General features: G+C 41.2%; 1 protein-coding gene across 1 annotated transcript; it reads left to right on the forward strand.

The window, feature by feature from the left end:
• The first annotated feature begins 2922 nt into the window (after nucleotides 1–2922).
• Nucleotides 2923–49203, forward strand: LOC132566348 (polymeric immunoglobulin receptor-like). Its single transcript, XM_060231280.1, has 11 exons — nucleotides 2923–3063; nucleotides 25191–25311; nucleotides 27731–28060; nucleotides 29774–30103; nucleotides 30327–30659; nucleotides 33751–34065; nucleotides 41279–41399; nucleotides 42944–43062; nucleotides 44428–44556; nucleotides 46414–46466; nucleotides 48257–49203. Exons 2-11 carry the CDS (start codon nucleotides 25242–25244, stop codon nucleotides 48332–48334), a joined length of 1878 nt encoding a protein of 625 aa, XP_060087263.1. The 5' UTR covers nucleotides 2923–3063; nucleotides 25191–25241; the 3' UTR covers nucleotides 48335–49203.
• Nucleotides 49204–72089: the final 22886 nt, after the last annotated feature.

Here is a 72089-nt window from a genome sequence, read left to right on the forward strand (position 1 = left end):
AGGAATTAGAGATAGGCTGTGAGGCATTTGCGAATTTTTTTGCAGCAAAGTCCAGTCGCTCCACCGCGACTGCCCCGCCATATTAGATACAGTATGTGAACTCGAGGCTCCGTGCCTGTCTTCAGGTTTGATTCTGGACCATTTCGACCCACTCGACCTAGAGGAGGTTGACAGGATCCTCTCTACTGCACGCCCAACAACTTGCGATCTGGACCCGTGCCCCTCCTGGCTAATTAAAGCTTGTCAGGAGGAGCTAAGATGTCCTATATGGGACATCATAAATAGATCTCTTTTGGAGGGTTCTTTTCCAACCCCTCTGAAGGAGGCAGTGGTCCGCCCCCTCTTGAAAAAAGCTACATCAGACCTGGCCGAATTGGCTCATTACCAGCCAGTCTCAAATCTGCCCTTTTTGGGCAAAGTTATAGAGAGGGCTGTGGCGTTGCAACTAAAGAGCTTCCTGGACGACGCTTCCGCTCTTGATCCATTCCAGTCCGGCTTCCGCCCGGGCCATGGGACAGAAACAGTTCTGGTCGCCCTCATGGATGATCTCCGGCGACATCTGGACCGAGGTGGTGCGGCGGTATTGCTGTTGTTAGACCTTTTGGCTGCGTTCGATATGGTCGACCACCGGCTGCTGACCCGCCGCCTCACCGACGCAGGGATTCAGGGGTTAGCCTTGCAGTGGCTTTCCTCTTTCCTGTAGGGTCAGGGACAAAGGGTGGCAATTGGGGGGGAGCTGTCCCGGAGGCACCTACTTAATTGTGGGGTGCCTCAGGGAGCAGTTCTCTCCCCGATGTTATTTAACATCTACATGTGCCCCCTTGCCCAGATTGCCCGGAGGTATGGACTGGGGTGCCGCCAGTACGCTGATGACACCCAGCTCTATCTATTGTTGGGCGGCCGGGCTGTCGATGTTCCTATAAATTTGGACCGGGCGCTGCAGGCCGTAGCAGATTGGATCAGGTCGAGTGGCCTGAAATTGAATCCAGCGAAGACGGAGGTCCTGTGCCTGGGACGCGATGCTCCGGATGGAGGGATCTCCCTTCCTGCTTTTGATGGCACGTCACTGGTACCAGTGCGCAGGGTCAGGAGCTTGGGAGTGCTACTGGAGTCTTCCCTGACAATGGAGGCCCAGGTGGCAGCCACTGCCAAATCCGCCTTCTTTCATCTTAGGCGGGCGAGGCAGTTGGCTCCCTTCCTGGAGCGCAGTGACCTGGCAACAGTGATCCATGCAACGGTCACCTCGAGGCTAGACTACTGTAATGCCCTCTACATGGGGCTGCCCCTGTGCCGAACCCGGAAACTGCAGCTAGTGCAGAACGCAGCAGCCAGACTGCTATTGGGCCTACCCCGGTGGGAACATGTGCAGGCTAGGCTGCGGGAGCTGCATTGGCTGCCAATTGTTTACCGAGTTCATTACAAGGTGCTGGTTATTACCTTTAAAGCCCTATATGGCCGAGGAGCTGTCTACCTTAGGGACCGCCTCTCTCCATATGTTCCCCAGAGAGCACTACGATCTAGCTCACAAAATCTCCTAGAAGTACCTGGGCCGAAGGAGGCCAAACTAAAAATAACTAGAGAACAGGCCTTCTCTATAAAAGCACCCCAATGGTGGAACCAGCTGCCGGAAGAGGTGCGGGCCCTACGGGACCTTAGTCAATTCCGTAGGGCGTGCAAAACCGCCCTCTTCCGGCTAGCCTTTCAAGATGGAGCTTGAAATAAACATCATGCCATCACAAATATTAATACTGAGACAACACCGAATAGAGATATTTTAGACTGTTTTTAGATTATGTAAAAATTTAATAGTAAATTGTAATTTTATTGAATTGTATAACTGTTTTATTGTTTCAATGGCTTTGCCATGCCTGTAAGCCGCCCTGAGCCTGCCTTGGCGGGGAGGGCGGGGTATAAATAAAATTTTATTATTATTATTATTATTATTATTATTATTATTATTATTATTATTATTATTATTATTATTATTATTATTATTATTATTATTATTATTATTATTATTATTATTATTATCATCTTAATATTTTTGGCTGTCCACTCCTCAAATTCTCTTTGTGCTTACCTTATTGTTGATTTGCATTTGTTTTGTCAGAATTTGTGCTCCTTTCTGAACAATTATAAAGCAGGCAGATGGAAATCGTCATCATGCCACTGTGGCCACATAGGAGAAAGTAATTTTAAAAGTATGATGGAAGTAAGGTTTTATTATGACAATTATAATTCAAGAAGTATTTTAAGGTAGATGCTGAGCTGATATAATTTAGTACACCTTCTGGTGATGTCAGGGATGTGTGAAATACACAAATGAGTTGTGCTAATGAGCTCCAGTACCTCTTTTTCTATGAAATGACCCCCGCATTTATGGTGTCTGGAAACCTTGTTTCTATGGTATGACATGAATGCATATTATTCCAGTCAATATGAAGGCAATTGAAATCACCCAGCATTACAACATCCTCTCCTGCAGTCATCTTCTCTTCATCTCAAGGTCTATCTCCTGATTTTGGATAAGCCAACAATATAAATGCATAGTTAACATAAAATGTATTTGTATATGTTAAAAAGTTCAACTCCCTTCAGCTGTGCTCACAATGAGTCCCAGGGTCCACATTCCTTTAAAAACATTCTGAAAGATCCCATTTCCAAACTAACTGCATATTAATATTATCTCCACTATAATCATTAGTGCATTACTGAAACATATTTGCACATTTGAGGCTAAAAGTTAACCTCCTCTCCAAATGTGCTGAAGGCTAGGTGAGCAACAGTTGCAAATACTTAGCTGTTTGTGTGTTTTTTTTAAAATGATGATATTCCTTTAAGAAGTGTCAACAGGTGGATTGATATGCAAGCTAAGAGGACTTAAAACACTTTCAGTTCTTATGAAATCCAGTCTTCTGCCAGCTGCGCTTAGGAAGTTTGAGGAAAAAGAGCCAAACAGCCACTGAGACAAGTGTCTCAGGGTTCAGAATTTCGAAAGGAGGGTTACACAGAAGAGAGAAGGAGAATTTGCACCAGTATCCTTCTGCAGACAGTTAGCTTGGAGTGTGAGTAAAATATTTATCACAATTCCTTTGATGTGTGAAATTATATTGCTATATCTTTTACAGAAGTTGGCAAAAAAAAGAAAAACAAGAAAGTAATTAAATCTGGATTTCCATGTCTATTGGTTAGACCTCATATTACTTTTTTTGATTATAAACAGTCAATCTGAATGGATCTTGTAGACCAAAGAATGTATAAATATTCATAAAGATATTAATTATGTTTATTTTGACATTTTGCTCCTATATATTGTCCAGCAGGAATAGTTCAAAACCGTGCAGGTTATCAAAGTGTTCTTGAAGCCCTTTGTAGCACCAAAGTATTTTATACTAAACACATTTTAAGCCTAATCTTAGCCATGTGCTCCCAGTGTAAATCTCTTTGATTTTGGAGTAATTTACTTCCTGTATGTGTTCTTAGGAAGTCAGCCTAGATGAATATGTTATACATAAGTTTATTTTATTATATGAATATTATGTGAATAATATGCAATCCAGATTGATCATCATACTTATAACTGCAGCACATCTTGCCATAGCTTCCACATGGGAAACTTCATCACCTCCTTCCAAACAAGTCTGGTATGATAAAATTTGGGATCAATTTATTATGCATAAAATTTCAACATTCGTGAACCATAACATCATCAATTCAGAGAGGATTTACGATAAATGTATTTCTATCTGGGGCCCTGTACTGAATTTCATGTTGGAACATAACACCCTCCCTTCTAATTGTTCCTATCACTCTTGGTTACTTTATAAATCTCTATATGACCTGAAAAACCCATCTCTGAGAATTACACATAGTAGACTTATATATAGCTATGCCTCCTTTCCCCCAAAGTATTATTTGCTACTATTATCTACTGAGTAATTTAAACTCTGTAATGATTTGATATAATTTTGCAAATTGCATTTTGCTCTTTTTTTGTTGCATGTATCAATTTTATATAATAAACATTTTGTGTTGGAAAAAAAATGCAATGCAGCTACATGCCTTAAATAGATGTGTCTATTGTGCCTATGTGAATGAGTAAGAGAACAGGAGGAGTTTGGGCTGTTGTAATAGTATTAGATCTTGCCCAAGGGTCTTAGACTGCTGTCCATAGTCTTGTCCCCTTTTGTTGGCTGGCTGGGTGGCACTGAGGCTGTGGGATGTGGCAAGGGAGCTTGGTTTTGGTGTGTGCCAAGCGTAGAGAAGATTATTTGAGTTGGGTCAGCCTCTTGGCTAGCAATTCTACCATCTCTCCCTTAGGTTTTAATATTTTAACACTGGTATTTCTAATTGGCTTTGCTATGGCCTTTGTGTAGCTGCTGCTTTTTGGGCCTTGGATGGGATTTAATCCAGGGTTGTGATTTCCCAGTGTCTGTGAGTCTTATGCCTTACACATGGCAAAAAATTATATCAAATCATCTATTGATGTATCAATCATCTATCTATTATATGAAAAGAATAATAACTTGTAAGAGTTATTGTAAGAAAATCTGCATGCATTAGGATTATTCTTTGCTCTAAAATTATACAGTATATAGCATAGAATGCCTACTACATCTTAAAGAGCAAAATTATATTTCAAAATTGACAAAAATTTTCCTTTGCACATCAGGTCTCCTTAAAAAAATGAACAAAACACCTCAGGGTTTTCAGTTGAGTGAGGAGAGTCTTCAGTGAGAATCTGGAGTGTGAAGACTGGGACTTAGGCTAGTCAGTTGTGGAAGCAACTGGACAAGGAGCTGAGAACAGCCAGTGGGGCTGAGTTCCTTGTGGAGACAGAGCTGGGCTGAGCTTCTGTCTGAGTAAGAGTTTAATGTCAGAAGGGGGCAAAATCAGGCACCTTCTGTGAGGGAAACTCTCTGTGGAAGATCAGCCTGCACATCTAGGCAGACTCCTTGTACAAACTGAGATCACACAAACACCAAGAAGGGAGGACTGGATTCTGGTGGTCAGAAGGGTTTCCCAAGATTTAGACCAGAAAACTAGCTGGGGCTGAGACACAGTGAAATTATAAAACTGTAGATCTAACCTTCACCTCTAGACAGAAGCACAGCTGTGCAAGTTATAAGTGTAGCTCAATTCCAATTTTATAAGAAGATTCCATGGCCAACCTTCTTTCTAACGGATGATAAAACCATCCAGGTTCAGTGTCATTCACAATCAAGAACTCATAAAAACCAAACATTTCACTATCAATGCATCTTATTACTCCAGGTATTAATTGTCTAGAGCAGAGGTGTTGAACTCATTTGTTATGAGGGCCAGATTTGACATAAATGAGACCTTGTCAGACCGAGCCATGTGTATCATAAAATGTAATGCCAGGTAGTGGACATATAAACTTTTAAAAGGGCACAGAAACACAATTAAAGATATTTTTTTTTGCTTAAGATAAAACATGCTTAAAATATTAGCCTGCTTGCAATATTTTGTTTACAGTCTCTGATAAATGTCACCTCTTGCTATGAATTATTGCATCAAAAACTGCAGACAATGTCTGTGCTGTACCAGTCTTGAATATGTGCTGTTCAGGTGTGCACATCTATAAGTTGCAAACCTACTTTTGATTCATTGACATTCATTACAGACATCTCATGGTCAATGCTTTGAGCCTAAGACCCATAGGAACATGAAGCAGCTGGACATTGTGAGCTTTTTACAGAAGTTGCTTCACATACTAGTCAAGAACATGTGAAGGCACCATGGCACAGATTGAGAGCTATGTGTTTGTCTACAAAACGATTGCTGATATTTCTCTTCTAAATAATTCATATGCTTTCCTATTGAGAAAGACTGGAGGACATGAGTACAGTGAAAAAAAGGAAGGGAAGCCAGTTACAAGCCTAACAAAACTCTCTCTCTCTCTGAAGCAAGGCAAAAAGCTCATACCTTCACTAAAATGTTGCTAGTCTTAAAAGCATTCTTTGTAGCTCTCCTGATGGTGGGGAATGGGCAACGGAAGCTCTGGCTCTTTCTTTCCTTCCACAGGGCAGGAGGATGGGGAGGAGCTTCAGCCATTTATAAGAAGGAAGGGAGGCTTGTCTCAGCAGCTCTGCAGAGTGATTAACTGAGCCTGGCAAACCAGCAGTGCTATAGAGCCAAGCTCCTTTATTGGTTGAGGCTGCTCCTCCCTTCTCCTCCCTTTGGGAAAAGGGAGAGGGGAGAGGGAAAGGCTGCTTTGCTGCTCTGGCTTATCTGGGGAGAAACACAAAATGGCGACCAAAAAAAGCAGGCAAGGGAAAATGAAGCAGATGACATCCAGTTGCTGGACGGCCTGATTGGAGCCCTGTGCAGCCTAATCCGGCCCCTGGGCCATATGTTTGACACCCCTGGTCTAGAGAATTAAACTTTGTTGGTCTTATAATGCTACTGGACCCAAACCTTGTTCCATAGATATGCCAATTTACCTTACACAAACTTCTATTGCATATTCAGATATACATTATCTTAGCATGTACATTGTACTATCACCCTTAGATAGTTAGCCAAGATATGGCTTGAATCCAATGGAATGTTTCCATGGATGGAAGGATTTTCAACCATAGAGCCCAACTTTCAATGCCCTCCCCCTGCTCCTATGGGAGCTACAGATTCCTTCAAATGCTGCTTCTGGGAAAAATTGGGGCTGAAATGGGAGGAGGGATCCAAGAAAGTTGCTCTCTATGAGCAGAAATCCTTTGTCCACGTAAATCCTCCAGTCGACCCAAGCAAACACATGAAGTAGTCTGTTACCTCAATCAAAATGGCTGCGATGACAGGCAGACAGTTCCTCCACTTTTCATAAAAATAACAGCTGAGATCTTCCAATGTAAGTATCATGAGATCTTGGCATTTTAATGCAGACTTTATTTTTTGTTTGTTTTTCAGATTTTTCTGCATGCAAACCTGGGGTTACTCCCAGGTCTGTAGAAAAATGACTAATCTGTGTACCTGGCCCCATTCTCTGTGTCTCTCAGTCCACACTGGGGCTAGATGAATAAATAGATACGTGATGATGTTCTACCAATCTGCAACAGCATGTGCACCTCAATAAATGAAACTAAGTCCTCAGGGCCAGATGAATTGCACCCAAGGGTTCTAAAAGAGCTTGCGGATGTAATTTCTGAACCTCTGGCTATTATTTTTGAGAATTCTTGGAGAACAGGAGAGGTGCCAGAAGATTGGAGGCGGGCGAATGTCCTCTTCTTCAAGAAGGGGAAAAAAGACAATCTGGGTAACTACCAACCTGTCAGCTTGACATCTATACCTGGAAAAGTTTTAGAACAAATCATCAGACAGTCGGTCCTGGAACATTTAGAAAGAATGGATGTGATTACTAAGAGCCAGCATGGTTTTCTCAAGAACAAGTCATGTCAGACTAATCTGATCTCTTTTTTTGAGAAAGTGACTACCTTGATGGATCAGAGGAATGCTGTAGACATCGTTTATCTTGATTTCAGTAAGGCTTTTGATAAGGTTCCACATACTATCCTTGTTAACAAGTTGGTAAAATGTGGTTTGGATCCTGTTACCATTAGGTGGCTCTGTAACTGGTTGACAGATTGTACCCAAAAAGTGCTTGTGAATGGTTCCTCATCCTCTTGGAAAGGAGTGAGAAGTGGAGTGCCTCAAGGATCTGTCCTGGGACCTGTTTTGTTCAACATCTTTATCAATTATTTGGATGAAGGAATAGAGGGTTATTAAATTTGCAGATGATATGAAATTGGGAGGGGTTGCAAACACAGAAGAAGACAGAAGCAGGATATAGGATGACCTTGACAGGCTGGAAAACTGGGCTAAAACCAATAAAATGAATTGTAACAGGGATAAATGTAAAGTTCTGCATTTAGGTAGGAAAAATCCAATGCATGGTTATAGGATGGGGGAGACTTGTCTTAGCAGTAGTATATGTGAAAAGGATCTGGGGGTCTTAGTGGATCATACACTGAACATGAATCAACAGTGTGATGCAGTGGCTAAAAAGACAAATGCAATTTTGGGCTGTATCAACAGAAGTATCAGATCACACGAAGTGATGGTATTGCTTTACCCTGCTCTGGTAAGACCTCACCTGGAGTATTGTGTTCAGTTTTGGGCACCACATTTTAAGAAGGATATAGACAAGCTGGAACGGGTCCAGAGGAGGGCAGCAATGATGGTGAGGGGCCTGGAGACCAAGTTTTATGAGGAAAGGTTGAAGGAGCTGGGGATGTTTAGCCTGGAGAGGAGGCGGCTGAGAGGTGATATGATCACCATCTTCAAGTACTTGAAGGGCTGTCATATAGAGGATGGTGTGGAATTGTTTTCTGGGGCCCTGGAAGGTAGGACCAGAACCAGTGGGTTTAAATTAAATCAAAAGAGTTTCCAGCTCAACATTAGGAAGAACTTTCTGACTGTTAGACCCATTCCTCAGTGGAACAGGCTTTCTCGGGAGGTGGTGGGCTCTCCTTCCTTTTTAAACAGAGGCTAGATGGGCATCTGATGGCAATGAAGATTCTGTGAATTTAGGGGGAGGTGTTTGTGAGTTTCCTGCATTGTGCAGGGGTTGGACTAGATGACTCTAGAGGTCCCTTCCAACTCTATGATTCTATGAAAGTATCATACACAAGGAATCTTGATGTAATCGTATGTTCAACCAGAAAAAGATTGTCCTTTTGAAGTGTTTTATTAACTGTTACATGACTGGTAACACAGAAGAAGTGGGGGAAGATGCCAATGAACTGAAAGTGCATGCAGAAAAGAATTCATCTTCACATTCTGGGATTGATTTTTTGAAATTTCTTAATTCAGTTGTAGATCAGAAAGAATGGAATGAAAGACAGACTTGATTCATTAAGAAAGGCATGGATCATGAAAAATTCACTTACCCCTGATTGTTTGGAGGTCAAATAATCAATATTCACTTCCAAAGAATGGTTCCTGCACAGCACAAGATTCCTAAACAGGTTTTTATTCCAGAAGTCAGTCCTACTGGATAGCATGAATAGAATGTAGGCTTAAGTTTTCACATTTAATTTTAGACAGCAGAAGTTCCCAAGATATTTAGGTGCCTAAGGCAGGACATTCTAAAGGCACTCTGGTTTGCTGTTAACTTACGTGTACATCAGACACCACTGTTGTTATATTTTTGTCTCTACTAGATGACTTTTTTCTTCTAATTTAGTTGGACCAGGGCATCTAATTCTATGAGCCAATTTAGTTGCTGGATTTTGAGGTCCCCCTCCCTCTTTTTCTTTTCTACTTTTTTTGAAAAGAAATTAAAAATGCAGTAATAAACACAGTGACAACAATGTACTGCTGTTTGTGTTTCAAGACCTGCCACCTAAGGTGGGTAGTAAGGATGTGCAAAAAAAAAAAAAAAAAATTCGGTAGTACATGGATTCGGAAATATACGGGGGGAAAAATACAGAATCTCATATATTTCTGAATTCCGTAGTTGGAATACCCGCATATACTGTAGATGCGCGGCTATTTCCGAATATACGGCCCCATTATACCCTATGGGCCATTGAAATCAATGGCAAATAGGGTATATTTGAAGCCGCCTGGAGAGGAGGTGGTTTGAGGGAAAGCCCCCAAATTTGCAGGGAACCTGCAGGGGACTCTCCCCTACAAACACCCCAAGTCCCAAAAAGATTGGGCCAGGGGGTCCAATTCCTGGGGCACCCAAAGCCAAACCTAACTTCACACTAGAGAATCTCTATAGGACCCAAATGCACTATATACATCTATCTATTCTATGAACCCTGCCACACAAAACACAATCTGCTCAAGGTCTGCTCTGCAGATCTGGTTGCAGCAAACCCAGATGCCAGCTCTCCAGCCCTGCCCCAAAGAATGCAGGGAGAGCTGGCCAAGCACAACAAGCATGCTGGCTCTGGGTCTCTCACCTAGGTGCCAGCTTCCCTGCTACAGGACACACAATCTACAGATGCCAGCTCTCCAGCCCTGCCCCAAACAACATGGGGAGAGCTGGCCAAGCACAACAAGCCTGCTGGTTCTGGGTCTCTCACCCAGGTGCCAGCTTCCCTGTCACAGAACACACAATCTATAGATGCCAGCTCTCCAGCCCTGCCCCAAACAACACAGGGACAGCTGGCCAAGCACAACAAGCCTGCTGGTTCTGGGTCTCTCACCCAGATGCCAGCTTCCCTGCCACAGAACACACAATCTACAGATGCCAGCTCTCCAGCCCTGCCCCAAACAACATGAAGAGAGCTGGCCAAGCACAACAAGTCTGCTGGTTCTAGGTCTCTCACCCAGGTGCCAGCTTCCCCCCCAAACCCCCCCCCCCCAAAAAAAAAAACCAGGAAAAGGGACAACAGGAGAAGGCCAAGAAACTCAACTTTAAAAAAGTGGCCTTTTCACCAATAAGAAACCTCAGGCCAAATCAGTCAACAACACCCCCCCCCCCCTAAAACCAGAACCAGGAAAAGGGGGACAACAGGACAGGAGGATGCAAAACCTGCAGCAATAGAGAATAGATCCAAACAGAAGGCCAACACAAACTCAACTGTTAAAAAAGTGGCCTTTTAAACAATGAAAATTAGGCCAAACAGCACCCCCCCAAGAACCAGAAGAGAAAAGGAACAACAGCAGCACAAAACAGCAGCAACAAATCAAACACAGAATCCTTTTAAAACAGTAAAAAACTTAACTTTTAACAATACAGGAACTTTACCAACCCCTCCCCCCCCCCAAAAAAAACCCCTTCATCCTAACCCCAAGAAATCCAAGCCACCCAAATCAGGAAAAGTAAAAGGACACTGCACTTTTAAAAGTCCTCTCACTAAATTAAGATATGGGCAAATTGGCAACCCCCCCCACCCCAGGCCCCCTCCCCCAGCAGAACCCCCTAACCCTAACCCCAAATAAGTTACCCACCACCCAAATCTGGATAAGTAAAGGGACTCTGAGTCTTAAAAAGTCCTTTTACCAACTAAAATAAAAACAAGAACCCCAAGACTGCCTTACCTTAGACGTCTTCTCTACTCCATGCAAGTCTGGTAAGGCTAAGAGAGAGCAGCAGCAGCTGAGGCCAAGGGCCAGCACAGCACAATCTCTCCCTCACACCAACACACACCAACACAGCAGCAATGGAGGAGCCCAGCCAGGCAGACTCCTTAAAAAGGTTCTCTGGACCTACAGAGAGCAGTTTCAAAAAATAGCACTGCTCTGTGATTGGCCAGACAACACTGCTTACTTGGATACCAAAGTAAGCAAAAGATCAAAAGAACAACAATGTTGCTGATGGGTGGGGGATCAGCTACACAACAGCCCTGCAAAGCATGCATTTGCAATGCATTTTGCAAATGCATTCTTTGGATTGGCTGCTGGGGCTCCTCTTCCCCCTCCCCCCTCCCTGATCCTAGGGAGGCTATCGGAGAGGCGGGAAAAGGCTACCAAAGGTGGGAAAGGAGGCAAGCAGCTCCCCTGAGGCTGCAGAAGCCCCTTTCCCGCTTTTTCCATGGATTTCTGTATACTTCCGAATATCTATACGGAAGTATATGGGGAGCCATACTTGGCTCCCGCATAATGGGCCCCAATTGGATTCGGCTGTATGCGATTCCGTATACAGCTGAATCAGGGGTGATTCGATGGTTGATTCGGTTCGGCTGAACTGAATGCACACCCCCTAGTGGGTAGCTCACTTGATGGTAAGGCTGACCTTTAGTTGCAGACCCTTCTTTTTAAATTCAGCACACAGACAGAGAGCTCCTATTTATGTTTTTGCAACTGTTATCAGTAAGCAGCAGCAGTAGTGAGAGTGCTTTACACAGTTGCTTTGGTTATAGTTCAGCACTTTGCGGGGCAGAGTGAATGAGTGAGCATTCCAAAGTCAGATTCTGCAAAATCACAAATTTCAAAAAGTTGGGCATTGTTCAAATAGCATACATTCCCATAATCTAACTCCATCGTGGAGCTGTCATTTAACCACTACCAGGGCCAAAATGCAACAAAAATGTAATATGGAATGGAGAAAGTAAATGACGTATCATAGTCATAGTGGGTTACGAACAGGCCCTTACTGTAATGCCTTTGAGTTATCTTTTTGTTAACAGCAGAGTTACCTGGGGTTTGCTGTAGTGGGAGGCATTCTGGCCCCATCATGTCTTTGTTTGCTGCCACAGCAGTAGGTAGGTGGCTGGGTGGATAGAAAGGGAATGCTTTGCTCACCCTGCTTTGGATCCATCCCTAGGTAGGGTTGCCAATCCCCAACTGGGGGTGGAGGACTTCCTGGTTTGGAAGCCCTCCCATGCTTCAGGATTACCAGAAAGCAGGGGGGGAATGTCAGCTGGGCACTCCATTATACCCTATGGAGACCGGTTTCCATTGGGTATAATGGAGAATCAATCTGTGGGTATCTGGGACTCGAGTGGGGGGGGGCTGTTCTTTGAGGTAGAGGCACCAAATGTTCAGCATAGCATGCGGTCCTTTTAAATGTGATGGTCAGAACCTCCTTTGGAGTTCAATTGTACTTGTCACAACCTTGCTTCTGGCTCCACCCCCAAAGTTCTCTGATATTTCCTGAGTCAGACCTGACAACCCTATCCCTAGGAGATTTCTAGATAGTGGAGGTGGGTGGAGGGGCGCATTAGCCAATGAAGGTGCATCTCTTTGGTTTGTGTTGTACCTGCTATTTACTAATACTACAAACAGAGTGGGGAACTATGTTAAATAACTTTCTCATAGAATGTTACTAGTGACTGTAATTTTTTTAAATAATACATGAAACCACTGTGTTGCCAGAAAGTGAAAGAAAAGAAACATCATTTCATCTTTTCACATTAAAAATGGTCTTTGCCACAACTTCCTTCTGCTATATACACACCAGTAGATCTGGTAATCAAATTTCTGTTTGTACTGGCAACCTCGTTACTTCCTGATGCGAAAAAGAATGGCAAATTTTATGTTCTTGTTCTTACTTTTTCTTCATGCTTGCCTTCTGAAACTTTGAGACAGATACACTACAAGCTTAAGCTTTTCTCTGCCATCATGAGGGCTGGAAACATAAAGCAGCTTCACGTATTGCAGTATGCATAGATTATCATGCATGTGCTGATGAACTTGCTATTACTGGTAACCAGTCCAAGTTTCTTTTTTCAGTGCAGAAAAATATACTTACAGTAATGTGTTTGTTACCAGAAATAAAATATTTCAATTAAAGGCCAAACTGCACATTTTTAAAGAATTGGGCCCTTATTCCCTGCAGCTACACAGCGGTTACACGGAATGACTTTTTAAAAACAGAAGAGATCCTGCCTTCCCACTTTCCAGTCATTCTCCCATGCTGGAACAGTGCTGGGCAGGAGTTATCTCCTTATTCTTGCTGCTCTATGCACAGAATATTCCATGTGGATCAGCAAAAATAAGGAAATAACTCCCCCCCCCCACCCCAATGACATTTCAGTGCAGAAAAATGGCTTGGGGAGAAGGCAGGAGCCGTCCTTTGTAGCTGCTGTGTGGCTATGAGAAACCAGATTGGGTGTGGGGAACCCAGACCTAACTCTTTAAAACCTGAATGTATAGTTTGGGCCCATGATAAACCTCAGAGAACTCTGGAGTACTGGAAAAACCAATTATGCTAATAGACTGAACTGGTGTTACGTTATAGAATGTTGAGGAACTGAACATTCCAACAGTTCTGGGAACACAGTTAACAGTTAGGGTTGCCAAGTCCCCAGCATTCTGAAGTGGAGGACTTCTGCATGCGCACCAGAAGTGACATCATTCATGTCGGCAATGTTGCTCGGCAGCCACTCTAGGCATTTCCAGGGAAACTCTATGGTTTTCCCGTATGCGCTAGACATGTGGGAGGAGAAAACTCTATGGTACCTATTGTACCATAGAGCTTTCCCTCCCAAATGGCTAGAGTGTCTGGGAAAACCATAGAGTTTCCCTGGAAATGCCTAGAGCGGCTGTTGAGCAACATTGCCGGCGTGATGATGTCACTTCTGGTGATGTCATCGCTCTGATGACGTTGGGGGAAATTCCCCCCGCCGGCCCAATGTGGGCTGATGGGTTGGGAACCTCCTGGGCGGGGGAACCCTCGCCTGGACTGAGGGCTTGGCAGCCCTATTAATAGTAGTTACAGAGAGGAAAAGGAAAATGGTCAGTATGGCTGTGGTTGAAACTTTACACAGATCAGGAGGCAGCAGTGGCCTTATGGGGAATGGTTTTGGCTGGAATGAGGTCCCAGCAAACAGGATAGTTGATGAAGAGGCAAGATAGCTGAAGAAAGAGAGCAGGATAACATAGGGTTGCCAGGGGAGGCCAGGTGATGGGTTGGGAACCTCCTGGGTGGGGGAACCCTCACCTGGACTGAGGGCTTGGCAGCCCTATTAATAGTAGTTGCAGAGAGGGAAAGGAAAATGGTCAGTATGGCTGTGGTTGAAACTTTACACAGATCAGGAGGCAGCAGTGGCCTTATGGGGAATGGTTCTGGCTGGAATGAGGTCCCAGCAAACAGGATAGTTGATGAAGAGGCAAGATAGCTGAAGAAAGAGAGCAGGATAACATAGGGTTGCCAGGTGAGGCCAACAAGCCAATATGGGACTTATCAGGAGGCTCTAGGAGAGGGGAGGAAGGCTCCAAGAGAGGGGAGGGAAGAAGCATGACTGAACTCCAAAGCAAGTTCTGGCCACTCCATTTTATGGGACTGTGTTCCTTTTAATACCTTCCCTCCACTGGAAAAAATGGAGGATGAAGGAACCTTCTTTTGGGGCTCATAGAATTGGATTCCCTGGCCTAATCTTTTTGAAACTTGGCAGGGAGGATTGTTAAAAGAGACACCAGCAGCTATGCTGAAAATTTGGTGGCTCTGCCTCAAAGAACAGCTCCCCAGAGTTCCAGATACCCACAGATCAATTCTCCATTATTCCCTATGGGGATTGGTCTCCATAGGGTATACTGGAATGTCCAGCAGCCATTCCCCCTTGCCCCCTGCTTTCTGATATTCCTGAAGTGGGGGGAAGAGCTCCAAACTGGGGATCCCCTGCCCCCAACTGGGGGTTGGCAACCCTCAAATGACATGAGAAATAGGAACTTGAAGGAAGGGTTACAGAAGGAGAAAAAGGGTTGAGAAGGAGGGCAGAGGAGATACAACTGGAAATAATGAGAGCAAGGGCTATAGAAGGTTCATAGCACTAAAGATCAGAGAGGAGTGTCTGGGTTGTGTGTGAAGTCAGGCAAGAATCAGGACAGTTAAAAGAATAAGGCCAGACATGGACAGTAAACTGAAAAGCAGGGAACAGAGAAAAAGGCAGTAATAAAGATACTGAGAATAAGCCAAGGGCAAAACTGATCTGCTTACACGGACAATAAAATTGTGAATAATTAGTAGGAAGGAAAAATTGAAAGGATGGGAACTGTGCAGTCAAAGGGGCAGAAGTTTGTTAGGTCCAGAGCCTACATCCTGATAAGGAGAATCAATATGGAGGTGTTACAAAAAACAACCAATACAACGTACAACTTGATCCAAAGCATGCTGCATTGGTTTTTGAAGTATTTTGTATGTGAAAATTATTAGAGTTGGAATCTTCAGGCCAAACCAGACACAATGTATGATAGCTGTAGCTGAAATGCTTAAAGATTATTTTTTTTGCACTTTCAAATAAGTACACAGGACTCTAAATTTGATTAGTGTAGTGGCACTGGGGAAGTGTTTAACCTTCCCTCTGCTGTTTTCCTAATCAAAATAGTCTCCTCTAAACTGCTGTTATCCCCAAAAGAGAAAAAAAATATGGGTATGTGAGAAGACTTCTTTGATTTAACTGCCTACTGTGTTCCCAACAGTTAGAACCTCTTGATTTGATCTTCTAAACTCAAGTCTGTCAGACTTATTTTACTACAATCTTTGCTTGATGAGTTTACAATGTTTAAAGGCCAAGAATCTGAAACTGCATTTTTCTGCACAGGAGTTAATTAATACCCCAAAACAAATATTAATTGAACAAGTAGAGATCACAGCAAGATGTAGAACAAACAACAAAACATCTTTTATCCAAAGGAGGAAATAAAAGATTTTAGTCTCTGGGAATTACCCCATATAATATAAAGTTGGTCACCTGATGCCCTGACAATAAATCCTTCATGCTATTTGCACAACACTTATTTGCTGTTCACCATAGTTTCTGCCAGAGTGAACAATGAAAAACACCATTTCCTGGACAAGGTGATGATTAGGCAAGCATGGATTGTAGATGTACATTGGCAGTCAGAAACAATGCATGTCATTCCTTTCAAGAAAGGGGCAGCCTATTTCAATGTTAAATTTCAGTTTTCCATTGACCATATTCCATACTCAGTTTGAAACACAGGCAGGATCTATGTACCACCTTAAAGAGTTATTTATAACAGTACTTTTTATCCCATCCTTCATTTAAAAGGCTCAGGATAACATACACTTCCTCCTCCATTTTTTGTTCATAACAAACCTGTGAAATAATTGAGGCTAATGGAGAATGACTAGCACACCAAGCTTCATGACTGAGTGGGGCTTTGTACCTGGGTTTCCTGGACCCTAGAGCAACACACTGCACCATGCTGAGGAACACATTTATTGTAGCATTACCTTTAATGACCCACTTACAGTTTTAGGTGGAGACCCTATGAACAGGTATTTATGTCCAATTGAACTCACTGGGTCTCATTTCCAAATAAACATCCATACAATTGCACTAGAAACTTTCCCTCAAAAGTATAACCAGAGCTGTGCATTTCAGCCAGATACTTAGCTCTTCATTAATTAAGCTTTTTTAAAAAAAAACCTTATATTTTTTTTACCATTAAGATGCATAAAGATTGTATTTATTTATTTAATTAATTAGGTTTCTTAGGCCACCATTCCCTGCAAGAGGGCTCGGGGCAGCTTACAACAGGAATGTATACAATAGATAATGTAATAAATAACAGTAAATACATAAGACATATATCTTATGTGTACACTTCAACAGAACACCACAACAATGTAAAATAGTGGGAAAGCCTGTATGGGAAAAGCTTCGGAGAACAAAAACCATTATGGTAAACTGCCTAAAATTATACAAAAAGGAATCTGCCATGCCTCTAGAGGGAAGGAGTTCCACAGTTTTGGTGCCATTGCGGAGAAGAAAAGTGGCTGTAGTATTCTCTGAAACGGATTATTATTTTTTTTGCATCCTTCAATCCCAAACCAGCTCTGAACAAACTTTCAAGGAAGCCACTGTTGCACCTAGATTAGTTGAAGGATAAAAATAAAATGGAATGTCATCAGACCATTATGGCATCTCATTATGGCATCTTCAAAACCACCTATCCCAGTATGTCCCCTGGAGATCATTACACTAAGGAAATCAAAACCTACTGGTAGTCACTGACTCAAAAGATATCCGGCTGCTCTCAACCAGAGCCAGTTCTGCAGGGCATGTAAGATGGAGCTGTTCCATCAGGCCTGTGGTTGAGGACAGCAATGGCCTTTTGCCATATTTGGCCTGTGACACCCTACAGATGGAGAGGAAGAACAATACACCATCAATTATCTGATATATATTATCTCATTGATTTTATGTTTATTCAGTGTTGTATTCCACTCTGAGCCCTTCAGGGTAGGATAACCTATAAATTAAATAATAGTAATAGTAGTAGTAAGGGCTTTTTTGTAGAAAAAGCTCAGCAGGAACTCATTTGCATATTAGGGCACACCGCTGATGTCACCATTGTTTCACATAGGGCTTTTGGTAGAAAAAGCCCAGCAGGAACCATTTGCTTATTAGGCCACACCCCCTGACACCAAGCCAGCAGGAACTGTATTCCAACACATATAACTTTTGTTAGTGTGGGTCCCATAATCCTTTGCATAGCCTTCTTGGAAACCAAATTAAGTCCCTTCCTCTCTTTTGCTCTTGTGGAAAAGCTGCCTGTGTCAAACCCATAATTTTTTAAAGAAGGACCAGCACTAATGATTGGCATTGCCAAATAGCTGTCACCACCACTGTAAGTCCTCTTTCCACTATGTGGCAGCAGAAATAGGACTGATCCTCTTTGGGGATTGCGCTTCTTCCTGACCATCAACATCATGTGGCCCAGATCCACAGTACCAATGTACCAGTGCTGACAGCTCTGGCTCCCAGTAGGGTTAGAGCATGCCACTTGCTGTTTCCCTCAGGGAGCTGTAAGCAGAAAAGACTTTTGTTAGTGTGGGTCCCATGATTATCATGTACCTACTATTTTGTTCCCAGTGAGATGTCTTTTCTGCTTGCTGTACTTGGTGACTCACAGGGCCCTTTTTCATTTTTGTTTCCCTCAGAGAGCTGGCAAAATGTTGCAACCAGTCCTTGTTCATTAGCCCAGGGGAACAAGGAGGCAGTCATAGTAGTTGGGCTTGATGCTGTGCTGCTGCCTGAGGTGGTAGCAACCAGCATTTTGGTCAAAAAGTGGCCTTAGTGGTGGGTGAGCAAATGTCAGTGGTGCTATAGCAGGGGTGGCCAACGGTAGCTCTCCAGATGTTTTTTGCCTACAACTCCCATCAGCCCCAGCCAGCATGGCCAATGGCTGGGGCTGATGGGAGTTGTAGGCAAAAAACATCTGGAGAGCTACCGTTGGCCACCCCTGTGCTATAGGATTCCACTGAAAGGCCTCTTGCTCTGGGCCTCTCAAAACCTGGAACTGCCCTTGTCATTAATGACATACTTTCTTGTAAAGAAAACCAAAGTAAATTCTCATAAAGGGCAGTCTTTCAGATGAATTGCAGACCATGTGAACTATTAGTGATATGTTCAGATATGAATCCCCCAGAAAGCTGACTAAGATATCTATTCTCTTAGGTTCAGCTCAGACAAATGCAAAATCATGATTTAACTATGGTTAGTTTGTGATGCCAGGATTCAGCTTACAGCAGTTGCTACTGATTTGCCTCGGCAATTGCTGGTTTCATTTCCTTTTCTCTGTTGTCTGAGCAGATGTCACCACAGAATAAGACAGGATGTCTGCATTCAGATATTATACAAAACCATTGTCAAGAAAACTAACCCTGGTTAAAAAATAACCACACAGCTTCAGATGATAGTTTGATGGACCCTACCTAACCATAGTTAGTATAGTGGCCTCCATTCAGACAATCACACCAGCCAAAGTTGGTTTAATTAAATTATTTTCTTAAGGGATGTTTGAATAGAGCCATTGACTTGGGCTCTAGTTGTTGTTGAAGAAAATCCAAGATAAACACTATCCTTTAACCTTTGTTTTTTCCTAACTGAAAAAGATAGAGGGCCAAAGGTCTTGTCAGCTGAAGATTTAAAACTGAAAGTCTAAGTGGGTTTTAAGGAGTGGTTTTTGGCAGCTATTGAGAAAAAAAACAGTATTTACTATTTCTTCTTCCTGGTAAGTAAGTAAGAAAACCAGCAAGGGCACTGCCACAAAAAGGGGAATAAGACACAGCTGGCAGACTCTGGGTAGAGAATCTGGAGAATATTTTAAAAATCTGTGTATTCAAAAATCTGTGTACAGAAAGCACATATAGTTTCCTCATGTTTCTCTCCTGTCCAGCAGCTTTCTCAGATCCCCAGAATGATCATTTCTGGGACTGCAGAATCCATGCAGAGGAACCACCATGAGGGTTTGCTGGGATGGAGTGAGGAGGGACTGATGAAATGGACACCTTTCCTTAATTAAGCTACACTTGTAAAAAAAAAGAAGGAGGAGCAATTTTACCTCTTTGTCCTACTCACCCCAGCCCCCCAGCCCAAGTTTCATGGCTGCTCCTCCTTGCAGAAGGAGCTACAAGCACAGAGAAGAACACAGGGAAAAGAGGTGTTCTGTGCATGGAGTGGTAGGATACTGCACAGCGTGTTAGTAAATCTGAGTCATCCAATTCAAATTGAGTGTGCTTGTGAGTGGAGCCAACAGGCCATCCCCAAAGAACAGAAGGGAAATATATCAGTTGCTGGAAAAATGGAAAGGGTTCTCAAATCAGGGCCTAGTGTGAGATGTGTAGAATTCAGCTCCTCCCCATCACGGAGCCCAAAGGAAGATTGTAGGCAGGGGCCATTTTACCTCCCCAGAAGGAGGAGGAGGAGGTAGGAAGGACACATGATACTGGAGTCATGGCATCATGGTGGAAGGGCAGAGCTCAGCCCCTCCTCTTTTGCCTCCATGCTTAGCCCACTTTTCCACCCTGTATGCAATGCAAGCTTTGGCTGGTCAGGTAGGAATTTTTTGCCTCTTCTTCAATTGGCATGGAGGAGGGGTGGTTTTACCTATCTTGCACTGTCTTCAGAGGACTATGGAAAGGTTGGATGTAGTGGTTCCATTGAATAGGATAGGCAGGAAAAAGGGAGAGTGGATCTGGTGAACACCATATAGCACTTTGCCTTTTGAGGTCAAGGGGTCTGACAGGCTCAGCTCTCAGGTTTTGTGGCTGGGAATGTGGACTGTATTGGGGAGTGTCCTGCTAGACTCCTTCTCTCCAAAATGCTCCAGGAAAATATTGTTCATCACTTTGGGGTCAGGCAGCAACTTGGAGGTTTTTTAAAATAAGAACAACAATAATAAGCCATCTTCTGCAGAGGGTTGGACTAGATGGCCCTAGAGGTACCTTCCAATTCTATGATTCTGTGGCTTGGTGGAAGCTCCAGGGTGGCACCCCACATGCTAGGCTGGTTGCTGGAAAGCCAAAGGATGGCTCACACCCAAGGCAATGGTGACTTACCCAACTATGGCAAGGAGGTGGTCTGGCGTGATCCCAGGCCTGGCCTATTCCCATATTTGTGAGTTGCCCTTGCTGCAAAAATGTAAATAGTTAATAAAGTGTCCCGTAGTAGTATATCCAATGGTCTCTGTCTCTTTCTTCCAACTGGAGATGGAGGGGGTGTCAATTTACAGCAGTGTTGAAAATGTCCAGGGAGAAAGCAGACTTGGTCATATCTGAAAGATTGCCTTGAATCAGTAACTATAAGAAGGAATTGTCTCAAGGTCAGGCTTTTTTTGTAGAAAAAGTCCAGCAGAAACTCATTTGCATATTAGGCCACACCCCTTGACATCACCATTGTTTCACACAGGGCTTTCTTATAGAAAAAGCCCAGCAGAAACTCATTTGCATATTAGGCCACACCCCTGATGCCAAGCTAGCCGGAACTGCATTCCTGTGCGTTCCTGCTCAGAACAAGCCGTGCTCAAGGTATTCCCTATTATATGTTAGTTGCAAATTGGGGATAATGTGAAAGACAAGGGGAAATGGAGAGACAGCAGGGAATTACCTTCTGCAAGCTTTCCTAATAATAAGTGCAGACCTTAGAAATATCGATGGGCTATGCTAGAGAAACTTTGTAGGGAGATGATAGTAATGAAAAAGCAAATGGTGAGATTTTTCCACACATCTGAGAATGTTACAGCCTTCCCTCCCTTGCGCACATCTAGCTTCTCAGTCCAAGTGAAGCTGAATAGAAAATACAAACAATAATGAAATAGGCTAGGCCTAGGTTCTTCATTGTGAGATGCCAGAGCAGGTAGAGTTTTTAATTGTGAATAATAATAAATAGAACAGTCAGTCCTTTAAAACTTTGAAACTGACTTCAAAATCATGAGTTTTTGAATTTGTTTTCTGAACCTTTAGTCTTTACAGCACATTTCCCACTTATCTTTTCAAGCTTTTATATGTGTAAGTTTCTTATAAGAATCAAATATTATTATACATGGTTGGATAAAATATTAACTTCTGGTCTCTGAAAGAACTTCGTCTACTTCACTGCCCTTCTGAATACCTGGCATTCTTGTGCCCATTTCCTTTTTTTTCTCAATTCAAGAAATTTTATTAAGTAAAGAGGGGGGTGGGAAAGGGAAAGGGAGAAGGGAAGGGAGAGGGAAGGAGGAGTCTTGTATTTCGCTCATTTATAACAGTAATTTGTCATCATTCTATTTTAACTCAAAAGTGATAAACTTTAAAAATACATTTTATAACACTTCAGTGCTTTTAGCTTACACTATTACTTAAAGCTGGCATCAATGTCTAATCTAAGTCTTAAGAAACTTCATAATCATTTCTTCTTTATCCATTCATAAAAGGAGTCCATCTTTTCACATTTCCAACATTGATTTGACATCTCAGAATATAGTTTTGCTAATTTTTCTGGTGACATATACCAATGATAAAACATTTTATACAGATTTTCTTTAAATGACATTGATTTTGTGGTTTTAAGATTCATTTCCCATACTAGCAACCAATTATCTAATTCACAGTTATGATCTAACAGTTTTGTACCCATTTAACCATAGATTATTTTATAATTTCTTCTTCCATTTTAACTTGCAATAGATATTTATACATTTTAGTAATTAGTTTCTCATTAGATTCGAATAACATTTTACCAAATGGACATGCTTGTAAATAAAAACCTATTGTTTTCTCTTTTGCATATTGTGATTTTAATTGTAGACTTGGCCACCAATCTAATAAAATATTGTGTAAACTCAGTTCTTCAGTTGTTTTTAATGTTCCATCTTTCCATAAAAGATCTTCGTATCTGGGTATTTTATCACACACCATGAGATTTGGCTGAGTAAATGCTTCTCTGGGTGAAACCCATTTTGGAATCTTTGTGTATATTATGGTTTTCACTTTGTCCCATACTAAAATCGGAGTTTTTCTCAATAGATTGTTTCTAAAGCACTTATGCCCTTCTATTTGATACTATAAAAAGACGTGCTAACCCATTTTAAGATCATGTCCTTCTAAAGCAAGTAGTCTTTTATTTTCCACCAACAACCAGTCTGTAATCCAGGCAATGTACTTGCTATACAGTAAAGTTCCGAGTCTGGCAAGGCCAAACCTCCTTTCTCTTTAAATTCTTATAACACTTTACGTTTTATTCTAGGTTTTTTGCTTTGTCAGATAAATTAAAAAGTTAACTTGTTAAGAGAAATAAAAAAGTGCTTTTCTACTGGTACTGGAATGGTCTTTGCACCAATTTCCTAAACTTACCTCTAAGCAGAAGCATCCTTTCTCAGTGTTGTAACTTTGCCATTTTAGAAACAAAACGTGTCAGTCTCATCTTGGTGAATGAAGTCAATGGTGAACATTTTAATGGTTGGTTTATAGTCTGATTACATTATATAAGACTTATAACGAGGGCTTTTTTTGTGGAAAAAACCCAGCAGGAACTCCTTTGCATATTTGGCCATACCCCCTGATAGCAAGCCAGCCAGAACTGCGTTCCTGTGCGTTCCTGCTTGCGAAAAAAAAGCCCTGCTTGTAACAGTTATTATTGACAACAAAACAGCAATGAAATGTCACACATTATTGTGTAGTTTACTTTTTCTTACCTTGGGTGAATGTTGCCATATTTACAAATTGCCACTGCCCTCTGGTGGATCAAATCAGAACACAATCAAATATTTATGGCTGTCAACTTGTAAGGCTTCTTTTAAAAAATAGATTTCTCTGTTAGCCAAGTAGCTGGATAGCCAATTGATTTCAATTGGGTACAAGAAACAGATGAATGTTGAAGAAGTTTTATGAAACAGTTTTATGTATTCAGCTCAAAGATACAAGACAATTTTGAGAGAGGAAGGAAAATGATCCGAAGTATATTCCTGGAAAGAAGATGTATATATTGACAATCCCAGCAGAACTGACAACACCTTTAGAGGATGCAGGTTCCATTTCTGAATTTAAAACTAACCGTACCATATTTTGGAATACTTTTACATATTTCTTAGTGTATCTTTTCTATAAGGAGGGAGGCTCTGCAGTGACTATAAGGGCTGGACTTCTGCAGTAGCCAATAGCAAATTAATTGATGGCACCTAATTGGGTGCTTGCTCTTGACCAATGGACTTGCTTGGATCCTGGATACCTGAGTGAACTTTCAGGTTGAAATGGACCAAGGGGAGGCTCCAAAATGACAGTTGGGGAGACGAATAGAGAGATTACTTGGGTGGGGAGATGCTTAGGACTATTAAACTTATCTAAAAGGGTGACAATAGAGAGCCAAATCATTGCCTAGGTAACACCCGGTTTACACAAAGGAACTTGGCTCTGACTGAAGATGGTCTTTCTCTTCTTTAGTCTTCTTCCTGGCACCAGTCTTTGTCCTGAGTTCTGTTGGACAAAGGCTTGAGTGGTCTGGCAGGATCCACGCCTAAGATATGCTTGATTGCCTTATGCAGAAGTTGAAGCAGCTGTTGGATATGGAGTCAGGAAAACAAGATGGATTCTGGTGGTGTTAGCCTTTAGTTCATGGAAACAGGCTGGAAACTGTTTGCCTGTACAGTTCATGGTGGTGTGGCTTCTTCCACTGCAGCGGCCAAGACTGGGCACACAAGGAACAGCAGGAAGCTCGTCTATAGTTCCGGCTAACACCCATCCAGAGATGTAGAATGCTTCTGCAAAGCTGAGGCTTATAGTATCCACATAAGCCTTAGCAACTGTGGGCAAAGTCCACTTCTTAGAGCAGATGTGTGCAAGTCAAAACTCCAGGCACCCTCGCAACCATACTGGTGATCACGATGTCCATGTGTATGAAAAGCAGGGGGCTTTTCCTGACAGAAGCCCTCAGTTAAACTTTCCATTCAGCTGTAACTTTACCAAGCCATTATATCTCAGCCTCAGTATTGAGGGCCAAATTAGTTAAGATGCTAGGAGATCTGTTAATGACTCCCCAAACTTGTTTTACAGCAATATTTGGACACAAAGTATAGGGAAAAGTTTTGACCCATTTATGCAGCACCCTTTCCCCACCCTCAATCTGTCTCCAAGAACTGTTACTTGTTCCACATATTAGTGGTCTCAACAAACAACTTCAGAGGGAGATTTACCCTCAACTTCTATACTGCAACCTTAGTCCCAAATGTCCTCGCAACAGCTGCTTTTTCATTAAAACTAACATGCAAACAAACAACAAATTTGTTCACAGATCTCCTTTTAACTGGCAGATAACCCTTGACATGTCTGATTAAGCTCCTACAATAGAACAAAGTTAGAGTCCAGTGGCACCTTTAAGACCACCAACATTTTATTCTAAGTATGAGCTTTTGTGTGCATACAAAATAAAACTTCATTGGTCCTAAAGGTGCCGCTGAACTCTGTTTTATTACTTTAAACCAACATGGCTACCCACCTGGGTCTAAGCTCCTATAAGTCATTTATTTACAGCAGCACTTGTTTATTTACAGAGTTCAGTCTGTAAGAAGAACCTGGCAGCTCAGATGCAAGACCCCCTATTGAAATGACTCTCCTGGTTTTCATCTTTTTGTTGGCTTTTGTTCAAGCCAGATCTTCAGATGGTAAGTATTTTAGTGATCATTGGGTAAACCAAGAACAGTCATGCATCTACTCAAAACATGTGTGAACGCTAAAGCATGCTTGTTCAAAATTCATCAGTCTTCTAATTCCAAAACATTACAAGTGAGGATAGGGCTTAGGAATTGTCTTTTGATGGTAAAATAGTAACAAAAAGGTAAGTTCACTTATCAAAGAATGGTACAGTATTTTCCAAGCATTAACGATAGAGAACAAAACGAAGACACTTTATTATCAAGAAGTCTAATATACAACATATTGTTACTATGAAACAATGGAATATACATTAAAATTATAGTGAAATATACTTTTTAACACAAATAAAGGTTCTGTAAACTGCACAGTTCAATAAACATAGAGGCTGTTTTCGCACTCACGTTTTACTGGCGCCACGACCCTCCTCACGCCGGCGAATCTGCATGGATTTCGCACCAGAAGCGTCGGCGCACCCAGAAGCGCCGGCTACTTCCGTCGCTAAACCAGCGCAAACGAAAATCGCAAAGATGCAGGAAAACGTTTGCGCTGGCTTAGCGACGGAAGTAGCCGGCGCTTCTGGGTGCGCCGACGCTTCTGGTGCGAAATCCATGCAGATTCGCCGGCGTGAGGAGGGTTGTGGTGCCAGTAAAACGTGAGTGCGAAAACACCCTTAGTTTATTTATTAGATTTGTATCCTGCCCTTCCTGCAAGTGTTCTTACCCTTTGGCTTTTATCCTGAGTAACACCAGCTCTAACTTACAGTTAAAAATGTTTAACAAATGAAATTAAAACAGAAATATAGCTAAAGAACAGCAACTATCAAAATGTAAGGTCTGCAGTTTTGATACATCATCACTAATGCTTGATGTGATCCAGAAATTAGTACATCAAATCACACTGAAACAAGTAAGCATCAATGCAAAGCAATGTACATATCAGTTATAAAAATCTGTACACAGATTGCCTGATATTAGAAATGTTCAAACATCTACCAGTTTGGCTCACATTCCATTCACATTCCATTGAGAGCCAGTTTGGTGTAGTAGTTAAGTGCATGGACTCTTATCTGGGAGAACTGCGTTGATTCCCCACTCCTCCACTTGTACCTGCTGGAATGGTCTTGGGTCAGCCATAGCTCTCGCAGAGGTTGTCCTTAAAAGGGCAGCTGCTGTGAGAATCCTCTCAGCCCCACCCACCTCACAGGGTGTCTATTGTGGGGGAAGAAGATAAAGGAGATTGTAAGCTGCTTTGAGACGCTGAGATTTGGAGTGGAGGGCGGAATATAAATCCAATATCATCATCATCATTCAACAGTTATGAGAATAGGTAGCCATTTTTTAAAAAACAGATTATTCATCTGTTTGTCACTGATTTGTAGCTGTTCTCCTTCCTAACAGTAATATACAATGCACTTAGCTTTTCAGTGAGATATGGCCACCATCTTCCCTAGCTTGCCATCAAAAGGCTTTTAATTTGTTTCTCAAAATCAGTAATTGTTATTGTGCTATTGCAAACGAACACCTAGGGGAGCCAGTATTGTGGTGTCACTTTAACCATCAAGTTTTGGGTGAATCCTAAAGCATCACCCTGACATGATGATATCACTTCTGGTTTTGTGCTGTAAGTGATATTGAATGTCAGTACAACATCAGTGAGCCTGTCCTTGCACCCCAGCGTTTCCCAGCTGGCAGCAGTATCATCATATGAGAAAAGATTTTTAATCTAATTTTCTCTCTCTATATTTAACTATTTAACACTTTATTGAGAAGTTTTTCATTATACAAAAAGAATCATATACAAAATACAAAATTGTAATTCAGTACAAAGAACCAAAATAATAGTCTAATTTTCTCTTGATTGCACTCAGCAATTTTGTATATACTACATGGTGCACGAATGTACAAAACTGAAGTGACCATTTGCCACAATCCAGTTCATTTAAAATGGGGGGGGGGGGGGATGTGATTCTGAAGAGAAATTTTAGGGAAGATGCTTTGCCTACTATTCATGTACATAAGAATTAGATCACAGATTATTTGTGTACAACGTCCACTTAGCAAATGCACAGAATGAATTCACTGTACTATTGAAATGGGAAAATCCAGGAAGGGAATGGTTACAAGAATACACTATCCACTGACCTGTGGATCCTTCCTCAGTCTCATTAAGTGTGAAACTATCACAATGATAGGAGTCTATTTTTGAGAGTGGTCTAGTCCTAGTCTTGGACTAGGATTTGGTAGGCCCAAATTCAGTTACCCACTCTGCCATGACCTTGGGTCAGTCACTTGCTGTCAACCAAACATATTTCATTGGGTTTTTGTGAAGAAGGAATGGAGGAGGGAAGAACCCATGGGGTGGGGAAGAAAAGCAAGGAATAAATAAATAATATAGCAACAGCCAGTGATGTGCACTGTTATTTCTTTTTATCCTTTTCAGCCTCAAGCCCCCTGCTTGGACCAAGGCAGGTGACGGGGCTGCTGTATGGTTCTGTCACTGTGAAATGCTTCTACCAAGCCACTAAGGTAAACAGACATGACAGGAAGTACTGGTGCAAGGAATCAACACGGCAATGTTCAACTATTATTTCTTCCAATGGCTATCTTTCAAGAGAATATGAAGGCAGAGCCACGATAACAGACTTTCCAGATTATGGCTTGTTCACTATTGAGATTTTAGGGCTGAGGAAAAGTGATATGGGAACATACAAATGTGGCATTGGCATCAATAATAAACTGTTCTTTAGAGTCAAGCTGGATGTTTCTGAAGGTAAGAAATGTACATTTAACATTCTATTTTATATAATAAATAGGGGTTCTGAAGTTCCAGATTGTTTAATGATCTTTTATTGAAAAATCATGAACAGAAAAAATGCAGACGTTTTATTCACTTGGTTTTACTGACCTGAAAGAGGATGTTGATTGGTTGGTGCTAAAGAAAGTAAGACAAGAAACAGCCTTTTCACACAGCCTAAGTATTCCGGTATGGCAGATACTGAACAGCCAGTTACTGAACAGTAACGGGTTTCTGCTGGCATTTCAGACAGACCCGATTCAGTAACTGGCTGCTACCGGAATACTGTTACCTTTTCACACAGTCCCATGGCTGTCCCGGTAGTGAGGCATGCCTGAGTCATTATTAACAAAGAGCAGCTTCTTTCAGTTTTCAACCCCTCCTTCCGGGTTGAAATCGCTATGGGACGCTGTGTGAAATGTCCCATAGTGATTCCAGGAGTGCCGTTTTTGCGCCCTTTTTTGCCTGCCGGCACACGATCTCCAGCTTTTTTTTGGGGGGGGGACGTCGGGCTAAGATTGGAATAGCGCTATAGTGCCATAGCGATGTTTCAAAACAGCACCACCATAGGGATGCCTGGGCTCCATTGAAATGCCTGAGATTGCTGCGGCTGACACTTTGTAACAAGTGCCCCATTGGATACACAGTTCAAGTGAGAGATCAGTTCAAGCGAGAGATCAGGCATTGGTCTGTCACTTGTTGCTATCACTTCCTTGCCCACACAGGAGTCACGGGAATGTGATTGGTTTGTAGGTGACTCTGAGGCACATTTATGGGAGGGGGGGCTGTTGCCACCTGGAGAGGGGTTGCCCATAGGGCAGCAGGTTTCAGTGGGAGAACTGACCAATAATGATTGGTGAGACAGAAGTTGCTAACCCAGCCTGATGTGCACCATCCATGCTCACAGGCTATTGGCTGGAAAGTGACTTGTGCCAAGCTGCAGCAGGTATAAATATTAGGGGGGGGAGCCACAGACCATGTTTAGATTGTAAACTCTCTTCCCACTTGAACTGTGTATCCAATCCTACGGTGGTGCTGTTTTGAAACATCGCTATAGCGATTTTAGCCCAACATTTCCCCCCCCCCCAAAAGCTAGAGATTGTGCACCGGCAAAAAAAGGGCGCAAAAACAGCCAGCGCTCGTGGAAGCAAGATAAAAGCGGAATAGTGTGAAAAGGCTCGCTTCAATCACAGAACCCTACTGGGAAAAAAACGTGTCTGAAAACTCACATCCGTGTCCCAGATTACTCCAGGCTGGCACAATACCGGCTCCCTTCCGGTTTTCACTGGTAAGTGTGAAAAGGGCCATAGTCAAGGCCCAATTTTTATTGGATCAATTTGTCTTACATATAACTCCATTACAGGGAATAGGAAGTTACCACTTAGTGGCTTGAATCCAACAGAGTGTTGGGTCTAAGCCAGTATCTTCAAAGCTGGTATGCAATTTGTTAGTTTATAAAAGTGTTTTTAAGGGGTGGTGCTGCAATTTAAAATGTCCTGCTCAACTTATGAGTCAACAAATTGAATGCACTTACTCAGCCATGTTTGGAGGCCCACCAGGAAATGGATAAACTGAGAATTTCTGCAGGTCTCTGGGACTGCAAAAAGAATGCAATTCATCTCTCTATGGAATGGTATAATAGAAAGTTGAAAATCAGTACTGTATTCATTTGACATATCATTAATACAGATTCAGTAATACCTGAAGAAGCTCAGCTCTTCTACATTAAGCAACAAGGAGCAGTGACTATAACGTGTGATTTTGGCAATCTGTATGGCACTGCAAGGAAGTACTTATGTCGGATGACGGAGAACCAGTGCTCCACGGTCATTGACGCTTCTGGAAATGTCAACCCATCCTACAAAGGAAGAGTTCTGTTGAACCATAATGAAGCTCCTGGATCATTCAATATTTTTATGACCCAGCTAAAGAGACAAGATTCAGGATTGTACTTGTGTGGAGCTGGGTGGTATGGAATATCTGGAGAAACCAAGGAATTGAATATACACATCTATGAAGGTGGGTGGTGGTCAGAGAATTCATCTGTTCCTAATGGAGCAATCCTAAGGAGATCCACCCTGAAGTAAGTCCCATTTTATTCAATGGGCCTTTTTCATAGGAAAGTGTTCTTAGGATTGTGGCCTATGCATCCCATATTTCATGCCCAGAATCTGTTTAACTGTTTTTAAAACAAAGAAAATGTCTACTTGCACAGCTCAATATGTTCTATTTCTTTGTCCAGAGCCTTTACTGTCCAAAGGAAATGCTGAACAGCCTCTAGTAAAGGGAGTCCTGGATGGTTCTGTGTCTGTTGAATGTTACTATGACCCCAAAGGAAATGTTACATTGAAATACTTATGTAAGTGGAGAAAAAATGGGTGCACCCAGTTAATAAACAACTTTGGAGATGTGTTGGATTCCTATGAGGGAAGGATAGTGATGCACGATAACCCAGAAAATGGCACCTTTACTGTCATATTGAACCAACTGCAGGAGACTGATGCAGGATACTACTGGTGCATGACAGATGGAGAACAAGAAAAGAAGTCAACAACAGAACTAAAGATTATAGAAGGTACAAAACAGTGTTCATTATGCTTAGCATCTCAGTGCATTATGTTGCTTCCACCTAACGTAGCAAAAGCAGATTATGTAAAGATATTTTGCATGAAGTTAGGGTTGCCAGGTCTTACCTGTTTGCCAACGGGGTGTTAGAGACAGCTTTCTGGGAGCAAGGTGGGGGGTGGGGTAACATCTATGGTTTCCATAGAGTTTTCCCCAAAATACCTGAGTATTGCTGCACAACATTCCTCACATGATGATGTCACTTCCACGTGATGTCACCATGTCAAGGATATTGCACTAGGTGATGGCTGTTTGTGGTTGGGGCTTCCCCCGCTGGCCAGCTGACCAGTACTTTACAGGAGCCCACAAAATCAAGGGATCCTGCACTCCCACCTGGCAACCCTCCATGAAGTTAACCTGATCAGCACCTCAGCCCTAGATATTGTACTTGACTTCAGAGTTGCTTACTTCTAATTAATGTGCACAAGTCAGCCCAAGTTAAGATTTTTTAAATGAAAATCATTTTGATCTTAATAAGAGCAACAGAGTTAAAAATATTTTTAACTTTGCAATTGAAATTAATGGAGCTGAACCTTGTCTTGTTTGTGACCAGTGTGTTTAGGATAAGAACAGGTTATTTTAACCAAATTGGTTTGTGGATCTGGCTCTCTATGCATTGCTATAATTGTTCATCCAAACCAGCTTTCTTTGCTCAGTTTGATATCAAAAATCAAGCAAGATGGGGTACAATAACTTATCACTACTTGTATTGCAAAACTGCCTTCCAGTTTTATTGCAAACTTCTTACCTCATACATGTAATGTAAAAAATGCTACACTTAACCTGACCCAGGCCATTTCTGCAGTGGTTTATTTATATGCCCTGTTGGCAAGTGGGATTTTTTTTCCTGCTTCCCCAGAGCACCATGGTGCATTCATGCACTTCCCAGGGTTTTTCCAGCTTTTGTCTGATCTTTGCAAACATGCCTTGCTCCAAAGTTTTGGAAAAGATTACAGTAAAGCCTATATGTCTATTGCAGGGGTAGAAATATTCGGATGGCAGCCTTTGATCTTGTCCTCACAACAGCAATTTCCTTTCTCTGCCACTGAGGGGGCTTTACATTTTTTCAAAATCAGCACTAGAATATCAACATATTGATATACTATTATAATAATGGGTGTAGCTGAATTCTCAGCTCTCATTGAAAAATGTATCTAGCTTCTTCCCTAGCAAAAATGTAAGGGAAAAGGAGAATAGGAGAAGATCCTTACTTTAAAAAAGTGAAAGAAAGCAGGGAATTCATAGAACCTGTTATGCCTATTTTACAGTAGTATTATCAGCATAGTATAATACAGCATAGTTATGGGGAGGGGGGATGGCCACTGCTGGGGGCTAGGACAGGGAAACGTGCTGTGTGCAATCCCCATTTCTGTTGTACTTTATCTGCAGCCACATCAGCAATATGGAAAGAACACAACCACATTCCCAACAACTCTACTGAGCCCTTATGGGATAGTAATTAATGTTGAGCACTGTTTCAAATATCATCTTTGCCATGAAGCACACTGTATTACTTTGGGCCAGCTGCCATCTTTCTTTCTAACCTACCTAACAAAGCTATTGTGAGGATAACACTGTGAAAACCATGTGCTCTGTGCTACTTGGAGGAGGATATGATAAGAATTTAGCTGAAACAATGGAAATATTCTGGACAGAGTTCCTGTGCTGTTTTCTCTCCTGTCCTTCCCTCCCCCTTCAGGACTCCCCAGTGAATTTTCACCATTGTATCCATGCATTGCTAATTTCTGAAGGGACTGCACATGTTCACTTAGTCTCAACTGCTACTAATAAGCCAACAGTCCCTGCTGCTACATGATAGACATAAACACCCAGATACCAGCACTCTTTCTTATCATATCTATCCATGCCTTGTGTAGAATTTCCATAGTAAAGACTAGGGCTGTTTTTCTTTCCTTTTTCCAAAAAGAAATCTTGTGCTTTTTAAAAGCCGCTCAGAATAATGACATGTTAGGTCACTGGGCCTCTCTAGAACAGTCCTTTTGAGCCTTTGGGCACTTTTAGAATTTTGAAAATGGGTAATGAGAACCACCACAATATGGCTGCCATGGGGGTGGGTGATCACAAAAGCCTGTGAAATTCAAAACCAATCACCCTCCAATGATGGGTACATCTGCCTCTAACTGGCTGCTTTCTGCAGACCCAAAAATGACGCTCCTTGAGCTCTTCTGAAGCAAGGTAGAGGATAGCCAGGACTGGCTATTTGCTTTATGGGAGAGGTGTCTGGGGGAAGAAGCAAGCAGACACTGGTAAATTGGCACCAGGAATCACATTGCTTCTAAGTGTTAAGAATATGGAAGCCAAGAGTCAGAACCATATCAGTTGCAAGCATTGATTCAAGATTAAAATCAGAAATCCTACAGATGGTTCACATTATTTATCTTCCTGATCAGTTCCAATGTAAAATGAGAACCAAGAAATCATGGGTGTGATTTACAGTATATTATCATAACCACAGACGGTAAAAATAAATGTTCCCTATTTGTAAGTGTCTAGTTTCAAACACGAATTTGAGCAGACTTCGGAGGATGGTGGAAGACAGGAGGGCCTGGTGTGACTTTGTCCATGGGGTCGCAAAGAGTTGGACTTGACTGTGCTACTGAACAACAGCAACAAAAAGTTTAGATACTATGTGTATCTAACATGTACATATCCTAGGGAAGTCAGGTCAGGTTAGATCTGGTTACATGGGATTATGGTGATGATGCAATGGATTGTGTGAACCATGAAATAATTTAGATAAGGCTAAAGATCAGATTAGAGGAAAAGAAGGTGGCATGGCAGATCCCTATCTTGTCAGACTTCAGAAGATAAGAAGGGTCAGAACTTGGATGAGGGAATCACAAAGGAAGGCTCTGCAGAAAAAGGCAATGGCCAACCACCTCTGCTTCTCACTTGCCTTGAAAGCCCCTTGCTCAGGTCACTACAAGTCAGTTGCAACTTGATGGCACATATGTATGTAAAGATCAGGATCTTTGATTTTAAGTGATTACATTGCTTATGATTTTTTTCTTCTGAAACAGGGCAACCCAATTTGAAAGGACTGAAGGAAATCAACATTGTTGCTGGCTCGCCTTTGTCCCTGACATGCTCTTATCCATGCAAATATTATAGCTACAATAAATATTGGTGCAAGTGGAAGAATACTGCATGTGATCCTCTCAGCTCATATGAACTAAACCAAACTGGCTTGGTAGTTAACTGTGATAAAGACAGTAGAATTTTGTCTCTGAATTTTGACCACGTGGCACCATCAGATCAAGGGTGGTATTGGTGTGGAGTAAAATATGAAGGTCGTTATGGGGAGACCATGGCAGTATATCTGAGAATAGAAGGAGGTAAGCTTTGGTTCTGATCACAAGGACAACCCATTATATTTTTTATATTACTAGTGATGGGCACAAGCCAGCTCATGAACTAAAGTTTGTGATGAATTTTGGCTGGCTTGTGAAGTTTGTGGTAAGTCAACTGGTTCATGAATGTTTACCAAACCTCAAACAATGGGAAGGGGGGGTTCAATGTAGGGTTGCCAAGTCCAATTAAAGAAAAATCTGGGGACTTTGGGGGCGGAGCCAGGAGACTTTGGGGGTGGAGCCAGGAGACATTGGGGGTGGAGCCAGGAACAAGGATGTGACAAGCATAATTGAACTCCAAGGGAGTTCTGGCTATCACATTTAAAGGGACAGCACACCTTTTTAAAATGCCTTTATTCCATAGGGAATAATTAAGGATAGGGGCACCATCTTTTGGGGCTCATAGAATTGGACCCTCTGGTCCAATCGTTTTGAAACTTGGCGGGTATTTTGGGGAGAGGCACTAGATGTTATACTAAAAATTTGGTGCCTCTACCTCAAAAAATAGCCCCCCCAGAGCCCCCAATACCCACAGATCAATTCCCTATTATTCCCTATGGGAATCGTTCTCCATAGGGAATAATAGAATGCCCAGTAGACATTTCCCTCCCCCCCACGCTTTCTAAAGGGGGGGAGGGCCTCCAAACCAGGGAATCCCCTGCCCTCTCCCTCTCTCTCACACACACAAATACTTACTAGATCTTCTTCGGGAGAAGTCTACTTACTGTGAAAATGAAAGAAAAAAAAAGGAGGGGCTGTTCTCCGAAGCCCTTCCTGTTTCCTGCTTCTTGCCCAGCCTTAAAGGGGCACACATTTTACAAACGACTCAGGAGCTCTACAACAATATGAAGCCTACACGTATGTTCTCCCCCCTCCCCCACCCCCCCGCTTCCCAATTTTTAAAAGAGCGGGGGATGAGGCTGCGAACCCAGCCTATCTTTAGCTTGCACAGGATTTGTTCTATAAAATCCTGAACCTCTAGAACCTGTGCCTGTCAAAATGACTTGGTGAGGTCTATGAGGTTTGGCTTTTAAAAGTTCATAATGGTTTGTGGTCTGCAAACCAGGCATACCACAAACAACAAATCAAACTGAACCGCATTTTCCCGGTTTGTGCCCATCCCTATCTATTACATATTGCTTTAAATATGAAAACCAGAAAAGGAAAAAGAGAAGAAATCTTTGTAACAAGGAAAAAAGAAACACAAAGCCAGTAACTTCAATAAGCAATATGCAAGAAGAATATGAAAACTTACACAGATAACCCCTTAAGTATGCCTAACGTAGGATGATGCTTTGCCACACATATATATTAGTACATATATGTTATGTATGGCAATAATATGTCCACAGCCTTATACAAAAGGCCACAACTTTTTGGAAGATAAGACAAACTTTTGGGTATAACTTATTTTAATAGTGTAGTTAAGGTAACTTCTTTGATATATATGAACTAAATTTCATACTTCCAAAATGGTAGAAACAATGAAACAGGTCATATGTTGTCACACCATCAGATGCATCTTGTAGTAAATCTTATGTAGAAGAAAATTAAAATTAATTACTGATGCTACCAACAAAAACATAATGTGAGCAACTCTTCCATCAATGGTTCACATCTATGCAGATAAATCTTCCCAAAATAACATTCTTTCAAACAGTTTTCTGGTTTCCATTTATGTTTATTTATTTGTCTTTACATGCCAAGTATAAACACATCTCCTATGGTCACACTTTCTGCTTTCAGTCTGGCAAACAGTCTTTTCCACAACATCATAGAATCATAGAGTTGAAAGGGACCTCTAGGGTCATCTAGTCTAACCCCTTGCACAATGCAGGAAACTCACAAACACCTCCCCTAAATTCACAGGATCTTCATTGCTTTCAGATGGCCATCTAGCCTCTGTTTAAAAACTTCCAAGGAAGGAGAGCCCACCACCTCCCGAGAAAGCCTTTTCCACTGAGGAATCACTCTAATGGTCAGGAAGTTCTTCTTAATATTGAGCCAGAAACCCTTTTGATTTAATTTCAACCCATTGGTTCTGGTCGTACCTTTTAGGGCCACAGAAAACAATTCCACACCATCCTCTATATGACAGCCCTTCAAGTACTTGAAGATGGTGATCATATCACCTCTCAGTCGCCTCCTCTCTAGGCTAAACATCCCCAGCTCCTTCAACCTTTCCTCATAGTACTTGGTCTCCAGACCCCTCACCATCTTTGCCGCCCTCCTCTGGACCTGTTCCAGCTTGTCTATATGCTTATTAAAATGTGGTGCCCAAAACTGAACACAATACTCCAGATGAGATCTTACCAGAGCAGAGTAAAGCGATACCATCACATCACGTGATCTGGACACTATACTTCTGTTGATACAGCCCAAAATTGCATTTGCCTTTTTAGCCACTGCATCACACTGTTGACTCATGTTCAGTGTATGATCCATTAAGACCCCTAGATCCTTTTCACACATACTACTGCTAAGACAAGTCTCCCCCATTCTATAACCATGCATTGGATTTTTCCTAAATGCAGAACTTTACATTTATCCCTGTTAAAATTAATTTTATTGGTTTTAGCCCAGTTTTCCAGCTTGTCAAGGTCATCCTATATCCTGTTTCAATAGCATCTGACCTTTTGCTTAAGTCCATAATATAATGAGCTCCATTTCTTTCATTCAGTTTAAAACTAATTTTAGAATTCTTCTTAATAATTTCACCATCATCTCCTTTATCAAGATATACAGCATAATTATTTCTTATAAGCACTTGGCTTGAAAGTAAATTATCAATTGATTCAGGTGCATAAGCTACATTTTTCAGTCTTACTGGCATTAAATCTTCATCAGTGGTAAGCAATTTCATTTTGATCTCACTCACACCAAGAACTTGTAAGGGTTCCTGGTTGGCACCTATCATTTCAGGTCACTGACTTTCATCCAACTCTGAAAACATGCCCTTATATCGACAGATATGCATATAAGATCCACTATCAATCAAAATCTTCCTCTTTCACCAATAAAATTCACATTATTAACATGCATGGTACTTTCTCTGTTCTTTTCTTTGTTCCTACCTGAGCCATGTGGCTTGGAAAATTTCTGGTTTAAAAATTTCTGGCTGCTATTATTTCTATGGCCACAAGATGGCACCCGTGTTCCCTCATTTGAAACATGTGCTTTTAAATTGCTATTCCTTTGTTCAGTAGCAGCATCACAATTATTACAATATCTTGCGATATGGCCTTTTTGCCCACATTTATGGCATATTATATCTCTTTTTGACTTATTTCTATACTGTGGTTTCAGGCTTAAAGCAGACATAGAATCAGACAGTTCAGTGTCCTTGTCCCCAGATCTGGAGGCTGCTTCCTCCTCGACAGCATTTAACAGACCTTCCAGACTCAAATCTGTTTGCAGTCTCAAAATCATCTTAATTCGCTTGTAGCTGTTTGGTAGAGCTTTCAATATAGTTGAGATTAAGTCTCTTTCTGCAATAGCCTCACCAAGCTCCTGTAGTCTGGATTGCATGCACATACGTTCCTTCAGACGTTTAGTCACATTCTCCCCTTCTTGCACTTGAAAACCAAATATTTTGCCCTTTAAATAATAAATAGTTCTTATGGGAGTTTTGTTATATTTATCTTTAAGGCATTCAAGCATTTCTTTTGCAGTTTTAAGAGTGTGCAAATCAGGAATTTCATATGCCTCAAGAGATTCTAAAATGAGCATTTTAGCAAAATCATCTAGTCGTTTAAAATTTGATTTTTCTTGCTCATTCTCAGGGGGATTTTCAGACAAAACTTTTTCAGCTCCATAAATCTCAAGTCTTTGCGTTAGGAGCGAGAGCCTGAATGAGAAATTATTCTTAGTTAACTTCAGGGTACTAAATCACTGGTAGGTTACTCACGGTACCAAAACCAGGATTTGTAGTGGCTGTTCCTGAAGACATGGAAACAGAAGGTCCATCCTCTCTCTGGGTTCAACATTTTTCACAGCAATTGAGCAGGGCAGGGTTAAAGATTCTTCCTTCCTCACTGGAGAGAAAAAGCAGCTGAATGTGCGTGCGTGGTTGCAACAAGGCTGTTCCAAGGTCTCTGATGTAATCCACAGAAAAAGGGTTAAAAAGCTCCAAAAATTCCATTTCTAGCACATCTGAGGCTTTTAGACAAAAGTAGCAGCATTTCCAGATCAAGACAATCTGAATTTAAAGCTCATTTAAGTCAGAACGCTCTCAGTAATGGCAAGAGAAAAAAAAGTCGTTTTAAAATTGAGGCTTGTCTGCACAGCATAGCAGCTTTTTGCCTATTGCTTTCTAATGCTCTCAAAGGTGATCCAGATTTTAAAAAATAATTTAGAATTTAAAAAAAACCAGTCCATGCTATAAGTTACCAGCTTGATGGCAAAACCCAAGAACCATCTGCTCTGCTATCAATTTTGTTAGGGAATTGTGCTTGAAAATCTATTTCTTTATCTCAAACAGTGCGATGGATCACTGGATCAAATAATCACTGAGAGGCATTTAACATGAAAAAGCAAAAACATATTTATTTCTACAGGGAAAGGGTACTGGGAGGTGAAAATAACAAACACTATAGAACTACATCCTCACACTAGAAGATCATGCGCTTAATGGAGGCTACTTCCTTCTTCTTCTTGACCTCTCTGCCTGAACAAAGGAAGTCATCTAACTAACTGAACAACAGACAAAACAGGTTTTCCCGCTTTTAGACCTTGATTGACAGCAGTCCGTATCTTTTTCCTAGGTCATGCAGACAATAGGGAATCAGGCACAGTGTTAACCCTATAACGACTGAAACTTTAGAACATTGCAAAGGACATACAAAACAGATACATATTTCCAACATTTCTGACCATGGGATTTTATCCAGCATAGTTTAAAGTTTGTCGAAGTTTGCCTTTCTGAAATCCAACCTATAAGTCTGACTATGTATAGCTTTTCCCTTCCCTGAGACTGTAAATTCCAAAATCATATGGTCACTACTGCCCAGGGTGTCCACTGTTTCCACTTCTTCAATCAATTCCTTCTTGTTGGTGAGAATCATGTCCAAGATAGCAAATCCCCTTGTTTCCTTCTTCACTTTCTGGAAAAGGAAGTTATCAGCAGGACAAGTCAGGAATCTATTTGACCTTTCATTTTTAGCAGAGTTGGACTTCCCAACAGATGTCCAGGGAACTGAAATCTCCCATGATCACTATGCCCTTTCTCTTCTAGAACTTTGCAATCTGTTGTAGGAGTATCTCATCCAAGTACTCTGCCTGGCTTGGTGGTCTATAGCAGACCCCCACCATTATATCACTGTCTCTCTTGCTGTCCATTTTTAGGCATCAGGCCAACATATGTCTATTTCAACATGCCTTGAATCCAGCTCTGAAATCTTGTTTGTGGGTGTGTGTCACTGTGCTTATATTGATGTATTTAAATGCTGGGGGGTTTTTCAGTGGCTTCTGTTTTATTATTCTGTTTTTAATGATATGCAGTAGTTTGTTTGTTTTGCTCTGGGTTGATTTGTTTAGTATGCTGTTAGCCACCTTAAAAGTTGCCATACAGGAATGGCAAGATGGTCTAGAAATGTTTATAATAAATAAATAAAAGGGGGGGGGGTAGATGACTGAGGGTAGGAAAAAAAGCACTGGTGTGAATAGTTTGAACTTCTTTCCCTTTGCTGTAATGGGAGTGGTAGGAGTCCAGGGAAGACATGGAGGGGTGCCATTGGATACAGTGTTACATCACTTCTGGGGAAAACCAGAAAGTTATTTCATTCCTCTCTAGGAATTACCAGAAACTCCATGGTGAAACCACAGGGTTTCTGGTTATTCTTAGACTGACATGATTTCATATGTAGGTTTTTGCCAGAAATGATATAATGCCTTTGTCTTTATTTTTCACCACCTCCTGCCAGCCATTGGAGTGCCAACAGTCAATGGGATCTGGGAGCAGAAAGCCTAGTGTAGCTGTTAATGAATTATCAAATATTTAATTGAAGAAGTAACAACCTTAACCTGGTTTTTAAACACACAGAGCAGATAATCATACTTGTCCACATTTGGAGAAGGATCAGTACATAGCTATCTTCTGGTCTGTGGACTGAAGTCAATACAAGATGAGTATGCAAAACAAAAAGTAGCAGAGAAATTTGTAGTCCATTCAGTTGCTAGGTAACATCATTCTATTTGATGCATCGTCTATCTGTTGGAGAATTTTACAATTTAATTAATCCTCTAAATATCTCTTCTCTTTCTGTAGTGGGATCTAGTGTTATTGCTATTCCAACATTCTGTAGCCTCAGTCCAGTCCCACGTCCGCCCTGCAGAACTTGAAAAATGTAGCCCACCATGATGCCTATTCTATCCCATGATAGTGGGATAAATATTACATGCCCTAAGTATAATTCCTTTGTTTAAAAAAATGCCTATTAGTCTTGTATTGATATTTTTTCATATAATTAATATGAGCTATTAAAATAAGGGAAATAATATGAAATGCACCTAAACCAGACTGCTTTTTATATTTGTGCCTTAAAAGTATTTAAGGCCAGCTGGCTTTTAGATTTTTCTGGAAAGCTGTATCCTATGTTGCATTGCAAAAATTGTCACTTCTGACATTGGGTCTATGAAAAAATTAGAAGAGGGCTCAAATTTCATATACTACACTATACTATCACTTTAATAAAAGAGAAATGCAATTATAGCAGGGGTGGTTTTCTTTACAAGAAAGTATGGCATTAATGACAAGGCCAGTTCCAGGTTTTGAGAGGCCCAGAGCAAGAGGCCTTTCAGTGGAATCCTATAGCACAGGGGTGGCCAACGGTAGCTCTCCAGATGTTTTTTGCCTACAACTCCCATCAGCCCCAGCCATTGGCCATGCTGGTTAGCGCTGATGGGAGTTGTAAGTAAAAAACATCTGGAGAGCTGCCGTTGGCCACCCCTGAATGATAGAATCAGATGTAAAAATATTTTAATACTCATTTATTATCTGCAAAATTACCTGGGACATATTTTAACAATACTTAGATATTATATTGTATAAATTGTTTTAGTAGAATTTCTGTACCTGAACTGTTTCCAGGATATAACACTAGGAAATCTCTTAGTTATGTATTATGTACTATTTCATTCTTCCTTCCTTTTGCTCTTTCATGTGCTGCTGAATATCGATTAAACAAACACTCCTAAACAGCATTTCAAGGGTCTGAAGACGCTCCTGATGCAGAATCCAACCGTGATGCTGCTATTTTGGGGATAGATTCTCGCTTAAGGAAATCCAAGATAGCAACTGGAGTTGAAAATCCAACGGAGAGGTAAGCCTCCAGTGATATCTGAGTGTATCATATACTGAGAAGCGAAGGTATCTAAAGGGAAGAACAAGTTCCCATTTTGCTATTGCATTTAAAAGATATATTTTAAGGAACAAGTACAAAGACTATTTATGTTTGCTAAGAGCCAAAGGAGATTCAATTTTATTTCAATTTTATTACAATCTACAACCAGATTCAACTGACAAAAAACATTATCAGATATACAGGCACTCAAGTTAATCTCCAGTTAAAATAAAAATTGAACAGTTAACAAAAAACCTAGATAATATTGTATCATAGAAAGAGAATAAAATATAAAATACACAAAGTAATATTTTAGATAACCATATCTAAAAATTTGAACCTAGGACAAAGGAAGCGTGACTACTAAATGTTCAGAATTTTATATACAGTGATGCCTAGAGAGCATAGAAAGAGTGAGGTGAGTCTCATTGGCAGTGCAGAAGGAATACACATGTGCAGAGTGTAGAACCATCTGTGCTGTTGCTATATAACTTCAACCAGAGACACTTCTCCTTTTGATACCCAAGTGTGCTTAGCTGTGAAAAAAGTACTTAAGGAGAGGAATTCCAGGGAGGTAAGCTGTGGATGTATATGTAGGAGGTATCTATACTCATGATTCTACCCCTTTTTGCTTTTAAATTCAGACCTCTGTTCCCTCTTTCTTCAAGATCGGAGCAGTTCTATGATTAAATGCAACTGTAACCACTGAAAGAAAAGGCTCAGCCATGTCAACTTACCATATAGGCAGGCGCTATTTGCTTTTTAAATGTTTTTTAAAAAATATAGTGCTCCTTCATTTTCAGGAAATTTTTGGTAACAGAATGCAAGTCCTGGTCATTTTAATTAAAATGATTAAAGTTGACTGCCCCCTTTTTAAAAGCAGTTAACCAGCTGAACCCAATTTGATCACATTTTTCTAATATAGTGGTGATTTGGTTGAAGTCCACTGGTCTGATTGTTATACCATATGGCCTGGTCTTATTAATACTAGGAATATGTTCATTTTGTGACTTAACATGTCCCCAAGAAACTCACCTAGTACTACGTTCATCTCTGGAATTGAAATGGTCATATGATTGACACCCAAGGTTTGCATTTTAATGAGCTGGATGAAGAAGCAGCCTAAGAAGAAGAATTCTTCCAGTGGTTAACACGGATGGAAAAGAGTCCTGAACTTCTACTGGATGTCCTGAACTGATGCTACCAATTAGAGTACACATTACTTAAATTACAAGGCTGTATTGTTTGTTAGAATAAATTGATCTGTAGAGGCCTTAGGTTCAATGGATCCTGCTTCATTAGGGGATGTAAATAAAGTGGGGGCATCTGCTTGTTTTATAAGTTATGATCACATCTGAGAACTTGAACCTTTGGGTGACAATCCCTATGGAAAGGGGGTCAATGTCTATTGCTTTATTCTAAATTTGGGTTGTGAATTCTCTTTCTGAAAAGTATTGGCAAATACTAACATTTGGAGCTACCATTTTAAAATCATGATTGTGTCATTTTAATTTCTTTTCCAGCCCTGCAGAACATAATAATTCCAAGGTTCTTCTTTCAGTTTTGATCCCTCTAGGAGTTATGTTTCTGCTTCTTGCTACTATCTTTGCTTTAGTTAAATTCAAGATTTTCAAGAATTCAGGTGAGTCTATTCTAGCTCACACAGAGAAAAATTGTAATTTTAAACAGTTATGTTTATTGCTTTAATGTATTTCTGAGCAGTAAAATTTCACTTTTCAAATAGTACATCCAAGAAACAGTTTCCTTTTCAAAACTGGAGAGGTGAACTTTGGAAATAATTGACTCAAATTCATAGAAAGTCTTGGTGACCTGGAATCTGTTTTTCACCTTCTCTACAAACAACTGTCATGTAATTGTATTTATTTATTTAAAACATTTATCCACTGCCTTTTTGTCTTGAGGCACTCAAGGCAGCTTACAGTATAAATAAAGCAACAGTTCTAAAAATACATCAAACACAAGACAACGATTTAAAATCTCCATTAGGACTGCCAAGAATTAAAAACTAACTTAGTCAAATGCAGTTCTAAATAAAACTACTCTCTTTACATGCATCGTGAAGATCAAAACTGAGGTGTCCAAGCATATGTCATAAATGTTCAGATACATTTGGGGGCTTGCATGCTTTCTCTATTGTCTTACTACCCACTCTGAAGAATAGGTAGCAATGGTTCTATTTTGGGATGGGCACAAACCACAAAAATGCAGTTTGGTTTGTGGTTCAGCCTGGGGTTAGCTGCCCAAGAAAGCTCCTTTAACCAGCTGAGCCAGGTGGAGCAGTTTGCCAGTGCTGCCCAGGAAACAGCTGAGCCGCAGGAGCAGGTTCAGCTGTTTTGAACCCACATGGCTCAGCTGTTTCCAATATTTTGGCAGCTTTCATGGGGAAAGAAAGCAGCAGTTTAAACAAACAAACAAACAAACAAAAGCATGGCTCAGCTGTTTAAAGGGCTTTCTTTAGCAGCCAGCCCCTGCAGTGAGGTCTGGGAGAACCAGATTCTTGTCAACTGAACTACCTGCATGGGTGCATAGGTCTTTTTCAGGCCTAGCAGCCTGAAAATGGATGAGAAGCTTAAGGTGGTAAAGGCAGCTTCAACGCTTGCCTCTGGAAGGGAAGGAACGTTCCTTAATCTGATTCCCTCTTCAGTGGCAACTAACCTAGTTCCAATCAAAGGAGGAGAAGGTGAAGGAATCTCCTTTGCTCTGTGCATCCTCTTCTGGCATGCCTCCTACAATAGGTTGTGTACACCACCAGAACACTCCCATAGTTTGTATACTGTGTCCCTATCTTTCTATTACACTTCCCCCTTCTTTCTGAAATGTTTCTTTCATTTTAAATTTCGCTTTTCAGTTTTTATCTTTGTTGGTTGTATAATATATTTAGCCTACATTGTAGAATATCAGAAAAGTTACCATGATTACAGAATGTATTTGAATCTGGTAATCAAAGGGGGAGGTTTTTTTACTGAACAACATTTCCCTCAAACAGATCGGGTCTCAGTTGCTAGCTACAGGACAAACATCAGCATGACAGACTTTGAGAATGCAAGTCAATATGGAGCAAAAGACAATGCATGCATGGAAGAAGCTCATGAAACCCAGCTAGGAGAGATTAATGGTAATATCTTTTAAACAGTGACTGTGTATAGAATTTGTTTTCGTTCCCAGACTATAGATGCTGAGCTGCAGTTCAAAACCCTTGGGAGGAATGGGCCTGGTGCAACAACATGGTATGATGCACTTATGTCCAATGTTTTCTCTAAGCTGCAGAATCTTGTGAGCAAAAATTCTACTTTGTGATCTACTGGCATTAAAGTTGTGAGCTACTGCATACATTATTGTGCTCTGGGGCCATTTTTTCTGAGCTAAGACAAAAATGTGTGAGCCAGAAGCTAAAAATCTGTGAGCTAGCTCACGCTAACTCAGTTTAGAGGGAACACTGCTTATGTCACCTCCAGTAAAAACTGGAAGTGATATGGGGACTCTAGCATTTCACAAACACTCTATGCCTACATGCATTCATTGTCCCTTCATTTTCTCCCACTGGTGCCTGGGGAGCAGGTAGGCAATAGGATTATCAGGAGATTTCCTGCTAAAGCAGGAATCCTGGCATCCCTATTCTACACTTTAGTATGCTTAACAGACTCACCCAAGTGAGGGGCTATGATGTTACCCAAATAGGTTGTCTCTAATTTAATTGGTGAAAATTAGTTTAATTGGAGATAAGCAACAGGGGGTAACTGGGAATCTCCACCTATGTATACCAGGATCTATCCCTTAGAGAACTCTCAAAATAAACCACTCAGGTGTTCAACTGGAAGTTTGATTGAAAAAACATGCACAAAACACACTTAAAGCACCCAAGCTAGCTAAGAGGAAATCAGGAAGGAGTGGGGAGAGCAAAGGAGTTTTGAAGAGGTAATATTTAGCAATCTAGAAGGTCGAAGACCACTGAGAAGGTTGTGAACCAGCCAGTGCTTTACAGATTGATGACAGGAGGAGGTGCACATGCAAGTGGGGGTGTATGGTAGAGAACACACACAGCTATGGAACTGGGTGATTGCATTTATAGGAAAAATGTTTCCTGGGGCAGATGCCTATTTGTCAGCCCTAAAACAACACCTTGATGGGCTTTCTGGAGAGAAAACAAATTTTTAGGGAAAGCTGGATGGCTTTCCCAGATTTTTTAAGAATAAGAGTAGGGTGACTACTATGCACTGAATAGGGCTGTCAACGATTCAGAAGAAAATAATCCTGGGGCTGCTTCATACAATGTTGGATATTGTACTAGCACTGCAGGGCATGCAAGGCAGAGATGTTCTGTCAGGCTTTCAAGTAAGGACAGAAATGGTTGCTGGCTGGCACCTCATTTTCCCTACCCCTCTAAGCTCTCCCCCTCCCACCTTGATACGACACCCAGCAGTTTGGAACAAAAGAAATTAATAGCATGCCATCGGGGTGGGGTGTTGTATAATATAAGATGTTTTAGCTTGACCTGTTTTATGGATTAGCCAGGATAGGGCGATTAATGAATCAAATTGTTGTTGTTGTTACTTTTGTTTTGTTGATGTTGATGATAATAATACACAGTAGCAATCATGCACAACTGAATGGTCTTGTCCTCACCAGAAAAATCCAGTTATGAATGGTTGCTACAGGGTAACCATGGTGCAGTATCCAGCAACATGTGAATCCAGTCCTGGTAACTCCTAGGCTTTAAGAGCAGCTGAGTCAGCTGACAAAGTAGAAATCTGCCAGTGTAGTTTTTGAAAGAATTGAAGATAAGCATGATCGCCTGTTGATCATTGTAGATTAAGCTGCTCTTCAATATAAGGAAGCAGCAACAGATGGTTACTGTGAATTGGAATGGTTGGCCCCAAAAGTTTCATAAATTAAATTTTGTGGTGTAAGATGATGAACAAATGGAATAGTTCATTCTTTCCAAGCTAATCCCATAACATCTTATTCTTTACAGAGTATGCAATTACCACTGGGAGTCCCAAAGAAGCACCAAAGTCAACAAAAAGAGTAAGAGGAAGCTAAATTAATTAAAAAGGGGAGCAGAAGCCTAGTATGTAATCAAAGCTACAGAACATGCATAACAAAGTTCCCCTTAATATCTTTTGGCACTCCTTATACATGAACTTGTTCTTCTTAATTCCTTGTTAAGTAGTGCACCTCAGCCATGTCCAAGTTTTAAAATGGAAAGCTTAACATTTTCTTACCCAGAAAGCAACAGGTCTCAGTTTCTTAGTTTTATGATTCTGGAAACATTAGCAGAACATTTATTTTCTGGGAACCAGAATTCAAATGATGCAGAGGAAGCTATATTTATGAAATGGTTATAAAGATTAAGGACTTGGAAAACAAGGTGGTTGCTTTTTTAAAAAAAATGTGTGACTGGGTACCAACGAAGAGAGAACCCCATATCTCTAGAAGTAATATAGAAGAGTGAATTGGCAGGTTTAGCTTTTCCTAGGACAAAACTAAATGTGATAGTGGGAGATCCTGTTTGAGGTGCTTGTAAATCATACATTGTGATACAGATCCTTGAAAAAATAGAGTGGTCACTTTATGAAGGTAGTTGTGTTGTGATACTGTGGTCCTGGGCCCTGTTCAAATTGTAAGATTAGGAGTGTGCATTTGGATATCCATGAACCAAAATTAAAGGTCAGATTAGTTGTTTTGGATCAGCTCAGAGACATCCAAAATGATGCAAGAGACTTCTTAAATTCCAAAATGATGCAAAAGACTACTTAAATTTGTATTGCAGAATTTCGGTTTTGGGTTCTGAGAAGCACAGGAGTTGGGGTGGGGTGAAAAGGAGAGAGAAGAAGCACACCCTTGCAAACAACTGTTAGCCAGGATCTCTTTTCCATTTGCATCTTTAAGGGCCATTATTTTTATATGGGAAAACCTGACCTCCAGCCTCTAAAGACCGAGTCTACTCCCAAAGGATATAATACCTCTTTAAATTTTAAAGAAACAAGATCCAACCACAGCTGATGCTAACAGCTGCTATTTAGGTAGACCTTGCCTCCAAAGGCTAGGTTTACTGGTCGTTATTTTTATGAGGGGTAGATCTGGCCTTGGAACTGCCAGTGGGGACCAGTGTTCCCTCTAAGCTGAGTTAGTGTGAGCTAGCTCACAGATTTTTAGCCTCCAGCTTGCATATTTTTGTCTTAGCCCAGGAAGGATGACCCCAGAGCACAATAATTTATGCAAGTAGCTCACAACTTTAATGCCAGTAGCTCACAACTTTAATACCAGTAGCTCACAAAGTAGAATTTTTGCTCACAAGACTCTGCAGCTTAGAGGGAACATTGGTGGGGACTATGGAGGCCAGGGGAGTCTTGGCTCAGTTTAGTCCTCTCACTTTTAAAATGTAAAGGGACTATGGGGGGAGGGTATGGAAAATAGTCCTGGCCTACAGAGACCAGGTCTACCTGACCACCAACTGTTAGTTGGCATCTCTCTTCATGTTAAATTCTAGAGGGCCATTATAATCTTGGGTGGACTTGGCCCCTGGCTCTTTAAAATTTAAAAGAAAGAGAGAGGCTAACTAACAGTTGTTTGCTAGGGTCAGCTTTCATCCCCTCTCTACCCACTCGTCCTGCTGCCTCTAGTGGGAAATTAGCAGAGAATGAAAAGAAATGGTTCCAAATTCTGGATTCTTTGGGGGTGGGGGTGGGATGGAACAATATTACAAACCAGTAAGGATACTCCTGAAAGTGCAGAACCAGTAGCCTCCCTGAAATCTGGATCTGAAATTAATATGAATGTACACTTCTAACTGCGATTTCTGTCCATTCTTTTAGGGTTCTAAAGAGGAAGCTGAGATGGCGTATAGCACCTTTCTGCTTAATTCAGAGTCCATTTCTGCTACAAGCTCCTAGCAATGTAAACCCCAAGGAGCTAATGAGCTGCCCAGTCATGGGCACTTCCAAACACTATGGAAATGAATGATACAATAATGATTGAAAGCAAAAAATCAGTAAGCTTTGAGAATGTCTAATATTTTCATATAACTGTTCTATCATTGATTAAATAATGAAACTTCAGAGTTAAAATATTGCTTTAAGAGTAAACAGCTTATTTGCAAACAAATCTAAATCAAGTAATAAAAATGTGTAGGAAAATCATATAAGTGACTATAATTGTGAAATGCTGACACATTTTAAACTGATTCCGTTAATTCAGCTAATTCAGTGACATCTATATAACTGGACATTTTTAATGTGGGTTATGACAATCAGTCTATAAACAAACAGCTTTAATGCAGGAGTCTTACTGAGAATAGAATTTTATAAATGATTTTTTTAAACTAAAAACATAGATAATTAAGCACATCTGGAAATTACTCTGTTACCTATGGTCTGTTTTCCATACTTCTTCCAAGTACCTCAAGATAGCATAAGGTTATCCTATTCCATCCTCATAATAATGCTATGTATATGTTAGTCCGATGGATCATGACTACGCCAAGGTCATTTGTGGTGTGTCATGGTTGATCAAGGATCTGAACCCAGATCTCTATAGTCGTGGTGCAGTCTTGGAATGTATTATCAAATAAATGAGTTTAGCAATGGGGTGGAAAACCTTTTTTTTCTTTCCCAAAATAAGCCTGGCACATTAATTTATATTCTTTTGGGATCAGTGGCTTTTTAGATTACTTTAAATTTAGACTTCTGTATATCATTTACCCATTAATATTTGCAATGTGTTTGATTACTGCATGTTTGACTAATAAATAATGATTAATGAACACAGAGTGTGGCAGTCCACTTTTTCAGAAAGAAACATATTGCCAAGCACTGCTACAGGTTGGCAGATTTAAAAGGGCTTATGAAATACTGGAATACCCTTGGAAATAAGAAGTTCCTGTAATCTTGTAGCTTTCCAAAAATACATAGTGGTGGTGGTCATTCTACTTGCCCACACACCACTAGAAACACACCAGCCTTGCAAACAAACTATGGAAGGGGGATTTGATGGTGCTCACTCACCAAATCAGTCAAGATGTGAGAGAACACGGAAGGATCTGATCGTCTGTGTGTGTGTGTGAGAGAGAACTGCTGATTCAGGATCTCTCAATTTCTGTATTTTCATTTGAAAGCACCCAAACCACACCATTTGACTAATATACATTCCCTAACAAAACTGCTGGTAGTTTAGGCAAGGCTTCCCCACCAGGTAATATACTCAAACTTTCAAAAAGATTTGAACAGAGTTCTCTCACCAGAATGTATCTGAACAGTCATGGAGTAAGAGGACATGTTTCCTCATGAGTTAGCAACTGATTACACAACAGGAAGCAGAAAAGACAGTACATTCACAGTTCATGTAATGGATAACAATTAGAAGCGGGGTTTCCCAGGGATCTGTGTTAGGCCTGGTGCCATTTGTTCAAAAATGATCTCAATTCAGGATGAGCAGTGAAATGGCAAAGTTTGTAGATAGCAACAAACTATTCAGGATGGAAAAAAGCCAATTATATTTTGAAAGGATTTTTCCAGATTGGTTAAGTGGGCAGCACTGTGCAAATGAAGCTCAGTTTAAATAAATGTAAAGCGATACACATTGAGTAAAAAACAAACAAATAACTCCCCCAGCTTTTTATGTACAGTAACACCATCTGAATTGATAATGACTGACCAGGAAAGACATCTTTAGGTTAAGATGAATGGCTTAATGTGTAGCAGCAATGAAAAGAGCAAATTCTATGCTAGATTTTTTAGGAAAAGGATAGAAAATTAAATTGTCACTATCATAATTCTTTACAGCGCAGCTGCCTTTGAAATAATGTATATATTTCTGATCCTGTCTTATCAAAAACAATGTCATAGAGCTGTAGAAAGTGCAGAAAAGGGTAATCAGGGCTAGGTCTAAACTGGCAACTTGGGACGCATGGGGGGCATCCCAAATTGGGCTGGCTCAAAATGGAGCAGTGGAAGCCTATCCACATGCTCCCCCAAAAACTGCCTATATCCTGCGTGGGATGCACTTTGGCACAGTCAGGTGGTGGTTCCACACCATCCCCGTGGCTTGGTTTGGGTTTCTTCCCCCCGCCCCCATTCGTTTATTGGTCATGCACATGTGCACCCATGCGCCTATGTGCTTGGAAGCAATGCGTTTTAAAAAAAAAAGCCGGCTTGGGGCAGTTTGATGGGTTCACACTGCCAGTGTGCCTCACATGCGTGCTCCGGTATGCAATTGCCTACTGCAGTGGATGCCATGCGGCTCAAAAATTTGTTACAACTTTGGAAGTGGTAGCTTTTTTTGCCACGGCTGAGATGCCTATGGATGGGGTGAATATGGGAGTGGGATGGGCAGCAGATATGCATGTTTGGATTTTATTTTTTGATACACCCCGGCCCCTCCTCTGTGTTGGCTTAAAATGCCGGTCAGGAACCAGTCCAGTATGATCAAGGGGTTGGAGCACCTACATAACATGTTTGAAACTTTTCAGTTTAGGAAAGAAAATGTCTTAAAGGACTTATGATATAGAATTAAACAATTTTTAAGGTGTGGAGAAAATGAAGACAGGCGCTCCCCCTCCTTCCCCCCAAAATATTGGAACTTGGGGTAACTGAATGAAATCTGGGCAGTAGATTTAGGCAAGACAAACTACTTTACCTCAATGTGAAAATTAAATTGTAGAACTTATGCCATGTTGTGTAGTGATAGCTGCTAGCATAAATGGCTTCAAAGGAGATCAAATAAAGTCATGAAGGATAGGTCCATCAATAACTATGACTAAATGGTGCTATTCATATTCCTATAAACTAGAATCTGGCATGGAGGAAGGATCCTTTGGGCAAGGGGTGCAAATCTTAAATACAGACAGGGCTTATTTTGAGCAAGAATGCACAGAAACGCAGTCCCAACTGGCTTGGTGCCAGGGGGTGTGGCCTAATATGCAAATGAATCCCTGCTGGGCTTTTTCTGAAAAAAAAGACCTGTGCAAAACAATGGTGATACAGGGGTGTGTGGCCTAATATGCAAATTAGTTTCTGCTGGGCTTTTTCTACCAAAAAGCCCTGAATATAGAAAACAAATGCATATAGTTCGATATAAAGAAGAAAAAAAAGCACTTAAAAGTAAAAATGATAAACTTGATGTGCAAAATCCTTAGAATCTAGAACCTTTAGAGAGTATTAGTAACATGCCAGAAGCATTATAGACAGAAAGAGAACTTTCTCTATAGATCAAGACCACAAAATCCCTATAGCATTCTGTTTCAGCCTCTAAAATGCCAAAGTGCCACTTTTCAAGTTGTGTTTTGGGGTATTCATTTGCAACAAGACAAATGTGAAAATTTCTTAGCTCAGAAAGCCAAATTCTATACCAAGAGCAGAATAAATAAAACAGGAAAAAATGCAAGAGGAAGGTGCAGTGAGGATTCATGGGGGAGGGGACTATGCTCTCTCTGGCTTCCTCCCCACTCTGGCTTGCATCCTCCCACACCTCTTTAGGAAGTAAGCTGCTGTTATATTGTATTCTGCAGCCAAAACAGCCAATTAAAACAGATTTCAGAGACAAATTCTGTACAATTGTTCTTGAGTTTAAAGTGACATGAAGGCCCAGCAGTTCCAAATTACAGTTTAGACTATGAAGTCATTTCCCGTAAGCCATCCAGTATGGAGAAAAAGATAACGTGGGTGTAAACTGTGAAAGAATTTATAAATAGATCAGGAGTATTTTAAGGTCTCTCCTCCTTTCCCAATCCCTGCCCTTTCCTTTCATTCAAAAATTATCTCTTGAGTGTAATTAGCCTCCTGTTCATGTTCCTGAATCGTTAGAGGTCTGACGTTTTCCAAATAGGCACTGGTGCTTCCCCACTTCTGTGGTGTTTCCCAACAGGTGTGTGCACCGCTTTTTTAACTTCCAGTATTGCATCATTTTTTTTTTCTGTTAAAAGAGGCAGCAAAAATGGGTTTATCAAGCTGCTAGCAGGCCTGGTGTTTGTAAATTGTGCAAAAATGTTACAGAGCATGTAATAACAGGGTTGCCAGATCCAACTCAAGAAATAGCTGGAGACTTTGGGGGTAGAACCAGGAGTAAGGATGTGACAAGCATGACTGAACTCTGAAGGGAGTTCTGGCAATCACATTTAAAGGGGTAGCATGCCTTTTAAATGCCTTCCATCCATTTGGAAAGAATGAAGGATAGGGGCACCTTCTTTGGGGGCTCATAGATTTGGACTCCCTGGTCCAATCTTTTTGAAATTTGGGGAAAATTTGGTGCCTCTACCTCAAAAAAACAGCCCCTCAGAGCCCCAGTTACGAATGGATCAATTCTGCATCATACCCTATGGGAATCAGTCTCCATAGGGTATAATGGAGTGCCCAGAAGACATTTCCTCCCCTCTCCCACTTTCTAATAACTCTGAAGCGGGATGGGGGGAGGGTTTCCAAACCGGGGGATTCCCTGCCTCTAACTGGAGATTGGCAACACATATTTAAATACTAATAAAGTTCAGGGTGAGAGATTTAGAAAAAACTTGACATACAACAAAGCACATGAAACAGTTTCAACCGGAAGTAACTTCCAAAAGTCCAAAGTTCAAAGAGTGCTTGTAGACAAAATATGTACTCAAGGTCCCAAGTCCCAAGTTTTTTGTATTAGGAGACTCCAACAACACCGCCTCTGACAGAGCCTGGTGCCGGCTGATAAGTTGCCATGCCGTTTCAATATCTCTTTATCAAAGAGGAGGTATTTGAAGTTCTTCCAAGGTAAGTTACATTATTAGGATAAACAACAACTTATACAAGCACCAAACCCAACAGTCTTTACAAAGCATATCACAGGTCTTGGAAGAAGCTTTCAGTGGCTTTTTAGAAAGCAGCCAATTATTTTCCAGTTAGAATGGTAATTAAGGACCCCTGAGACGATTGCAGTAGGAAAGCAGGCTTTTAAAATACTGCTTGTCTTGAAGAAGAAGAAGAAGAAGAAGAAGAAGAAGAAGAAGAAGAAGAAGAAGAAGAAGAAGAAGAAGAAGAAGAAGAAGAAGAAGATATTGGATTCATATCCTGCCCTCCACTCCGAAGAGTCTCAGAGTGGCTCACAATCTCCTTTACCTTCCTCCCCCACAACAGACACCCTGTGAGGTGGGTGGGGCTGGAGAGGGTTCTCACAGCAGCTGCCCTTTCAAGGACAACCTCTGCCAGAGCTATGGCTGACCCAAGGCCATGCTAGCAGGTGCAAGTGGAGGAGTGGGGAATCAAACCCGGTTCTCCCAGATAAGAGTCCGCACACTTAACCACTACACCAAACTGGCTCTCAGAGACTCAGGGAGTTCAAGAATTAATCTTCCCTTGAGAGAAGAGCTAATGTGATTCGTTGCTCTAATATACACACTCTCTAATTGGCTAGCATCAACTGCTAGAGCAGGGGTGGGCAATCTTTTTCTGCCAAGGGCCATATGGATATTTATAACATCATTCACGGACAATAAACAATGATCAACTTAAAAAACAGTGCTCCGCCAAGGGAGAACGATTCAGGCCAGCAAAATTAATGCAAATAATTGTTTTTCTATTTGAAGTCATGTGGGGAGAGCCTAATCTGGCACACACACACACATATACATATGGCCCGCTGCCCTAGGCAAATGCATAGGTCCAGGGCTTTTTTTGTAGAAAAAGCCCAGCAGGAACTCAATAGCATATTAGACCACATCCCCTAATATTAGCATATAGGTCACACACTCATTAGTATATTAGGCCACACCATCTGGGATAATCAAGTACAAACTGAACTGTGGCAGTAACTTTTCCAGGACCTGCAGCAATTCTGGCAGGCAAGTCAGGCCCCAGGGAGGCTGCCGCACAGTACATCTGGGCCCTGTGATCCCTGCCTGGCCCCGGGGAGGCTGCTGCACAGTGCAACTGAGCCCCATGATCCTAGCTGGCCAGCCAGGCCCCACATGGCTCGGTTTGGCCCAGCAATCCTCGAGGGCCACACCAAGTGACCTCGAGGGCTGCATACGGCCCTCGGGACAGAGGTTCCCCATCCCTGTGCTAGAGAAATAAAACTAGCTGTTTTGGAGGGGAAAGTTTTGTTCACCTTTTGGTCTTTTGCCTGACTCAGTAGCCAAAGAGTTGGTGCCTGAGAGAGGAGTCATTTAGTATCAGTGTTTTTTGACAGGGGATAGTCAGAAAAGTCCTTTTCAAGAGAGAAGAAAAGAGGCTCCTCTGTTTTTACTGCAGTTTTACCCCCCTGAGGGAGAATTCATATTTTCAATAATGAAAGCAACAACACTGCTTTACTCAGACAATATAACTGAAAATAGATTTGACAAGAGATGACTGTCAGTTAGGTGGAAATTCCCAATCAAGCCACTTAGAAAGGGCTATTATTACTTCATAGGGAAAAGAATAATAATTCCTGCCAGTGAATAGGGGTTGCTCTGAGGAAAACCTAGGTCTAGAGTAGAGAAAGATTAAGCTTTGGACAACTTCAGGAGTTTCTAGGAAATTGTAACATTTGAAGGGAGAAACCAGATTTTTAAGGGAAGAAATCTGGGAACTGTAAGCAAAGGCTGTTCTCCAGAAGAAACATTTTTAAGAACTGTACTAGAGCTAAACTAAACCACAATTGCACTCTCTCAAATGTTCTAAGTTAAATCTGTATATATTAGAAAGTTTTTAACCTCAGTAATCTTTAAACATTGATTCCTCCTATTATTTATATATTTCCTGCCTGTTTAATAAAATCTTTATTCTGCTTTTGCAAGTTAAACTGCCTCAAGTGCCATTTGAATAAGAATTTAAATATAAGATAAGACAAGCTCCTGTAGCTTCTCTTGAGTTCCTGTGCTGAGTAAAAGCCTAAACCAATATCTAAACAAAGGGTGGGACAGTTTAAGTTTCATTCAATAGAGAAGATACACATGCTACTGTAGGGTGACTCAGTCTCTGAGGGAAACAAATGTTTGGCAGGAAAAATGTGCCCAGTAGTTGGGGAGATACAGAGATCCATCAACCTCACTTTAAAACAAATAGTGGTTTTTGAGAATTCTCCCCCAGCTTTTTCAAGAAAATACTCATACTGGTCTAATCTCTTGAGTCTATCTGTAATGTACTGGGTTCGGAGACGTTCAGCAGCAAATATACTTTATTGTATAGCACATCACAAAGACAACATGGCAGGGCTAGGTCCCCGCTTATATGCTTTCACCTGGAACAACCCACTTGCTTGCCCAGTCCAATCCTGCCCGGTTAAGGTTCATGTCACAGATCTTAATTGGCGGTCATCCATACAGTCAGGTGACCCATGGTTTCCCTGCAGCTCACCTCAGTGTGCATAATCACACTGTGTTGGAAATTCAGGGACCGAAATGCAAGATACAACACTATCCAAGGGGTGTAAAACATGGAATGGATCCAGCCTGCACAGGGCTCAAATCTGGTCCCTGAGCAACTTCCTTCTCCTGCTTCTTTTCCAGGGTAGCTGCTGCAGCCACATTGTAGTTCGCTTTCCCCTAGGCTTCCCAACCCCCGCCCTGCCGGGGGACCCCTGGATTAGCAGCCTCCTTCCCCGCTCTTCAAAAATATGGAAGCGGGGGGTGGGGTGGGGAAACGGCACTGTGTCTCTTTCCCTGGCTGCCTCCCTCCCTCACAGGCTTCAGGCTTCTCCCTTCCTCTGGGTCACAAAGACCCGCCCAACGCCGGCCTGCTATTCGCTCCAGTCCGGCCTCCCTTTGCGAGGTGCATGCTGGGACTCGTAGTCCTTGCGTCCTCTCCAGCTGCCGGTGGTGTCTCCTCAGGGAGTCTGGCTGGCAGAGGGGGGGAGCTCCGCCCCCAGAGGACCATGTGCATTTCTACCTCCGGAGGCTTCAGTCGCTGATGAAAGGCTTCCTCTTGGGATGGGGTGTCTGTGTTACTTTGAAGAAGTTGGCAGCAACTCGTGAGTAAAGAGGCCAATCCCCCTTCAGTGTTGCCAGAAATGGGGGGGGGGGGAGGGAGTCTGCTGAGCACTTCATTATTCTCTATGTGGAGATCGATTCTCATAGGGTATAATGGGGAATTGATCTGGAGGTTTTGGGGCCTCTGGGGGCGCTGTTTTTTGAGTTAGAGGCACCAAATTTTCAGCATAGTGTCTAGTGACTCTCCCCAAAGTATACCCCAAGTTTCAAAACGATTGGACCATGGGGTCCAATTCTATAAGCCCCAAAAGAAGGTGCCCCTATCCTTCATTATTTCCTATGGAAGGAAGACATTTAAAAAGGTGTGCGGTCCCTTTAAATGTGATGGCCAGAACTCCCTTGGAGTTCAATTATGCTTGTCACACCCTTGTTCCTGGCTCTGCCCCGATGTCTCCTGGCTCCACCCCCAAAGTCTCCTGGCTCCACCCCTAAAGTCCCCAGATATTTCTTGAATTGGACTTGGCAACCCTTCTTTCCCCCACAGCGCTCTCTCTCTCTCTCTCTCACACACACACACACACAGAGCTTCTGCTTCCTTCTCCAGGGGCTGCTCCTTCTCTTTTGGGGAAAGAAAGGAGGGGGAGGAGAGAGAAAGAGAAAAAAACAAAGTTGGAGTGCCATGGCAGCTTCAAGACCAACAACATTTTGTTCCAGGTATAAGCTTTTGCATGAAAGCACACTTCTTCGGAGAGAGGCAGGGTGGGTGGATGAATTCTTCTGACAAGCACAATGTACATTGAGAAAATTATTTTGGCTTATTCTGAAAAGTTGTTTTGTTTCTTAAAAAAAAAAGATTGAATTTTTCTGTTTCTATCTGGATTTATTTTCTTTCAAAGAGACCTGGATTAGGAATTAGGATTAGTCCTTATATTTTAGAGAGTGGAGTGATTTCAGATGCCAAGTGATAATAGCACACATTGGTAACAAAATAGGAAAAGTAGCTCTCAATTCAGTCCAGGCTGAGCTTCATTATTAATTGCAATTCAGCAATCTCCCTTTTTAATCTCTCTTTGAAATTCCTTTGCAAGAGCACTGCTACTCTTCAGTCAGCAACTGAATGTTGTGCTTTCTAATGTCAGATTTATGTCCATTTATTCTTTGCACCCTCCTGGACTGAATCCTCCTGGATGGGACTGAGACCTAGGTTTCCTGTCTCATTAACAATGCTGTTATCTCCACATCTACTACCCCTTGGCATATCACATCTAATCCAATCAAGCCTACTATTGTCATTCACCTGCTATTGCCATTTGGCATCTGAAATCACCTTTATTAAATTTATATATCTGGTAGTTCATGTTACATTTTATGGCATGCATGGCCTGGCCCAATAAAGTGACACTTATGTCAGATCTGGCCAGTTTGGTGTAGTGGTTAAGTGTGTGGACTCTTATCTGGGAGAACCGGGTTTGATTCCCCACTCCTCCACTTGCACCTGCTGGAATGGCCTTGGGTCAGCCATAGCCCTGGCAGAGGTTGTCCTTGAAAGGGCAGCTGCTGTGAGAGCTCTCTTAGCCCCACCCACCTCACAGGGTGTCTGTTGTGGGGGAGGAAGGTAAAGGAGATTGTGAGCCGCTCTGAGACTCTTCGGAGTGGAGGGCGGGATATAAATCCAATATCATCATCATCTTCTTCTTCTTCTTCATAACAAATGAGTTTGGCACCTCTGAACTAGATGGTGAAGGTGACAGTGGTGCTTTACCCTCTTCACTATGCTCTCTTCTTGCACTACTGCCATCATAGATCCTCCCTTTGTGACTCCATTCTCTAAAAGCCTTGCCCATGCGCCATCCAAATTACTGTGTGACCTGGTAAAGTACTTGTTTAAGCATCCCATCACAAACACAAGCTGGTTCTGCACATCTTTGCAAACTAACTTAATATAGGGTAAGAGGTGGTATACCTGAATCTGGGACATATGCATGGTACCGTATTTTTCGGACCATAAGGCGCTCTGGACCATAGGGCGCACCTTCCTCCTGGGGGGCGATCCGCTGCCTCCGCCTCCGATCCCAGCGCTTCCCCCGTGCCTGCCTGCCTGGCTCCAGCTTCTTCCAGCAAGTGCTGGGATCGCTCCATGCTGCCCCCACCACAAACCCAGCGCTTCGCGAGTGCCAGCTGTGGAGGGTGCAGCATGCTTCCTCCACGCCTGTCTGCCTGGCTCCAGCTCTGATGCTTAAAGCAAGCGCTGGGATTGGAGGGCGGAGGGAGCAGAATGGCCATATGAGGCCAAGGGCTATGATGAAAAACAAGAAAAATAGTCCCAATAGGAAACAATAGCCAAGAAGACCAAAAGGTTTCAGGTAGTGGCAAAGCAATCTGATGTTCAACAAAGCAAAACTGCTTGACTGTATCAGATGTACTACTTTCCAACATGGTTAAAAATCAAGGGTAAAGGTCACCAATACACGTTTTTGAGAGGAGAAGAGATTATCAGGCATGAAATTAGAACAGAAGAAATCCAGTGCAGTCCTAATGTTAACTGATGTAGTTGATGTAGATATGAACCAAAGTAGTTTGGATTGGTCTGAACTTTAATCAAAACCAGTGAACGGAAAAGGGGAAGGAAAAGGCCAAAAATAACAACAGGTGTCCTATCCTCCCCATTCTAACTACAGTTTACCGCTGTTCACTGACTAGTAATGGAACATGCTTCTTCATTTTAACAGATAGCTTTAGGGCACCAACACTCCCTGACACTGAGAAAAGTTTTTCTTTCTGTTGTGACCAGATGAAAGTCCTCTACCTCCACCTCCTTCTGCAAGGGAATGGTGACATCTGCCAGTTCTTCAAGGATAAAGGTCACCCATACATGTTTTTGAAAGGAGAAGAGATTATTAGGCATGAAATGATCTTGCCTTAGGCCAAGAAGCAATTATGACATCCTGCAACTTGTTTTGGACTATGGGGAGTGGGGGGGGGGGGGAGAGGGATGCAATTAGTTTAACTCCTACAGTACAGGTGATTTGCAGATTCATAGAAAACTATTTACTGAAAGGACAGCATCATAGCAATAAAACACTCTTATTTGTAATTCTTTTTCCATTATGGGATATTGATTTGTCTATGGGTAGTACCTAGATTTCTCTGTTTTAAATGACTATTTCTCCTTTAGTAATATAATAATACACATTAGGCCAGATGTTTCACACTGGCTTCAATCAGTGGTGATTTTCATGGTCCATGTTTTTCACTGAGTTGAGGAGGAAGAAAAGAGAGGAAAAGATTGATGAGACATTGCACCAGGAGCAGACCTGGTGCAATGTTCATTTTTGCATTTTGTATATAATGGCAGATGGCTCCCATAACACCATGCTAGATAGTACTAATTCTGTACAAAGTATGACTACACTGCCTGAAACTAGTTTGGTTGGATCTAAGTCACAAGTGGGGCTAGGACACAAGAAGCCCTCCTACCATTGCCACCCCCCCCCCCAAACACCAAGAATATAGAGCATCACTTGCCCCAGACAGAGAGTTCCATCTATGCCTTGTGGCTAATAGCCACTGATGGAACTCTGCTCCATATGTTTATCTAATCCCCTCTTGAAGCCATCCATGCATGTAGCTGCCACCAGCTCCTGTGAAAGTGAATTTCATGTGTTAATCACTCTTTGGGTGAAGAAGTACTTCCTTTTATCTGTTCTAACCCGACTGCTCAACAATTTCATTCAATGACCACAAGTTCTTGTATTGTGAGAAAGGGAGAAAAGCCCTTTCTTTACCTTCTCTATCCCACACATAATCTTGTAAAACTCTATCATGTCACACCCTGAGGTGTGGTGACCAGAATTATACACAGTATTCCAAATGGGGCTATATTATTGATTTATACAGGGGCATTATGATACTGGCTGATAATCCCCAGCATAGCATTGGCCTTTTTAAATTGTAGTCTTACTGTCTTGACATTTTCAGTGAGTTATCTACCATGACTCCAAAATCTCTCTCTTGGTCAGTCTCTGACAGTTAACACCACATCAACGTGTATTTACAGTTATGATTTTTCACTCCAATGTGCATAACTTTGCACTTGGCCACGTTGAACCTCATTTGTCACGTTGATGCCCACTCACCCATCCTCGACATATCCCTTTGGAGTGCCTCACAATCCTCCCTGGTTGTCACCGCCCTGAACAATTTAGTGTCATCCACAAACGTAGCCACTTCATTGCTTTTTCCCAACTCCAAATTATTAACAGACAAATTAAAAAGCATCAGAACCAGTTCTGAGCCCTGCTGTGCCCCACTGCTTACCACCCTCTACTTTGAAAATTGCCCATTTATACTCACTCTCTGTTTCTTGTTACATAGCCAGTTTTTGATCCATGAGAGGACTTGTCCTTTTACTAGGGCCGGCTCTACCACCAGGCAAAACACGCATTTGCCTAGGGCACTGGCCTTGGGGGGGCACAGAACTGGATGCCCCCCACATGACTCAGGTCACCTCAGCAGCAGTATCCCACTCACCAGGCAGCAGGTGGACTGCACATGTGTAGAGAGTGGTCTCTCCATCAGTGGCAGTGCAACTGGGTGCTCTCCAGAAGGTCAGTGCTGCCTGTCTGCGGAGGCAGGGTATGTGTGTATGTGCATGGAGCCATTTCCCCATCAGCAGTAGCGTGGCCCATTGCTTTTTGCAGGGCCAGCGCTGTCTGGGGAGGTGAGGTGCATGTGGAGCCATTTCCCTGTTGGCAGCAGCTTGGCCTGTCCAGGAGGCAGTGTGTGTGTGTGTTTGTGGAGGGGGAGCCATTTTCCTGGCGGCTGCAGTGTGGCCCGTTGCTCTTTGCAGGGCCAGAGCTGCCGGGGAGTTGGGGTGTGTGTCCATATGTCTGTTTTTGTGTGCATGTATATGGAGCCGTTTCCCTAGCAGCAGCAGCATGGCCTGTTGCTCTTTGCAGAGCCAGTGCTGTCTGGGGAGGCGGGGTGTGTATGGAGCCATTTCTTTGTTGGCAGCAGCATGGCCCATTGCTCTTTGTAGGGTCAGTGCTATTTGGGAAGGTGGTGTGCGTGTATGTGTGTGTAGCTGTTTCCCCATCAGCAGCAGCATGGCCCATTGCTCTTTGCAGGGCCAGCACTGTCTGGGAAGGCGGTGTGTGTGTAGCTGTTTCCCCGTCAGCAGCAGCATGGCCCTTTGCTCTTTGCAAGGCCAGCACTGTCAGGGGAGGCGATGTTTGTGTGCATGTATGTGTGGAACTGTTTCCCCATCTGCAGCAGTGTGGCCCATTGCTCTTTGCAGAGCCAGTGCTGTCCCAGAAGGCAGGGGGTTGATGCAGCAATTTACAAAAAAGAAGGATCAGCAAGACGTTTAGGGCATGTTATAACATTTATTGTTTTGTAAAGTTCTGTCTTCTAGGGAAGGATTAAGGAGGAAGAGACAAAATTCCACCCCTCCGCCCCAATACATCCTGTGCCAAAAGTAAAGACAGGAACCTTGCAAAAAAACATTTGCATAAAAGTGAAGGAGAAAGTGGTACTGAGAAGGAGAAAGTAACAAGTGTTTTGAGCTCCTTGGGTGTTTGTGGGTAGTTCTTAGTGCCAGGGACTGGAAGGGGGTGAGGAAGTTTTGCTGGTTTTGCTCCTCATACAGCAAACCTTTGATCTCTCTTCTCCCCCCCCCTCTTCCATGTATTCCTTAGGATGGGGGGGGGGGTCACTAGAAGTTAAGCTTGCCTAGGGAGCCAGATAGTCTAGGGCCGGCCCTGTCTTTTACCCCATGACTATTGACCTTACTTAGGAGCCCTTGATGACGAACTTTATCAAAAGCTTTCTGGAATTCAAGGTAAACAACATCTATTGGGTCCCCCTTGTCCACATGTTTGTTGCCCCCCTCAAAGAACACTAATAGGATAGTGAGACAAGATCTTCTCTCAGAACCCATGCTGAGTCTTTCTCATATCCAGCTCGGCTCGATGCGCAGCCATGCCCTCAAAGGTGCTAGAAGGGAAATATAGAAAAGTCCCATATGAAGACCGACGCTGTCCTTGTGCTATGGGAGAGGTGGAGTCGATGACTCATATGTTTTTTCGATGCCCTTTCCACCAGGTACAGAGGGATAGGTTTGTTTCCCCGTTTGTAGTTAAACAAATGCAAGTCCAACTATCTCTAGACAGATAGTCCAACTATCTCTAGACAGATAGCCAAATTTTGCCATTATCTTGTGAAGTTCCATACTAAGAAACAAGAAACTGCATGTCTTGTATGATCTCTTGGAATTTTAGTTTATAAATGTTTTTATATACTCTGATTTAAAGGATTTATATAAATTGGAACTGACTTGAATTTTAAAATTGGTTCAATTATATTTTAGTTATCTTGGATTGTATAGGTGGGGAAATGTTTATGTATTTTATTGTATTTTATGTTTTTTTAGGAGGGTATTTTATACTATCTTAGGTATTTTAGGAGGGTTTTATATGATGTGTTATAGTTTTTATATTGGTCTATGACTGTAATAAAGTTCACTCATTCATATCCAGCTCCTTCAGCCTTTTCTTTTAGCACTTTATCTCCAGACCCCTCATTGTCTTCATTGCCCTCCTTTGGACATGTTCCATTTTGTTTATATCCTCCTTAAATTGTGGTGCCCCAAACTGAACACAATACTTTAGATGGGGTCTAACCACAGCAGAGTAATGTAAAGCCATCACTTCATGCTGACACAGCCCAAAATCACATTTACCTTTTTAGCTACCACATCACACTGCTGACTCATATTCAGTGTATGGTCCACTAAGACCCCAGATCCTTTTTGTACATACTACTGCCAAGACAAGTCTCCCCCATCCTATAATTATGTGTTGAACTTTTCCTACCTAAATGACTTTATCCCCATTAAAATTTTTTATTGGTTTTAGCCCATTTTCCCAGTCTGTCAAGATCATCTTGTATCCTGACTCTGTCTTCTACTGTATTTGTGACCCCTCCCAATTTAGTATCATCTGCAAATTTACATAGAGGTTACACTATGTCTGGGGCACTGATGTTTTGAATTTTGGGGGCAACAGTGGGGGGGGGGGCTTTTGGAGCTCTGTCCCTGCTGGTGGACCTCCTGATGGCACCTGGGTTTTGTCCTGCTCCAGCATGGTTTCTCTTATGTTCTTACTACCTCAAGGACTGGTTAGTGCTCCTGCACAAGAAAGTTGTCTCACTGTGTATGATAAGAGGGCCATGAGCCAAGAGATAACTGACTCTAATATGTATGTATTAAAGTTAGCCTTCATTTTAAAGTGGGGGAGGGAATCTCTTTGTCCCTTGTTTTCTGGACTTTGTTTGATTGGAAGCAGGTAAAAAAATGTAGCCTTTGCTGCTTCCCAGCTTCTGCCATGTAGGAATTTGAATGAATAACTTCTGGAGCTCAATATCTCACCATGGACTGAAATTTATGACATTCAGCAGGAAAACCAGATGTGAGATACATTTTGTTCTTGAAGTTCCATCAGCTATGTGAAATGTAAATTATTTTGTTTTATTGTTTTAGTTGTAAACTGATTTGAACAGGTCTCTGGATACATGATAAGTAAGTCTGCCAAATAAATAAATGTCTCTGATACTTGTTTACAGAAGTGGAACATAGGAAGAACATCAGTGCCCCACAGAGACAGGGCATTTCTTCCATTTTGTTCTCTATTGATTTTGAAGCAGGGGTCTTATGTGAAGTACATGGCATTTTTCCCTCCAGAACTCATGTTTCTATATTCTAAAAATAATTTGTGAATATAAAAAAAGATTTAATAAAAAGCACATCTAGACTGTTGTTAAAATACTGCATCTTTAATACAAAAATTAGAAAACACCATATTAAAAAGGAAATGTAAACATTTCATTAAAAAAAACCTTATTACTATTACAGCTCATATTTGGCTTGCAGTAATATACACATTTTAATTCTCAGAGTTAACAGTTAAATGCATTTCAGCTTAAATAAATTAAATATCAAGTTAATTAAATATGCTTTTTTATAAATACATTTTAAATAAAAAAGTAAAAAGTCTAATAAATAACACTGAATTCTTTTAGAACAATTTTTAAAATCAAGGATCAGGTAAGAGTTGATATTCTGTTAAAAATGTATTTTTGAAGTTCTAAAAAGTTAACACTCTAAAATTATAAATTAATATATATCAAGCAAAAAACATATAACACTTTTTAAAATTTTGCAGTTTTAATGCAACTGATAATTTGGAGCACTAAAAAAAAGTAAAAAGGTAAAGGTAGTCCCCTGTGCAAGCACCAGTTGCTTCCAACTCTGGGGTGATGTCACATCATGACGTTTTCATGGCAGACTTTTTATGAGGTGGTTTGCCATTGCCTTCCCCAGTCATCTACACTTTCCCCCCAGCAAAAAGCCTTGCAGCAAAAACTTAATATTTTGCTTCTTAGGAATCAAGGAAGAGAAATGTCATGAAAGGACAGTTTCAAAAAAGATAAGAGGAAAGAAACAAATGAATTTGCAGCCCTGGTGTGGTTGAATGTCCCCCCCCCCCCTAAACTTGGGGTAGAACCACCAGTTAAACACAGCTACTAGAGTTAATTCCAGAGAGCAGTAATTTCTCTCCACGTGAAGCTCCTGTTGATGACATCATCATTCCAGGTCTGAAAATGTCCCAGAGCTGTGATCCTGTGCATTCCCACTCTACTACCCAATTGGTAAACATATGGCATAGGGGTTGATCTGTAGTATATGCCTCTAAAGACAAAGTGTACCTGTCCAGATTCTCAGTTGTTTTAAATCTACAACATTTACACTGGCCCACAAGTTTCAATGCTACATAACGCAAGGGCTTTGACAACTCTATTACAAAAGGTAAAAACAGTATTTGGATAATAATAATAATAATTCTCATTGATTTTCCACTATCCCAAACAGACTTCTGTCAGCATTTTTTGCTGATTCCCTTCCTTTCAGTGCACTCACAGCTTGTTCAGTCCAACCCATTATTTTTAACATCTTGAAATGAAAAACAGGATCTACATCAGAAAGTTCTTCTAAGGTTATTATTGTACACAGTTAATTGTTGATGTCTCTCATCCAGGCAAACAGAATGTCCATCTCTCCTACAGCTTTGATCGCTGCTATATTCCTGTCAAGCTACATGGGGGAAAGAGTACAGTGTTAAAGGCATTCATTACTGAAAAAAACATGTACAACTCATGGGTGGTCACAGTTTTTCTTATGTGTTTATTGATAATGCAAGTGTTCACTTTACCTTCCCTCAATGAGATTTCTTTTGGATGTTGTTTCTATATTTATGTTACATACTATAACTTGTACCTGTAATTTCTTGACATTTAATTAATAATCTATGCTAGAAATGCATAACAGAATCTTAGAATCATAGATAATATTACATAATCATTCATTACTGAGATTTAAAAGTTGCAATAGTGAACAAGGGCATTTGAAACCATGAAACCTATCAGAAGAGTGATGTTAACATAACACAAGTGAGCACTTAAGTTATGGGCCTAAGATCCTACTGTTCCTTTCTGATGAAATAAAGGTGCTTCCTCAATGAACAGTTATTTCTAACTATTCCCTTCCCACACAGACCCCCACTTTGTCCCCCTTATACTGTTCATGAGGTTCCCTTGAATCCCAGGAACTGAATATCAGGATGGTCTGTCAGCATTAGTGAGAAGGGGGAGGCAGGAAATTCCATTCCAGTGGATTTTGTAGATCCAAGACACTATATTCAGTGGCACTATATCAGTTCAAGTGTTTATTGGCTCACTCTCAATAAAAATGATTCAGAGACATTATTTATATTATATTATATTATATTATATTATATTAACATTTATATCCCACCCTTCCCAAATGGGCTCAGGGCAGGTCACATCAGGGATAAAGCAATTTCAAAATAAAACAAAAATATAAAATCAGACAAACCAATTCAGTTACACTATATTAAATATATACAACTTTTTAATACAGCCACAGCTATCTTAATTGTGTTTATATTCTATTATTACTATTATACACTATTATTACTATTGATAGTAATTTGTAATCTTCATGTTATGAAATAATTCATGCATTATACCTGATATACACAGCCAAATCTCTCTATCACATTTTGCTATGTATTTTAGCACATACTGGATCTTCAAGGGGAGAGCAAATGAAATAAAGTAAGTTACCTTTTCATATTCCTCCAGAACAATTCTGTATCTTTTATGGGACTCTTCTCCACAGGAACATTTGTTTTGATCATGCTGATAAATAAAAAGCACAGAGTGAAATTATTAGAATCAATACATTGATCAAACAAAAGAATACTTTCTATCCTATTTTGGCTTTTCTTTGCTGAATAAAGTTTAGTTTGATATGGACAGCCCTGGATAATAGGCCCACTTTATTTGCTTACAAGCTAGTTTTGCAAGCTGCTTAATTTGCAAAAAGTGTTTTCATCACTATATTCTTTGAGAATTCAGCTTGTTGTGTACATAACAAAACAGATGAATGAAATTATATCTCATTTAGATGATGGAGAGTCAGAAATCAAACTTACACACTGTCTCAGAGTAGCCTTAATGCGGAGGAAGGTGTTTGCTAAGGTGCTGGTCTTCCTTCTAAGCAAGTTGCTTGTTGCTTCGTAGTGCCTGAAAACACTTTCAATGTAAAATCTCAGCAGGTGATGGAGTAAACAGCAGCTCTCTGAAACCTAAAGTGAGAACAAAGGCTGTGAGATTTAAATGGACAAATCCAGATATCTTCCAACAAGGGATTTGTTAATGTCTAGGTTCTCCACATCATAAATACACATGCATTATTTGATCTCTCAAGATGCGATCATTCAGCCGAATGTGTGAATTGCCTCCATTGACAAGGGTTACATCTTTGTGCTTCAAGTATCTTGTCTGTGGAAATGTGAGATATCTTGCTCACACATGCACGTAATCACACAATACTATAATCAGTTGGAGTGTGATGAACCATTGTGTGCATGAACCAGTCTTTCACTTCATTCTTACACAAATAGTTTGGACACAGCTTCCTGTGATTTCCCAGGAGCATAGTGACATCTGCTTGTGCTTAGGGTTGTTTGGAAGAGTGTTTTCGGTGAACTGAAACAACCGCAAATTAGCCCAATATGAAATCAGGGCAGCTTTCATTTTTATGCATTCACCCACCTTGTGGCAAACTAACTTAGGGCTGCCAATCCCCAGGTGGGGGCAGGGGATCCCCCAGTTTGGAGGCCCTCCCCCCACTTCAGGGTCATCAGAAAGCGGGGGGAGGAGAGAGAAATGTCTGCTGGGAACTCTATTATTCCCTATGGAGATTTATTCCCATAGAAAATAATGGAGAATTGATCCGTAGGTATCTGGGGCTCTGGGGAAGCTGTTTGTTGAGGTAGAGGCACCAAATTTTCAGTACAGCATCTAGTGCCTCTCCCCAAACTGTCCCCCAAGTTTCAAAATGATTGGACCAGGGGGTCCAATTCTATGAGCCCCAAAAGAAGGTGCCCCTATCATTCATTATTTCCTATGGAAGGAAGGCATTGAAAAGGTGTGCTGTCCCTTTAAATGTGATGGCCAGAACTCCCTTTGGAGTTCAATTATGCTTGTCACAGCCTTGATCTTGGCTCCACCCCCAAAGTCTCCTGGCTCCACCCCCAAAGTCCCCAGATATTTCTTAAATTGGATTTGGCAACCCTAAACAAACTACCTGTATGATTTAGCAGGAAGATTGTATTTAAACCTGGGACACAAGAATTCATGCCCTGCCTCAGCCCTGAACAGTCTTATGCAATGGCTACTGTAGTGCTGTACCTCACAAGGCATGTGATATGGAACTTTGCTTAAAGTGACCTAAAAAGGGTTAATAAGCAGCATGTAGAAGGAATCATTCCTTGCCCGTTATTGGATTAATTGAAATTTTGTACCTTATTTAACCCACGGCATAAAAAATTTGGGAGGGGAGACAGAATGCATATCCAGATTAAATATGGAATTATATTTGAATCCATAAAAGTTATTAGATTAAATAAACAGCACCTAACTGGCATGTCACAGAATGTAAATTGAGCTCCATTCAAAAGGTCCTGAGGGATGAGTATGAAAGAGGTTGTTGTTATAAACTTGTTTTGTGACTTGGATTGACCAGGGCCTTTCTTCGGATAGAAGGATTTTGGTCTGTGGAGCAAAACTTTCTTAACTTTCACCCCATTGATATGCAAGAAAATTGCATTCCAAGGGTGGAAATCCTCCTGTCTGCAGAAATAATCTGGTAGATCCAGGTCTATGGAGGTACAGTTTCTTTTAGTAACTCTTTATCATATACACATTGATCAAAAATGGACTCATCTTGACCCTTGAAAACTAGGCAATGAGTACTTGTGTATTTGAAAGAAGCTGTGCTTACTGGAGTTTCTAGCAGGATACTTTCCTTCAGCAGTATCACATCAGTCCTGTTATCCTGGGTTTGCTGCAATTACACAAAAGAAGAGAAATCATGAGTCAAAGAAACAGCTGAAAAGGGGAAACAATGTGCCATCAGGTTGTCTTTTTGAAATAAAATTGCTTCTTCTATTCTACTGAAGATAGGCATCTCAGTAAATTCATATTCTTCATCTCCCATTTTTCATATTCCCCATTATCAGTGCTGGAATCTTTGTTGCTGATCCATTAGTCTTGGATTCATATTGCTTCTCCTTTCCTGCATTTTCATTTACTAAATGACTCCAAAATGTTTACACATGCCTCTCTCTACCAGTTAGCAACATGGCCCATGAGGAAAGGAAGTTTCAAGAAGGATTGATGATAAGGATGTATGGGGTTCACTAAAGACATGGCATCTGGAAAATAAATTCTATCCATCCAATGGTAGTAACTGCAAACCTTCCCTGAAAGAGTTTCAACACATATATCCTTTATAGGGTCTAATAAATTCTGACTAAAATAAATTCAGCTCTTCAAGGCTTTGCCTCACTGCCATTTATAGCCTATGGCTGATTCTGCACTCACCTTTCTCAGGGGCAGGCTTCCGTTTCTGGGCAGAGCAAACTGGCGATTTTGCACCAGTTGCTCCACGCCGGCATTTTGCATGGGGCAAACCCATGATTTGTCCCGCCACAGTGTAAACCCCCCAAATTGCGGGTTTGCCCCACGCAAAATGCTGGTGTGGAGCAACTGGTGCAAAATCGCCAGTTTGCTCCGCCCAGAAACGGAAGCCTGCCCCTGCGAAAGGTGAGTGTGGAATCAGTCTATGTCTACTTCAAGGAACAGAATATCCTTGGAAAGATTGTTTAGGAAACTATACTATAAACACAACTCTCTGGGTGTCTTCTCCCAAACTCACCAAATATCCTGAGATTACATGTTTCTGAGATTACATGGTTGACCACATAGAGATATAAGGTATTTTATTGGTAACATTTTCATTGGCAAATACAAAGGAAGAAGCGTATTAAGAAATTTAGATAATTTAGGTTGCAGTCTTAAGCAGGAGTAAGCACCATTGAACTTTATGGGGCTTCTAAGTAGAGTGCTTAGGGTTACCCTGCACAATAAGTAACCACACAGAATTCTAACTTGTCTGATTTGGCTCTTCATTAATGGGTTGTAGTAGGTTGGCACAAAGTTATTAGAGTAAAAATTAGCACATGCATACATTTTGATAATGAAACATGATGGATAATATCTTCTCCTACATGTTGGATATCCTAACATCTTCTGTGAGTGATCTGTATTTAAGCTGTAATGTTTTAATCTGTAGATGTGTAAATCACATGATTGAAAATTCCCTCATAAATCACAAAAATCCATGCCTATAGAAATGTCAGGGAAATGATAAAACTAGAATTATTGACTTTTCTATGTAGGTACGTATGGAGGGTATAAAGTGTTCAATCATATGACTACATGCTTGTATTCAGAAGTAGTACAGCCGAGACACAGGGTTCTTTGGAAGGTCTAGGCCACAGTTAATCTCTAGGGGGTGAAAATTCTTGGGAGTGAGAACTCTATAGCATCAAGATGTTTCACGATGTAGTACGTAAGCATCCTCTTTGAAGAAAGGGGTTAACTAGAACTTTGTAAGTACGGTGTAACTCTATATAATTTCATTATATTGCACATTCAGGACACTGTGATGCCACAATGTATTGTTATTAAGTTTCTTAGCTCTGTGCCAGCAAATGCTAGGAGATTTTTGGGTTAGGGCTTGGGAAAGGTGGAGTTTCAGGAAGATATGATGTCACTTCAGGAAAATATGGAATTTTCCCTAATCTATGATAAAGATAACAGAGACTAGAGCATCCTCATAAATCCCTATTTCCACCCACCCCATTTTTGTCCCACTCCTCAAATTATCGAGGGCAGTGGATTGAGGATCCGTGCAAGGGAGATAGATCCCAAGCCTAGGGTCATCTAAAAATTATGAACACTTTAACTGACATATGAACACACTATATTGAGTCAAATCACTGGCCCATAAACTTGACTAATCAGCTGATGTTTGCATTCTAAGTCTTTTTTAGTCTTGGTACCTGAGATCTTCTAGCTGCATGAAAAGTTTGTAAATTTCCATTAAGTTACATATGCTGCCTCCACAATGTTAGTCTCTCATCCATCTCTCTCTCTCTCTCTCTTTTTGCCTGGGAATTATGATTAACTGTATGGTTCTGTGCAGTTAATCCAGTTGAAGCTCATAGATTTCACTGGGTTTTGAGTGGAATAACTCTGCATAAAATAACTCTGCAGTGTCATATTTAGAATTATGAACAATCTAATTTCAAAACATAATGGCTTCCAAAGGTCCAAGCTATCTCCTTTATTATTTTATTCATAAATATAATCAACGTGCTGGAAGATTATCAGCACAGCCCTAGGCAATTCTGTTTTAAAATGTGATTTTATTATGCATGTTTCAGTTTTTTGGCTGCCTTGGCAGCCTTTGTTGGAGCAGAAAGGCAGAATACATATATTTCTAAATGAAAGAGAGAGAGAGAGATTTTATATTCTATTGACTTTGGTCCTAGAAGGGAGTTACTCTGTTCAGATTTGCAATATGAGTAGACTAAACAGCTCAAGTTTAAAATCAACTGCTGGGAGTCAAACATAGGTTTTCAAGAGATACTTACAATAGTTTCTTTGATTTCACCAAAATAATCCCTTAGTTCTCGGAAAGATATTCCACTCAGTTCACATTGGCCAAATTGGAGCACTTTGCGTTCTTTTGTCACAATCGTACCAACGAGAAATGAAAAGATGACAAGGCAGGTGAAAGGACCCATGCTTTTCATTGTCTGTTTGATGGTCCAAACTACTTCTGTAAGAAGGCACATGTTTAAAGGGCTATTGATTTAGAGGTATAATTTAGTTGAGCTATACTAGTGAGCTGTTAAAAAAAATCAGACTTGTAGAGAAATAAAACATTATTTTATATCAACAATAGAAAGACACAAAGCATTGCCCTGAAAAATCATAGTATCCTGTTTGTTAAATTTTGTTCTTTAATATCTCATTCCTTGATATGGAACTAAACAGATTCCCCCCCCCTTTTTTTTACTCTCTTTTGGCATGTAGTTATATGAGCCTAATATGGCCAAATGTCAAATGTAGATGCATCTTCTAGTAAAAGCAAAAGTGACAAAACAGTTGTCTTAAATATATATTCCAATAGATTGTGCTTTTTAAAATGTGTGGTGGTAGTGGGACTCATATGTACTGAAGGAGAGTGACCAAGACAGAGATCTTGGGGTCATGATAGATAACTCACT

This window comes from Heteronotia binoei, chromosome 2 (genome assembly GCF_032191835.1).
Source record: "Heteronotia binoei isolate CCM8104 ecotype False Entrance Well chromosome 2, APGP_CSIRO_Hbin_v1, whole genome shotgun sequence".
In the NCBI taxonomy this organism is placed as follows: domain Eukaryota; kingdom Metazoa; phylum Chordata; class Lepidosauria; order Squamata; family Gekkonidae; genus Heteronotia; species Heteronotia binoei.

Coding starts and splice junctions, on each gene's coding strand:
- LOC132566348 (XM_060231280.1), top strand. CDS start 25,242: ATGACTCTCCTGGTTTTCATCTTTTTGTTGGCTTTTGTTCAAGCCAGA. Junction 30,104..30,326: donor GAATATACACATCTATGAAG/GTGGGTGGTGGT, acceptor TTCTTTGTCCAG/AGCCTTTACTGTCCAAAGGA. Junction 43,063..44,427: donor CAAGATTTTCAAGAATTCAG/GTGAGTCTATTC, acceptor TCCCTCAAACAG/ATCGGGTCTCAGTTGCTAGC.